Source organism: Strongylocentrotus purpuratus, unplaced genomic scaffold (genome assembly GCF_000002235.5).
Source record: "Strongylocentrotus purpuratus isolate Spur 01 unplaced genomic scaffold, Spur_5.0 spur5_scaffold_8, whole genome shotgun sequence".
Taxonomy (NCBI): Eukaryota; Metazoa; Echinodermata; class Echinoidea; order Camarodonta; family Strongylocentrotidae; genus Strongylocentrotus; species Strongylocentrotus purpuratus.
The window spans coordinates 13245036-13299351 of record NW_022145614.1 but is presented as its reverse complement, the minus strand read 5'-3'; the positions used below and the strand labels follow the sequence as shown (position 1 = coordinate 13299351).

At 39.1% G+C, this 54316-nt stretch overlaps 2 protein-coding genes across 3 annotated transcripts; one reads left to right on the top strand and one right to left on the bottom strand.

The window, feature by feature from the left end:
• Window positions 1–870: 870 nt before the first annotated feature.
• On the bottom strand, window positions 871–17786 carry LOC115918382 (phosphatidylinositol glycan anchor biosynthesis class U protein-like). Its single transcript, XM_030975910.1, has 11 exons — window positions 17627–17786; window positions 15764–15828; window positions 14919–15053; window positions 13112–13215; window positions 11719–11819; window positions 10320–10429; window positions 9172–9329; window positions 8425–8568; window positions 6348–6472; window positions 3374–3516; window positions 871–1903 (listed from the first exon to the last, which is right to left on the bottom strand). The coding sequence occupies exons 1-11, from the start codon at window positions 17775–17777 to the stop codon at window positions 1790–1792; spliced, it is 1350 nt and encodes a 449-aa protein (XP_030831770.1). The 5' UTR covers window positions 17778–17786; the 3' UTR covers window positions 871–1789.
• Window positions 17787–21931: 4145 nt separating this feature from the next.
• LOC581276 (pyruvate dehydrogenase phosphatase regulatory subunit, mitochondrial) lies at window positions 21932–46539 on the top strand. 2 transcript variants are annotated; one of them, XM_781287.5, is made up of 18 exons: window positions 21932–22032; window positions 25155–25201; window positions 25727–25968; window positions 26482–26615; window positions 30704–30785; window positions 31742–31905; window positions 32922–33043; window positions 34272–34389; window positions 35240–35392; window positions 38224–38348; window positions 39071–39263; window positions 40026–40187; window positions 41366–41502; window positions 42741–42889; window positions 43481–43688; window positions 44155–44244; window positions 44945–45127; window positions 45529–46539. In XM_781287.5, exons 3-18 carry the CDS (start codon window positions 25727–25729, stop codon window positions 45877–45879), a joined length of 2613 nt encoding a protein of 870 aa, XP_786380.2. In that variant the 5' UTR covers window positions 21932–22032; window positions 25155–25201; the 3' UTR covers window positions 45880–46539. The 2 variants fall into 2 exon arrangements, with proteins under 2 accessions (XP_786380.2, XP_030831374.1); XM_030975514.1 differs by having other exon boundaries at window positions 25641–25968.
• Window positions 46540–54316: the final 7777 nt, after the last annotated feature.

Here is a 54316-nt window from a genome sequence, read left to right as displayed (position 1 = left end):
GCCATTGTGGCGCTCTAGCATTTCAAAGAATTAATTCCTGCCAGGTACCCATTTACATCACCTGGGTTGAGTGTGGCAAATGTAGATCAATGCCTTGCCAAAATTCATTTCAACATGATGCATTACTAAACCGATATACTGATACAGGGACATGACAAAGTGATTGAACAGGAAAGTTTGTGCCATCCATCTAGTGAGTTTATGATTCTAAGGCAATAAAAAATCATGTGCACTGCACAACTTAAGTTTTATCTCAAACCTCACTTTACACAAACATTCATTGCAAAAAGGAACCCCAAGATAGTGATGGAAAAACAAATATACAAATACAGCACGTCAATGGCTATGGCACCTTATGCTTTAAAGAAAAGAGTGTTTGCTCCACTTGCTTTACTAGTAATAAATTCTCTGTACATGGTATGTTTATTCTATTAGTGTGTAGAAAGAAAAAGCTCTCAAAATCATCTTTGGCTCTGTACTCTTTCACACAACATCATAAATTAGGACAATAACAACACGAAAAGAAATTGTTTTGGGGTGAAATCTCTGTGGTACCATCAGCCATTTAAAGAAATTACAAGGTTGAACCAAAACACATATGATAAAAGAAAGGTTGACAAATATGCCTCTCAACTGAATGTGTTCTGATTGCAGTTAATAGTTTAAACACCTAATACACTGTATCAGTGGCGTACGCAGGATTTTTTCAAGGTGAGTGTTTGAAGATTTTGAAATCGCGCCGACCAATATTTCGCTCAGGGGGGGGGGGGGGGGGGGTCAGTGAGGAGTATTAATTTTTTTTCAAAAAAAAATTGAGGGAGGGGGACACACCCCCCCCCCCCCCCCCCCCCCCCCCCCCCCCCCCCCCCCCCCCGCGTACGCCTTCTGAAATTCCAAACCCTTTATGACCAAATACTTTCAAACCGAATCCTGATTACTCCGGCATTTCGTAGTCTAACATGGAATCCCAAGGCTTACAATATGCTGACAAGTCTGCAGTATTGACCTGAAATCGTCTTTAAAATTTAGACAGGCATAATTATGAGCCAAAAGGTAAGACGGGCACAAGATCAAAAGGACTTCTTTGTGAGTCTGGTCTATGAAGATTATCCTAATTTCACACTGGTTTAGACATGCATGATACCAGAAGAACTTCTATACCCGCGAAAGAATTATACAACAGCTCTTTTATTAAACACATCTGTCCAAGAGAGAATACCCCAATCCTCCTAAGGACTACACACATGGTGTACTTGTCTATAGTTGAAATAAAGTTGAGTTCTGGTCATGCGATTGCATTGTGAAAGAAAAGGTGAGAAATTGACTGGAAAAAGTTGATCATTTCGCATATAAGTATTGGTGTGTACTGCAAGGTTCTGGAATCTTGAGGTTCTTGAAATTTGGCCCAGTCTGGGTAAAATTAACAAGCACTGTACACAGAAAGATGTATATGGGACTATTCAAGCATGTGGCATAAGAATAAGGTCCTCATTTTTAAGCTGTTACATGTCATATTTAGAATATGGAGGCATTTGAAGAGCCATGCTTTTCAGGGAACATTTTTTCTCTGATATGCTTCCACACTTGCATAAAAAACAATGAAAACGCTCACAAATTATTTTTCACCTCTCCCCAGAACTCGACCTTCTCTTTCAGTTTTCCTGACTTAAAAGGACTTCTTTGTGAGTTTGGTCTATGAAGGACATCCTAGTTTCACACTGGTTTAAACTGGTTTAAACTGGTTTAGACTGGTTTAAACTGGTTTAGACTGGTTTAGTTGGTTGTGCTCTCATTGTAGTCTAATAGGTCGCTTGTTGCCGTCTTCGTCGAGCGGCTCCATCCCGTGTTTGAGAGCAAACTCTCGTCGCAGAAAACCAAAGACAAGATCTGTCACAAGGAAAATCTTTAAAAAAAGAAAGAAATAGAAATATACATATATATGAAAAATACATAAACAAAGAAATACATGAACAAGAATCAAGTTATAGTCAATTTTATTTGTCCTTAATACGACTTCAATTTGGCGATCATCAAGGAGTTAATCGCTTGGGGGAGTGTCTTACTTTAAAGACCCTGTCAGAAGTGGAAAATGAAAAAGATGAATGATCTATAAGCGAAAAGCTTATAAGCAATCGATTAAAATAATATTGATTATATGCTATTTTTGTGTCTGCCAGAGGAGTACCAGCTGTTGACCTAAAGACTAGCTATCAACTTGATGACATCATATTATGTAAAGTATGCATATTCACAATGACTTTGCATTCATCAAGCACGGCTCAGCTATATAGGTGCACTGATGGGGTCCACTTGTTATATCCTCACTGTAACTGCGGTGAATTTGACCTCTCTTGACCCGTAATATGGTGGGGTGCAGAAAAAGAGGTTTTAATTTGCTCTTGCGCAATGCTGAAAGGAACAATATTTGTTATCGCTTTATATTTGTATTCAAGGATCACTCAGCTTTCCATTGATATAAAGTTGTATTTTCATTGGATAGGGTTTTTAAAAAAAGTAGTTGTCTGGTGGTAGTCTGGGAGTACCGGTAGTTATTTTGATGCATACAAAAAGACTCTTAATATCTGAAGGAATGACCACAAAATGAACCAACAAAATGAAGAAGCAGAACAATAGGCAGGGGTTCGAAATTGCAGCCTGGCACCAACGTCTTTTGGCAAGATGTTGATCTACATTTGCCCCTGTCCACCAAGGTGTCACTTGGCAGCTTGGCTATAAGCAGGGTAATATTGTCTAAGTGCCATGAATCACGTATATGAGCAATATATAAGTAACAGTTAATATTTCATCAAAACCCCCAAAGCAGGAAGCACATTATCAGATTATCATTATCATTATTTATTCAAGTTTTATTTCAGTAGGGTAGTTCCATTCAAGCCAAAACAAAAATTTAATGGCCTGCTTTCCAAGGAAGCCCTACATTATACAGGTACATAAAATAACATCATATTTAATACAAAACACAATATCAGATCCTTAATAAAATGTTGACAAATGCAATGCAAGATTTTAATTCCCCCTCTGCCTCCTCTGCAGTTTTAAAAAATGAATTACCATACCCACTAACATTCTGCAGCAAGTATGAGGAATCTCTCAAAGCAAATTCATGAATACAGTGTATTTAGTTTGCTTGTACACATTATTTTTTAGAAGAAAAAAAAGAAGAAAGTAGGGTTCAAAACATTATTCCACATGCCTAAAGTTAGGAATGTTTTCTCTAAAATAGGAATGGTTGTAGATATGAAATTTCAGAACGCTTTCATGTAACAGTCCCCTCCATACACTCATTCCTCCAGTTGTAACCTCATCTCCCCCCCGCCCCATCCTCCCCCTTCCACACATAAACCTGCCTTACCTGTGCTGTATTGTAGATGAGTGTAAAGGCAAAGAAGAAGTTTGCATTGGCACTGCCAGCATAGATCCAGAGATGCCAGAGAACCGGGGCTAAGAGCGAAGCTAGCAGCATCATCACCCCAACCACCAGGCTGTTTCGGAAATCTGTTCAAGGGGATAACAGGGAGTTAGTGAGATGAGTGCTCTAGGTTCAAGATAATTATAATCTTTATACAGCATAACATATCAAAAAAAGTTTGTCCAAGTGGAACAAGAAGGTGATCTTCATAGCAGTGGTCTTCCTATAATAATAATAATAATATTCTGTTTTTTATAAAGCGCTCAATGTGTATTGCCTCATAATTTGGTGCACCAAAGTTGGTTGAGTTCTCGCCATCGCCAATACATCCAAAATTCCAGGATGTAGCCTCTTGGAAGTAATTTCGAGCTACTTCCGGGACTTACATGTTTCCAGTGAATGGCGGCGCATCCGTGGTTCACATATCATGCATGTGCAAAGTACGTGTGTACTAGTCAAAGCTATTTCTAGGTTCCTTAATTTTTGTGAAGGCAGCAAAAAGAAAAAAACTAGAGAAAGATACTCCAAATCATATCAACGTCTAGATTGAAACGATGAAAGGCCCTTCTTAAAACTTCAAGGAAATAATGGACTTAACTTTAGAATACCCCATCAAAATGTAGTATGTCTGTTGGTCGTCCAACCAGCCTCCAAACCCTTTGTTGTAGTCCCGTACGTTGGTATTTTAGATCAATTTTCCCACTTGATAACGGACACAACCAAAGAAAGTTGACGTTATTATTCCCATGCTTCTACTTGCCCATCACATATCCAAATATCTTATTTCTAGTATGTTTAACAATATTTTCATGATGCATTTTTTAAATGGCTTGAAAACCGTGATAAATCACTGTGTTACTGTCGGAAAATAAAGTACACACACACACACACACAATCAACACCGGTATGCATAGAGCAGGCAGCGTCTGCAGGTACAGTCAAACTTGCTTTAGTGACCACCTGTCTACAAAGACCACCTGTCTATAAAGACCACATTTTTTGTTTCCCTTGAAAATGGTTTCTAATTGAAACATGTTCTAAAGGAACCTGTCTACAAAGACTACTTTTTGTGTTTCCCTTGGGTGGTCGCTGTAGACAGGTTTGACTGTATCAAATTTAACACATGATTCCATGGGATGTAGGTGAACTTGTACTTGCGACAGTTTCATGAAACGCGGATGTCCATGTGTCTCTAAAGACCATTTCACGTTTTCCAACTGCAATCTCCAGATCTGACCATACAAAAATATGACAGGAAATCATGTGAGCCGGTGCTAGACAGGATGTCAGATGTCAAAATAATAGAATTCAAATCCAAATAGGAGTTTACATAAACAAAAATGTGAATTTCTGTATAGTATACCGAAGACCCATCGATGTGAAAGCTCTTTGATTTTTGTGATAAATAGAGAGACAATTTTGTCTACAGCTTCAAAAAGGCCTTTTAAAGCCTGTCTGCACTAGTTTGGCTCGGGGGGATTAGACCTCCCTGCAAGGTCACTGACAGGTGGTCATCTCATCAACTCAGCTCTCAATTAACATAAGAAAAAGGGGATCATGGGGGACCAACAGGCACCGATTAGGCATTGTTTGGTATATAGAGGGCGCAAGTAGCTATAAGTAGTGCAGTGGGGCTTTAATCTTTGATTACCAAGCCCTAGATTACTTGAGTGAGTGGATTCTACAGAAAATACCCATTATCCACCATCATGTTTCTCTGAATTTTTCTAAATAAATTTTAAGCAATCTTGATTCATCTCCCAACTCATTTTGTTGGCTGGATGCCAAACAAAATAACTTCTTTTTAAACCTATCATCGACCCATAGTTCCACTGTAAAATCCTAGCAGTAATGGATTCACAAGGCCTTACCGGTATATCAATAATTGTTTCCCTTACAACAAATATACACTGTTGTTCCTTTTTCCTGGCACTTGCTAATTTTACCCAAATTTTCCTGGAATTACAGGAAATCCTTGTCTGCCAGTCTGGAAAACGGAAACTCCTACTTCACTGGCTACACTGCTAGAAGGATATTTTATCAGTATATAAACTCTAAACTCAAGATTCAATTATTTCTTACTTCTATCTAATTAAAAAAAATATCATATTACAGCTGATATTTTTAAAAATGTGCAATTTTTATCACATGGAAACTCTTTTTAACCAAATTCAATTCATATCACTACACTTTATTTAAAAACATACTAGTTTATAGAGCTTTTTATTCCAATTTTGTTGGGTAACAAGAGTTATGGAGTTACGCAAATATTCAAATTGCCATGGAATCGCTTTCATAAGCCACATATTAATTTTAATTCATTACCTGAAACTAGCAATGATAGATTATTGCGTAAATGGGAATGTAGTGTACAACAAAATGGTAAAGTAAGGGATCCTTCGTTATCCTTACCATGGCCAAAAAGATATCAACTTTGCAACAAATTAACAAATCACAGATATTCCATTTTACCCAAAGATAACAGACATTCTCAGTAACCTAAATGACCCCATGACCTTTGACCTTTTGAAGAAGATATGATCAGTGCTTCCTTTTTAAGTCTTGGTTCGATTTCGTGGTTCCGAGGACATCCCGGGAACAAAGTGTCCAAAGCTAACAGATGAAAGGAAAGAATGCACAGAACTGCAACGACATGTCGTCGCCTGGCTGGCAGAAGGGCGTTAGCTCGAATTTCAGGTAAAAAATGAAGTGCTAAGCAGAAGGGCGATAGCACTAAATTGCCTCAAACTTTTATAAAAACTGACATAATACCCCCCCCCCCAAAAAAAAAAATAAAATTGTTGCTCTGTTCTGTTATAACATTTCTATTAGTCTTTTAAGTTTTAAAACCATTTTCGGGACGGAAATCAGTTTAGATAACGCCCTTCTGCCAGCCGGGCCACGATGTGCTACTTACAGTGGAATGTATGGGACCAGATGGGTAGGAGGGCTAGGTAGAGAGTGGTGTCCCCAACCGATGGATACGACTTGAAGATGGCGATCAGAATACACTGGACCAGCATTATGAACAAAGGGTGCTCTCTGAAGAGATGACAGAAGAATGGAGGAAATCAATGGTGAATAATGATAAGCTGGATTGATACGGCGCTTGATACAAAATACCGTCTCTAGGCACTCTTCTGATACTATTACCCAGGTCATCATTCACGCACAATGTGCACCATCTCCACTACCTGGGGTGTATTTCTACCATATGGTCGCTGTGACGGCATACGGCAATTACTAACACAAAGGCTTTCATCACCCTACCAGGTCCTTATTTCTCTCCTGGGTATAGAGTGGCAAATGTAAATTAATGCCTTTCAAAAAGGGATTAGTGTTGTGTTTCTTAAACCACTCTACTATGACACCTCCAAGACATATCATTATATACAGGGTACAACAATAAACAAGGCAACTTTAAGTAGCGCTCAATGTTTACTGGCGAATTTGCCGGGACTTGGAAGTCACAAGAATTCCCTGTCAAAACGGGCCACAAAGTATCGGACTTACTCTTCACTGTCAATAGGACTAAGAATATAAAAATGTATTTTGCCAAAATCACTAATGATGTAAATTAATTACAAATATAGAACTTCAATATCTTCAAATATGTGACCCTTGTGTATATTACAGAAAAATTCCTAAAAATTACTGACAATAGCGCACAATCATGGCTTGGGAAAAGAAGCCATTTGTGTTGCTGCTGCCAAGCTTTTTTCCGACAGTTTCTCCAAGCGCTGGCGTTTGCCAATGCTGGTATATTTCTTTTCAAAAGTAAATGTGGTTACTGTTTGTGTATTTTTCACAATTAGTTACTATCGAGCAAGATTAAGAATTGTAAATAATGATTATAAGCATATCGTAGTATGGCAAAGTATGTGTTTTAGAATCACCAGAAGTTAGTGTGTCTGCAATATCGCTGAGGAATCAGAGGCACAATGCATTATGGGAATGTATATTGCCACATGCCGTAGCGAGAATTGGTATCGTATATCATAAGGGGGTCACCTTAGTATTGAGCATAGACCAAACTTCCTATTACCTGTAAAACTTCGCAAAAGTTTCATGCCATGAAATAGTCGAACCATAGCTGACACAAAAATATATATTTTTTTCTTCAAATTTTGAAAGTTTATTGCCATGTAAATGGCTCTCTCCTGGCGTCATCAATGATTCGTGAACAAAATTTTATGTTGTACAAGTAGACTAGATGTACAGCCTCGAGCAAGATATGAAATTAGCAACAGAATAAATACTCAAAAACCAACCTATCAATAGCGTACACTACAGTGTGAGTCAAAAAAAAGTTTACATCTAGAAAATTGTTAATTATTTTAAAAATCATCTATGAACAGTAAATTATTATACATGATATTAAAGAGTGTTTTATCCCAAATCAATTGGTATCATGTGTGTGTGGTATGTGTTCACGCTTGGATGAACAGGAGACATTGTTTAAGAGAGTGCAAAAATCGACTTGCGCCAAAGTAATAAATGTGTTATTTGAATAAAACATTTGGGTTTTGGGTATTAATTGGGTCTTTGCAGATAAAAAAAACATCCCTAACAAAATTAAAATCATGCAACCCATATCAAATATCAACAATACATGTGTACGTGTGCGTGTGTATGTGTATGACTTTGCTTCTGCAAAAAGCATATGCAATTTGATACATTCAATTCATTCTCTCACTCCGCTAATCCCAACATAATACATACTGTAGGCATCACTTTGGCGCAAGTCAATTTTTGCACTCTCGCAAACAATGCCCCCTGTTCATCCAAGCGTGAACACATACATCGCGAAAATGTTACCAAATAATTTGGGATAAAACACTCTTTCATAACATGTATAATAATTTACTGTTCATAAATGGTTTTTAAAATAATTAGCAATGTTCTAGATGTAAACTTTTTTTTGACTCACACGGTATGGCTGAGAACAACAAAAAAGCAACACAGGCAAAAATAGAGACGGACAAGTGCTTTACCTCATTTTAATTGCCAAGGGAGCTATATAGATGAAGACATTAATTTGAAAAATCCAGAGGAAAAATGTCCTGAAGTGTTCAAACATCTCTGTGAAGAAGTACCAGAAAAGACCCATGTTGGGCTGTAGGTTGGGCACTGCTAATCTGAAAGAATGAGACACAAAATGTTGATAAATCATTTATTGAATAATGTTGCTGTCTTCAAAGCTAAGATGAGAGTGGGAAACACGCTAGGACCAAGTTGGTTAAAAAATTATTCCTGTCTCATTTTGAGCTTAATCAGTTAGCATACAAGTGGAGTCTCATTGGGAATTGAACATCGTTGGGGGTGTTTACCCAATAACAGGTGTTGTCAATCCCAGAGATAATCTTTAGTTTTATGACCAACAAGCTTTATGTAATGCTAGATGTCTCCCACCTCCCAGTCATCGGATTCAGGCTCACCCACAACACAATGTATGCACATTTTCCACTCCCTGGGGAGCATTCCAGCCAGTCGCCATTTTACATTCCTTGTGCATACATGCCAACATTTGAAAATCAGAAATCTGTACAAATTATGCTATTTTCAAAAAAAAGAGGAACAATCCTAACTCTCCTAATCAATACTACAGACAAATTTGTACAGGAAGAGGAACACCTGCATTAAAATGATAATTATCTTCTCCCAAAAAGAGGAATGTTCCTCTTTAATCTGAACAGTTGGCATGTATGCTTGTGGTACAAAAATATAGATTAAAAACTCACATGCATCCATAAGTAGACCTTAGGAACCCCCATGAGTCGAGCATGAGGAAGGAGAGACCCAGTAAACAGGCTAACCAGAAAAAGAAGATAGCTCCAGTTAGCATGATAGAACGTACCGCCTCTGGACTTTGGTAATTCACTGCTTTATCTTGAGATCCCTGCAGGACAAGAAGAAGGAATAAAATGGATGAGTAGACCAACGAAAGGGAGTGTAGCTTGGCAAATGCTGGTTAACGCCATCTATGTCTTCTTTTGGACAACTGCACATATATGAATGGACTTGATTAACGGTAGTCAGCGACTTAATCTCTACATGGTCAGCATTCGCGAAACAGACCGAAGTAAGGCAGTGACTTCAATGCTAGACGTTCAATTGAAGATAATCTGAAAGTTTGATTGAAAGCGAACCATCATTAATGATAATAATTGGAAAAAAACTGATCTGATTGATTTCCTAATTCTCCCAAATATATTATTACAATTTAAGTACGTTTTAGGTGAATGTAAATCATCACAAAGCAATAAATTGGCTCTTTATACCATTTCAGACATTTAAGGGTCGAAAGATTTTTTAAATACTGTCTTATTTCTTATTTTCAAGGAAAAACAGTTGGGAAATTCAAAAATAGTTTAGAGAATTTATTGTTAATTACTGTTAGAGGGTGTTGCACAGTGATGCCTTCAAAGAATACCACAAATATCTTTGTGGTTTGAGAATTTTCTCAGGATTTTTTGCCTGTTAGAGTCCCGCCACGGCACTAATGTCTTTTGGCAAGACATTGATCTACATTTGTCACTCTACACCCAGGTGTTAAATGGTTACCGGTAGGAAGGAATTCCTGAAAATGCTGTGAGCGTCGAAATCGGCAGCCTAGCATAGCTGGGTAATGTTGGAGCGCCTTGAGGACCTTTGCAAGGTTGATACGTGCACTATATGAGAATCCAATATTATTATTATTATTATTAGAAGGAATATACCGGTAATAAGTAACATTTCATACAAAATTTACACATTTTTTCATCAACCTTCAACAATGTTACCGAGTCATTTTAAGTCAACTCCTTTTCTCGTAAATCTGAATGAACTCTCTCAGTGGCATTTCTGTTGGGTAAAACTGAGAGAAGGAAGACTGGTAAACATATCTTACCTGCATTTTGATGATGGCTATGTGCATTGCGAGTGGAACAATTAACGTGACTGGGTACAGAGACTGGTATGAGGCAAGAGCAAGGCACAAAGTGGCTGCAACTGCATTTCCTGTAAATAAAAACAAAGGCAAGGAGAAAGGAATGAAACTTGACAAGTACATCAGTGAAAGAATGAGAGAGAGAGAGAGAGAGACACACACACACACACACACACACACACACACACAGAGACAGGGGACAGAGAGACAATGATTAAAGAAGAACGGGAGTGGCATATGTGTGAAGAGAAAAGAGAATGACGATGGGAATTGGAACAAAGGAAGTATAAATCAATGGAAAGTATCACACTGTGACATCAGACTATACTATCATCACTTAAAGGGACTATGTCCCATTTGCAGGCCAAAAAAATGAAAAAGTTAAATTCCAACTGCATTTGAAAGATAATACTAATTTAGAACTTCCCTAAAAAAGGTGGGGCTTGAAAATGTCTTCAAGTGGGAAAATAACGACTATTAGTTGTCAAATCGACTTTAGGGCTATAGAGCCCAAAAGTAATAGTCTTGATTTTCAGACAATTGTACTGAATGGTCATACGTTTTATGCTGTGCAAAGATTCAATCAGTTTAATCTTGGCCATCACAAGAAGTGGGTTATTGATGTAGACAAATACTCATGTACCCTTTACAACTCTTTTCATGTATGTTATTACCAAAGAAGAAAAAAAGCCTTTTAGTCACTCAATAGTGTCTAACAGTGAAGTCTAGCAAGTAAACGGTTTTCCTTGCATAATTTGAATATGAGGACACTGCTAACGTTTAAATTTCACAGATAGGACATACATGACATATTCATAATTCCTGCAAAGTTCTACAGCATTTGAGGTTGGCTGCAAAAGGGACATAGTACCTTTAAAATGGGATTCATCATATCAGCTGAACCGTACATTGTACAAAAAAAGAGGAAAAAAAAGAAGGTAGACCACTTCAATTCACAACAACTTTCAGTCCTTTAAAGGGATCGTTAAACAATGTTAAATCTGAGATACACGGTCCTACGTGTTATCAGTGTCTGTGATATGGTGTAATATTGAAGCCCTAAAAAAATTGCGCTCCAAAATGATCAAGAAGTGCCTGGAAAAAGTAAAAAATCTTTGAGTGACCGGTTTTACCATACTCGTTTTCCGCAATAGACTGTAGTGTCATGAAAAAAACGTTAGGCAAACGCAAAATTTAGTTTTGATATATAATCATAAATATCTTGATAATCAGACAGGCCATCGGCTTCTAAAAGTCATGGGGTTCCTGACTGACCTAAAGGTTTATAATTATCATTGCAGCATCTAGAATCTGAGACAAAGTTACCAGATCCCTTTAAAATTGGTTTAGAATGCCTTACCTTGTAACGTGAAGAGAAAAGTAGCCGCTAGGGTAAGATTGGTAAACACAACAGTGCACTGAGCAACACAGGTCACGATGCTATATGGACACAGCAAGTAACTGCAATCACACAAGATACAAAACTGGTTTAAAAAAAAGAAGAGGTACCACTCTAACTTGAAGAGACTGATGACAAGTTGACATAATACAATGATGCACAAATCTCCTCAGTAAACTAGTCGTTGAATTCAATCGATCAAAACTTCACAAAAGTGTCAGGATTAGGGGAAGTTGGAAGATGCATTCAAAGGTAGTGTATCCCTTTTGCAGCCACCATCAAATGCTGTAGAATTTTGCAGGATTTAAGTATGTCATGTATGTCCTATCTGTGAAATGTAAACGTTCGCAGTGTCCTAGTATTCAAATTATGCAAGGAAACCTGTTTACTTTCTAGACTTCACTTTCAGACGCTATTGAGCGACTAACTGACTTCTTTTTTTTTTCTTTGGTAATAACATACATAAAAGATAAAATGAACTGTAAAGGGTACGTGAGTATCTGTACACATCAATAACCCACTTCTTATAATGGTCAAAATTAAGCAGATTGAATCTTTGAGCAGCACAAAACGTACGACCATATGGTACAAGGGTCTGAAAATCAGACTACTTTCTATGCATAATTTTTGAAACGCGGTCGATATAATTCCACATAAAGGCAATTACCCGTTCTAATCTTTTTAGGGGAGTTTTTAGTTGGTATTATCTCTTGTTTACCATCGGATTCACACAAGTTTATATTTTCAGCCTGCAGAAGAGACGTACTACCTTTAAGGGGGAGGCTGGGTTAGATGGGATGACTGATCTTAGGCCTTAGGTCTTAGATTAGTGATGATGGTAAGCCCCTTCTAAAGAAAGACTTGGCTTAATCTACTCCTTTTTTATGATTAGCTTTGGCTGCTTTTAAGATTAACCTTTCTAATGCCTCAGTCACACCTTTGCGTATTTGGCTTGCGTATTGCTGCGTATTTATTTATTTATGGCAAGACGTTTTAAAGCCCCACTGTCCTACTTGTAGCTACTTGCTCCCTCTATATAGGAAACTTCCCCAATCGGTGCCTGTTGGTCCCCCATGATCCTCTTTTTCTTATGTTAGTTGAGAGCTGAGTTAATGAGAGAGCCACCTGTCAGTGACCTCGCTGTGTGGTCTAATCCCTTCTGGCCCAGTAGTATTGGTGGTCTTTAACATCTATTCCTATTTCTTGATATCAAGAATTACCATTGCTTTACAACAGAAAATTGTTTCTTGATATCAAGAAGTAGGAATAAATATTAGAATGGCTTGCCATAAATATGCAGCAATACGCAAGCCAAATACGCAAAGGTGTGACTGAGACATTAGGCGGAACTTACATTGCCATAGCCAAGTCAGGAATAGAAATGACATCCGATGAGAGGATGAGAAGAGGATCAACTCCTGAAGCATAACTCTTCTCCTCCCGTTTCTGCAGATTGTACTAATAATGAATACCACAAAGAAGAAGAGAAGAAAAAGTATGATTGAACAAGCCGACTCGGACATAATATTGCATTTATTTCCAAAAATCTTTTTTAATTAAAAAAAAAAAAAATCACTCATTTCATTAATTCATGAAAGATAGGTAGCAATTTATCCTAATCCCTGTGATTTACTGTCATTTCAACATCCAAACAAGGAATTCTCATTTTTGATCCCTTGTTGTTCAATACATATGCGTGATATATGAAATAAATGTTGTTTAAAGCGATGCTGAACTGATGAACTTTCTGCCCTAGCGTAATATTTATTGCACAGCGCCATCTCATGGTTAAATTGCCAACAGTACCTAATTTCTGCTTTGATGCAAGCACCAACAGCGCTGCAAGTTATGGAACAATATTACCACAGCTGACCTGAGATGGCTCTAGAGAGGATTGTGCAGTAGTGCTTCTAACCCCTCTCCCTTAAATTTGCTATTTCTCAAAAAATTCCCTACTAGAATGAAACAAGAAAACAAATTTACGAAGAATTTTGTCGCTTTAAAGCCCCAGTCCCGTATAAAGCCGGACCAGCACGGACGAGCACGGACCACTCCGGAACATCCCGGACCATGGTCTGGGGTGATCCGGGATGGTCCGGGATGTTTTGTTCAAAAAATCGCAACCGCCGACCGTCTGCCCGGACCCAACAAGGTACCACTACGGACCGCCCCGGACCGTCCGGGCATAGCCCCGGCAGCAGTACAGATCATTCCAGACCCAGCACGGAGCCGCCACGGACCGTCCCGGACCACCCCGGTGCCAACACGGATGACACCGGACCATCCCGGTGCCAACACGGATCATCCCGGAACGCCCCGGTGCCAACACGGATCGCCCCGGCAGAGCCCCGGATCATCCAGGGTGATCCGTGTCGCCACCGTGCTGGGTCCGGGATCATCCGTAGGGGCGCCGGGGTGATCCGGGGTCAATAACTCACTCCCGGACTGCCACGGATCAACACGGACCGCCCCGGCGCCACTACGGATGACCCCGTTCCCAGCACGGTGGCTACACGGATCACCCCGGATCAAACTATTGTCCCGGACCGTCCCGGACCACCCCGGCAGTTTTTGACCGTCAAAAACATCCGGGGTCGACTCCCGGACCGCCCAGGACCATCCAGGACCATCCAGGACCACCCCGGTGCCAACACGGTGTCAACACGGACCGAATCCCGGATCACCCCGGATGGGGTCCGGGATGGTCCGGGACGGTCCGGGACGTATATGGGACTGTAGCTTAAGGTAACTAAGTTCTCATAACACCAGAAAATAAGATCTCACAGAATCATACAAAATATCCACTAATAGTTAACAGATTAATATTGTCTGTGAAACAATTTTGGTAGAAATATCAAATTATGTAATAATAAGCATATAAGAAATTGAGCTCAGATGTTCCAACCAATAACATACAGTCATGGTGTGTGATGTGATTTCCAGGTAATGCCATTTCTGCACCGTTTTGGGGGCTTTGTGGTTGGGATTTTTAGAGTTTGCTTAATGCTTACATTTTACAGATCCAGACATTCCACCTACTGTAGGACAAATACTTCCAGATAACTTCAAGTCACTTTCTCTTCAAAAAGAATTCCTCAACAAAAGTATTTTCAAGTTAGTATTTACTACAAAAATAAAGAAATTACAAATAGAAGTTTTACCAAGTATTTCATTGTCCTGGTGGCCACCTTGTGCAGTATGAATGCCGTCATCAGATCCACCATGACAAACATTACCGGCACCAGGGTCGGAGAGAAGGAACGCACATAGTAGAAGATATATAGCAACAAAGGGGTCTGGAGAAACAAGAATAGTCATGAAGCACATTAGCACAATACATGTATTACAAACAAATCCAAATTTGTTAGAACTTTCTTCCTGTTGACCTTCATTGTAATCAAGATTATGTTCACCATGATATTTTGTATTTATTGTGTCCTTATTTCTTGTTTTTCAAGCATACAATTTGACTTTCCAAAACTAAAACAGAAATTTAACTATTTAATGTATCATTAGAGATAGTATCCAATTTTTTAAAGATAAAGATGAAGTGTTTGAATATTATATAAATCTATCTAAAAATGCTAGAGGAAACTCCAGTTTAAAAAAAAAAAAAATCCCCTTTCTTTTATAACGTCCCTATTTTCACGAAGTGACGGTAGTGAGGAAAATCGTCACGCAAAGTGAATGCAATTTTTTTTCACTACCGTCACTTCGTGAAAACAGCGACGATAAATGTGTTTCTCCTAAAATGCATCAAGACAGGAATGACTGTATCTATCTACCAACATTATTTTTGTAAAAACAATTCATTCCGTCTTTTTAGTGTAATTTCAAACCTACATGTAACATATAAGTTTGTTTCCACAACATAAAAACTGAAAGCTGGGGGGATTTGTATAAGTGAGAACTCTTATTTCATTTTCAGACTGAAATCAAAGCACAAATTATACACTTTTTTTTTATTAGATAAAGAGATAATTATAGTGAAAGCCATGGGACTCACTTCATGGAAAGTATCTCCAGCATACGGCGAAATCCCCCTCTCAAGCAAAGTCAAACCTTCGACCACTGTTCGTACCAAAGAAAAAGACATATAGCAGAAAGAGAGATTAATGAGATACAGAAATAAAGAGAGAGAGAGATAATCTATCAAACGAGGAAAGAGATACACAGAAACACAACGAGTCTGATTAGATGACTAATATGAACAAAGATATGTTTCATGTATGGGATCGCAGATCTATGGCATTGTATTTTGGCAGTTTAATTTCATGCACATCCCAAATTTAAGCTCCTATGAAAAAGAAATAGGTCTACAGAATTCCAAAAACAAATTGAGCCATTCTTTCTTTTCTCAAAATAGATCTAGAATACCCGAGTCAAAGTTCTACATATAATTACTAACAAAATTTGCATGAAACATGTACATTTTAAACATCACATTTGGTCTAAAACTCTAAATTCACGATTTGATTGAAAAACAAACAAACCTAGATAATATAACGTACATGTAGGTCTATAGAGTATCTTTAGAGTATCTAGTATCTTTCGATATGGTTCAAAATTTACGAATGTCTGACATCACTGATCTAGCGCTAGCGCTAGCCAACTGGTACTATGGTATCACTGAGAGAACAAATTAGAAATATAATCAATGCCCTGTTAGCATTAATTCATTTTTATTTTGTCTTCTTGGCAATGTATGACCACAGTACCCTTGCTTCCGACTTGTGCCAGGGTCATGGATCTATGGTATCAGATATTTGGAAATTTTAGATGATAGCGATTAGTGAAGAAGAGGTGTGCGCGCAGGGAGTTCGCATAATTCGGCAAACTATGTGCAAGGCCTTTGTATGCTATACTTATCGCTATAATCGTGAAGTCAGTATCAAATTGGCAACGCAAAAAAAACATTCATGTGTATAAATAATACTACATGTCTTGGCAATCCAGCCGGAACTAACATTGCGAACTCTATATAGAGAGCTGTTCGCTCGAAATAGCTGAATATGCACGACTAAAAGAACCAGAGAGTGGTGAATACTTGTGCAATTTCAGCAAATTTTGAGCGAATGGCGCTCTATATAATAACAAACTGCGTCCTCAAAAATAAGGATCGTCTGCATTTTCGCTGACTTTTTTTTTCATCGGCGCTCTGCGGGTTTCGGTTACAAACCTCCCGCTGGCGATGCGAAAAATGGATTCATCATAAGAAAATAACTAGGCCTGAGTCATCACGGGTTTTGCCGAACCCGGGTTTGACTTGAAAATTTCGGGCGTGGACCAGGTACCCGAAATTTTCACTACTGCTCTGACACTAAAAATCGTGTGCATGCAGCGGCTCGAAATCGCTGAATATGCACGAGGTTGAGAAGGGCTTTGTTTGTTCGAGTCGTGCATATTCAGCGATTTCGAGCAATGGGCGCTCGATAGCATGAATATTCATATTTTCTTCGCCACTGCCGCGCATGCGTACCTTCTCATCGCTATTTTTTAATCAACGCTGCCACATGGAAGAATCGTTGGTGTAGTACCCCGAATTAACCTTTTTTTTCCATCGAAGACTTCTTCAAATTATACATTCAAGTGATTGGAGTTGAGCCCTGAGGAGTCGTGCACCCTATGATGTAAAAATTGTAAGTACTCCCTTTGCAGATTTAACGATAATATCACCCAATCGGCTGTTTTACTAGCCCCCACGAGAAACCAACGAAACCACCCGAAGCTCCGACGCCTGCGGCGCCGGTGTTGGAGCTTCCCGGAGTTATACAGTCAGTAGCCAACAAACAGTGCAGTGCACAACTTTTTGTAGACTTTGATGTACGAAATATAGGGTCTAAATGGTTTTGTGAGATTTCTAACTTACTCGATTTCCATGATGTAAGAGGTGTAGAAATTTCAACTCGATCAGTCAGCCAGCTTGATACAAACGAGTTGAATAATACGGATCTCACTGTCACTCCGATCAGTGTAACAAATAACGTGGGGGCTGCCATTTTGTAAACTTGATTTATCATTACGTCGCCATCTACGATACAGTACGGTACATGTGTGTGTATTTTTTTACAGAGTGACGTGTATCAATCATAGAGATATATAACTACTAACATTAAGTATATATCTCTATGGTATCAATCAATCAGATATAATATATACGTCTGGCCGTCTGGGGACCGACTTTAAACGTCACCATCCGAAAGACGTGACTCACTTTTGAACCTGCGTCCTCAACTAAATCAGTTTGTAACTTCCATTATTAAGCTAAAATTAATGACATGGTAAATAAAAACTTGAAGGAGAAATTCAATTCAATTAAATTCAATTCAATTTATTTTGCCAAGCAATAAAAAAACATACAGGGTAAAACAAAAGCAGTTTACAAAGTTTCACACAATTACAATAATTGTAATTATTACTAACATAGATAAACACAGAAATACACAGAATCAATTTACAAACATGAATAATACAAAGGAAATTGCTAATGCTGGTAGCAGCCAGAAAGGAGGTGGTCCTTGTATGCGGCTGACCAATTAATCAAATATAAAAAGTTAAGCTGTAATAAAAAGTGAAACAACAACTACATGTAAAGTATAATGAATTTAACAACCGGTCGTGATGCCGAGGAGAGTACCAGAGAGCTAGAGAGAGAGAGAGAGAGAGAGAGAGAGAGAGACGGGATAAGAGAGAAAGAAAAAAAAAGGGGGGGGGGGGGGGTATGGAGGGCACTGAAACATAATTCATCCCATCTGCACCAATCCTACCCATTCGGCACTAAAGAAAATAACGTCCTATCTAAACGCCATCGAGTCAGAAAAGTAAGATATTCATTTTAAAATATTTACGTAGAAGTGGATTTATCTCGTATAACCTTCAGCGTCGGCATTGTAAAAATACAAACCGTTCTTTCTGACAGGCACATTTATTTGATGATCCTTTTCCTTTTGAAACTACGCTTGACCGTTAACTCGGATGGCGGCCATTTTTTATTTGGCCAATATGACCAGCATGACAGCCCCAAAGGAGACCTCAAATCGATACAAGCACATCATAATCAGATTCTCTGACCCCGAAAACCCCCTTGATATTTAAACTTTTATCATACTAGCGCATTTCCTTTCGAAACTACACATGACCTGTAACTATCAGCAGGCGCGGATCCAGGATTTCTTAGGGGGGGGGGGGGGCCCAAATTTGAAATTATGCGAGCCAAATATTGGTACGTAATGGTGACCAACAGTGACGTAATGCGGGGGGGGGGGGGGTAGGTGCAGGGAGGGGCGAGTTGTCCCCACCCTCCTCTACGAAACGCGGAAGCTTTGACGTTTCATTAAATTATTAGAGAAAGAAGACGATTCGTTGTACCGTTCTCGACTCAAAATCTTCGTCTGAATTTAGTTTTGCCCCTCCCGCGCGAAGCGCGAAAAATTTTACGATTTATTAAATTATTAGAAAAAGAAGACGATTCGTTGAAGAGTTCTCGACTCTTAATCTTTGTCTAAATTCAGTCCCCCCTCCCCCTCCTGCGCGAAGCGCGGAAGCTTTGACGTTTAATTAAACAATTAAAGAAAGAATACGATTCGTTGTAGAGTTCTCGACTCTTAATCCTCGTCTGAATTCAGGTTTCCCCCCCCCCCTCCCGCGCGAAGCGCGGAAGCTTTTAAGTTTCATAAGATTATGAGAGAAAGAAGACGATTCGTTGTAGAGTTCTCGACTCTTAATCCTTGTCTGAATTCAGGTTTCCCCCTCCCGCGCGAAGCGCGGAAGCTCTTACGTTTCATTAAATAATTAGAGAAAGAAGACGATTCGTTGTACCGTTCTCGACTCTTAATCCTCGTCTAAATTCAGTTCCCCCCCCCACCTCTTGCGCGAAGCTTTGACGTTTCATTAAATTGTTAGAGAAAGAAGACGATGCGTTGTACCGTTCTCTAAACTCTTAATCCTTGTCTGAATTTCAAAGATGTTCTTTGTCTGCTCCTTTTACTTCCTACGTCCTCTTCCGATTTGGGGGGACCGCCCCCCCCCCCCCCCTGGCTACGCGCCTGCGGTCAGATAAACACATTTTGATAACTTGTCCGGCCCCGGAAGCTCAGGGGTTTAGGCGTTTAATTAAGGTCAGATGATCATTTTTTTTTAATACCTATTATTTTCTGACACTGGCAGGTCACTATTGGGGGGCGGATCCCCCCCAAAGAGGGGTTTTAGGCATTAAATTACCGTCAGATGAGCATCTAAGGGCCCGCCGTAGCACCCTAAGTGGAATCCAGGGGGCAGAGCCCCCGGAAGCTTAGGGGTTTTAGGCATTTAATCACGGTCAGATGAGCATATTTTGATGCCTCATTTTTTAACACTGGCAGTTAACTATTCCTTCTTTCTTGCTCTCATTCTATTTTTTTTCTCTTTAATATACTTTTTCAAATAAAGGGGGGGGGGGGGGGGGAGGGAGCTCGAGGCTCCCGATCCCTGCCGTACCTCGGGCCCTGACATGTAGGAATCTCAAGAATCATATTTCGTGCCTGGCTGTAAATTTAGGAATTTGTCATTTTCCAACAAACACATATACAAACGTATAATTTACTAAAAAATGAGGACAAATCTGGGAAATTATGTCATTTCTGCATTATTTGTAATCCACCGTTGTGGAATTAGAAATAAACCACGTTTGAATTTGATTTCTCCAAAGCCCCCCCCCTATTTGTACGCCAGTATCTCCTCTTTTCCTTTATTCTTTCCCTTTCCTTCCTTCTCTCCTATTTTTTTAATTGGGGGGGGGGGGGGGGGGTCAACAGCCTGGGAGGCAAGGCCGTTTCGGTCCTCCCCGATTTCCTTCTTCCCCCTTTTCTTTTCTTCTTCTTCTTCTTCTTTCTTTCCCTTTCTCTCCTCTTTCCCTTTTCCTTCTTTTCCTTTCTTCTCTTTTTTTTTCTTTTTTTTTTTTTTTGCGGGGGGGGGGGGGGGCCAAGGCCCGCTCGCCCCCCCCCCTGGATCCGCGCCTGACTATCAGATGGTGGCTATTTTGGAATTGACCAATATGACCAGTATGGCAGCCCCATGGAGACCTCAAATCGATGAAAGAACATCATAATCAGATTCTAAATCGATGAAAGAACATCATAATCAGATTCTCTGACCCAGAAAACTCCAGAAATATATAAACTTTTATCATACTAGCCCATTTCCTGTCATAACTACACTTGACCTGTAACTCAGATGGCGGCCATTTGGATTTGACCATTATAGTAAGGCAGCCCCAAGGAGACCCCGAATCAATGAATGAACATCATAATCAGATTCTCTGACCCCCCAAAACCCTATAAAAATATAAACTATTATCATACAAGCGCTCCTTTTGGAACTACGCTTGACCTTTAACTCAGATGGCGGCCATTTTGGATTTGCCCAATATGGCAGTCCCAGAGAGCGCCCTTCTTGGCGTCCGGCAGAAATCGTAAAAGTATGGTATAATCTACCTCTGGGCCAAATTTGGTGCTTTTAGAAGAATCTGCACCAAAATATCCCCAACAGCCCACACTAAGAGGGATATATATGTATGAGAGTGAGAGAGGGGTGGATGAAAGAGAGAGGGATGAGAGAGGGATGGATGAGAGATTGAGATTTTTTTAGACGAGATGGAAAGCGAGAAATAGAGTTGTTCTTCTTGTACTTTTTTTTTTTTTGGGGGGGGGGGGGGAGCCGGGGGGTTACACGCCTGACAAGGAAGGACCCCATTATGCACACTGCAACATTGCGTGCCCCCGTCCCTTTCCCGGTAATAAAAACACCTTTTTATAATATCATCCTCCTTTCTTTCTTTTCCCCTTCTCTCTTCCCCTTTTGTTCCCTGCCGCCGTTTTTCCTTTCTCTCTCCTTTTTCTCCTCTCCCCTTTTCTCTCCTGCCTCTTTTCTTCTTCTTTCTCTCTTTCCTTTCTTTCTTTTCTCCCCCTTTTTCTCCTTTTATCCCTTTTTCTTTTCCCCCTTCCCCTTCTTTACCGGGGGAGGGAGGGGGGGGGGGGCGTGCCCCCGGTACCCCCCTGAATCCTCCACTGCTTGTACTTGTGACGGTTTCATGAAACGCTGTCCATCATCCCATGTACTCCTATACTATGCACTAGGTCAGCGCCAGGCTATATAGGCATCGTCAGCTTCAGCGAATCTCGAGCAGGGCATGCAGCGTTTGAAGTCTACGCAGCTACGAAGAGAGGAACGTTGAATTGTGATGAAAGGCTCACTGATACATGACAGTTTTTGCTAAAATCTTTACATTCTTGTATTATTGTAAGTATTACAATTTCATTTTGAACCATTACCGCGATTCTAGCGGTATACCGTCGATGTTTATTTAGATCTATGTATTCTATGATCATTTCTTCACAGACAGTTGCTACAATCATTATAGGTGTTTGGCGATGTACATGTATGATTAATAATAATGCGTGTTACGTAGACGTATTTGCGACCTCGTCGGTGTTCGGCAGTGGTTATTTGTTGTTACGTTCGGTTTGGCGTTCGTTCGGTCAAGTTTGACTATTTACAGCTATAGTTCTTCAGTTTAATCAGTTGAGGTAGTCGAGTCATAAAAGTTCCTAGCCTGGAAACTGCTTCGCTGCTCCACTGCTGGTGGCAGCACTTACCTGTACACTGGAAGAAAAAGAAGAACTGAAGAACTGTCTTCTAGCTTACATTTAACGCATGCACATAACGTTCATCTGATCTCGGCGAATTGCAGCCTCATTTTACTAAATTAGTGCCGACAATTACAAGAGCCCTTCTTATTAGCTATCACTGGCTTCCATTCACTCAATGTATTGGTGCGAGGAGAAAGCTTGACATGTCTAAATATCCTTGGTGTGACTTAATAATTACTTATTGACATTCACATTGCCATTGAACTTAAGTTTGGGTGTCTGAACAAATTTTCAATTTGGGATCGTTTTTCACCATTTTTGTTGGATATTTGAATAAAAAATGTAATCAGAATAATACTTTTTAAATTTCGAGACTCACCGATGTTTCTATTTAAAAGATACAGCCCCTCAAAAACTCGGCAATATTCATAGCATTTTGGTCAGAATCGAACAAAAAGACGTACACGCAGAGTTAAACAGCTCCATCGCGCAATATGCAAGCGTATGCATAGCTAGCGTACGCATGTAGCTTAGCTGAATGCGCAACTTGAGCATGTTGTCTACAACGTGCATCCACTTCCTGGTTTGAGCACGATCGGCAAGCTCTACCTCCAATGTCTATAACGTGCATTCACTTCCGGGTTTGTTCGCCTAATACACGTATGCGGTCCAAATATGAATGTGCATTTCTTACGCGTTGTCACCATGTTTTGGACTGAGCGGAGTGCACGTCTCCCTAATTAGCTGATCCGGAAAATAAGGGGGAGGGTATTTTCAAACTGTAATAACTTGTGATTCCTTAGAGCTAGCGAAAAAATATAATTCTTACAAATGGGACTACTTTTCGGTTCTTAAAAATAGCAAATATCAGAGCTACATTGTAGGATGCAAACAACATTTTAATCGCTGTTTGGACCAAGATATTTTTAGAAATCCAAAATGGCACCCCATTGGAAATATTAGATTATTCTGCTCTTTCATATGACACCATTTATTGAGTATCGCCTTCAGGATCACAAATTATAAAGGTTTGAATCTCAATTAAAAAAAAAAAAACGTTGACCAATTTTGCAATGCACGTAGACAACATAGGGATGCGTGCAATGTCTATGGGAAGGGTTTTGGCAGACAAAACGAGTGCGCGATCAGACACCCTACTTAAGTTGAGCTTAAGTTAAGTAGGCCCTCTCTCACGTCTCACTTAAATTTGAAGTCACTCAAGTGGATCAGCTAATGGGAGCGCGTAAACTCATGGTACAGCGCTCAATGCGCAAAGTTCTACGTGGGGGGGGGGGGGGGGCGGGGGTACGTGGTTATTTAATTCCATTCGGACTTGAATGAATGACTAAGTTGAATGGCTTATGTTATGACCATACTTTGTCTGTGTATGACTATGAGCCAGGCCAGGAATAGGTTGATCTCTCACACCAGACGGCTATGAAACTGTGAAGTAGGTTGACTTCCTACATGAATAGTGAATTACATATATTGAATATTCAATAATTGTATGAGCTGAGAGTTTAAAGTTTCAATTTAAATTTCAAGAATTGCTGGCTTAAAGGTAAAGACCAGTTATGGTCATGCCATTGCATTGTGAAAGAAACGTTGTGGAATCGATCAGAAAAGGTTGATCATCTAGCATCTAGCATCTGCAAGGTTCTGGAATCATCCAAATGATAAGAAATTTGGCCCATTCTTCATAAAGTTACAAGCACTATACACAGAAAGATGTATATGGGACTACCCTATATCTCTCACAGACCATGAGAGAAACAAATTTACCAAATATATGAATTAGTAGGCGGTTTCCCGGCAAATTTGTTATCATCATGTATTAGTCAAAACATATTCTTTCACATGATTGGTTATGAGAGCTTCCAATTAATTTTTTGAAATTGGGGCGTTTCCAATAATGGTCTTTACCTTTAAATAATAGTATTTATGATGTACAGATAGACAAAAGGTGTCCCCCTTAAGTTTGAAGAATTAGCTAGGGATTCATACAGATCTAGTAGAAGAAGAATGAAAGAAAAAAGGAAAATATTTGTAGACCTCCCCTTTGAAAAAATAAATGTATTTTGCACAAACCAAAATGGCAAGGTGGGCCATTATTTGAATTAAGAAATCAATTGGCTCTAGGACAATACCAAATGGCAGTACAATAATAGAAAAGGGAGTGAGGTGGGGGGGGGGGGGGATAAGATAAGATTTTGTGGCAGTTATATCTGGAACATTTCTTTTCTTTTCAAGGCCTTGATACATAATGGAGATGAACTTTGTACTGTAATACAATGTTAGCCTATATTTGTGCAGGGAGATAGGCTAGTGAGTTTAAACAAAAATCACAAAGGAAATAAGAAGAGCAATGAAGTTACTGCACTCACGACCTCGCGTGCCTGAAGGAAAATGCATTACTGTTATGTCATGAACAGGAAAATATGTGACTCGGCCCAGATACCTTATTTTTTGTGCCAGACCCTGGGGCAAACTTGTCTCGGATCACCAGTCGCTTTGTCAAAATGAATGTGTTGACTTTAGTACAATGATAAGTATCTCTACAGTAAATTCCATTGCAATTGATTCAATTGATGAAATATTATTATCATTTTTTTCTTTTTCATATCGTGGCCTTGACCTCATGACTGTAGATAAAAAAAGAAACATACATGTACATTCTTGCTTTTGTTCATCTATTTAATACAGAAAGCTTTTTTAATATCCGGTCCCTTCTACATACTGTACATGTACTAACTGGCTTACTTTCTATTACAGAATCAGATGTGAAAAACGTCGTGAGTCGGTGACTAGCTGCGATAAAGGTACTATTTTTTCTAATTTATTCTCCTGTAGTTGATAATAAATGAATTGTTAGGGAAAAAAATAATTAAAAAGTTTTCAAGGAAAATGAATTCAATATTATGTAGTGTCTTGAAAATGAGAATTCAGTTTGTGTATGTTTTGTTTAAATCACTCTTGAAAGAAAAGGGGGGGGGGGAGAATATCATGAAACTTCTTGTAGCTGTTTTATGTTTTTGTTGTGGTCATTGCTGTTTATTAGTTTTTCCTGCCTCTATTGACATACCGTTTGTACTTGCGTCATAGTCTACACAGGCACCACTTTATCGCTTGTACAGATCATGGCAGTATCTGGCTGGTCTTCTGTATCTAATAAATCTGTAGCATGTGATGTTGAACTTTAGACCCATATGTGTTTTGACTCATTAACCCCATGAGTACTGAATGTTTTCATTCCCATAGACTTAACACACGGACCACCCAGCTCCCGTAGACAATGGGTTAATGCTTGTTTGACTGACATTTAATCTCTTTGATTTTGTACAAAGATGCAAGTTCTCCTAAAGGGAGGGGCTACCTCCCTCCAGAGGCTAGTACCCATATGGAGTGTATCACATCGTCTCATCCACCCTTCTGTCACCCGTCTTGCCGGCGCCCGAGCTCCTACATCAGTGGACTTGCCGGATAGAGCCAAGGTAGTGATTTGTGGTGGGGGTATCGCTGGGACCTCCATTGCCTATCACCTTGCCAAACTTGGATGGAATGATGTCCTTCTTCTGGAGCAAGGAAAGTGAGAATTTTATTTATTTAATTTTTTTATTGCAAATGCAAATGAATACAAAAACTGTCTATACAATAAAGTGTGTTGTGTACATCTTAGATGTATTTTCCTTCATCCCCCTTCCTGATAACACTTTATTTTCAAGATTTTCTTGTTTTGGTGACCCTCTCTACGAGCCTCAGGATTTTTAGGAACCTTTCCACCTTCCTCTCTACCTAAATAGTGATGTGATATTCGTTTTGATAGGAATGAACTAAATATGTTTAAAATGTGAAAACCTGAATATTCTTAAATCCCCATGGCACCTCTTATACCTACTTACACCTTCTATATAGCAAGCAGTGCCTAATCAGTGACATTGGTCCCCCATGATCCTCTTTTCTTGTGTTAATTGAGAGCTTATTTGATAAGATAACCCCCTGTCAGTGATTATGCAAGGAGGTCTTATCCCTCCTGGCCAAACTAGTGCGATAGAGCTTTAACATTGCTTCCCCCCTTTTTTTTGGTGTGGGTTTTCTCTAGTTTGACATGCGGTACAACATGGCATTCTGTGGGGCTAGTGGGTTTGTTGAAGGGCCAGTCAGTGCTGGGCCAGGTGTCCAGATGGAGCGCTGAACTCTATGAAAGTCTCAAGGAAGAAACAGATATTGATACAGGTATGCTATCCACACCAGTTTCACAAAGCCTTTTTTCAATGACAAATGACAAAAATCAGTGACAAATTTGCTGATAACCAATCAAAAGCAAGGATTTCAGTAGCTTATATAACATTTGTCACTGATGACAAGTTTTGAGAAACACCCCCCAGTACAAATATTGCAAGATGAGGTGCCTGAAAAGCTGAAATTTTTTCTTTACTAAAGTAGTTAATTAAAATGAAATGGGACAAAAACGCTATGCATCCGTTGTGTACTCATTGCATACATGTTTCATATGCTCTATCCATCAAGCATCCGTCCACTGTGATTTCATCCGCGCAAAAAGTTTTGAGCTGCACAAAACTTTTAGGACGGATGAACTTTCTGCCGTGTACGATGTAAGTCCGCGACAAATATGAGCACCAAACGTTCTATGTCCGTTATCATCCGTTAAACGTCCGCTGTTTCCTCTCTGCATCCTCTGGGCATCCTCGCAACTCACATCCGCTGCAGCTGAAAACGGAAAGAGGGAGGAAAGATAAGGTACATGGAACGTCTATACATCGTTAGTAGCACGGAAATAGAAAGGATGTAAGCGTATGCATCTCGTATATAAAGTATTCAAAACGGACAAAGCGTTTGTATCTGGGATGTATCTCATATTTTTAGGATGTCTGGAGTATGTCTAGAGTATGTAGAAGGACACCTAGCGGACAACCGATATTTTGTATGAAAAAGGGGAGAAAATCATCTGGATCTCAGTATGAGTCGAGCAGCCATGGTGTACAGACCTCATCACCCTTGGTCTTGGTCTTCAACATCATCAATTGTTCTCCACCATGGATGATCAAAGAGTCCATATGATAGCTGCACTCATTCAACAGCAGAACCACAACCTGTTCAGACTGTATCAAGTTTTAGACGGAAGAAGGAGACGTCCAAGAGCTGTGTCGGTCTGAGGATGGATCGTGAGAAGAATGGAGTTTGGACTGTGTGACCAGTTGATGGTGGAGCTGAGGAATGAAGACCCTCGTGCATTCCATCACTTCACGAGGATGCCACCATGTTTGAAAGTTTTTACCAACTCTTTATTAAGTAAACAAAACAAAATGCAAAGTTTTAACCATTTTTTCAAAGTTTTTACCAACACTTTATTAAATAACAAAACAATTTTATAAGTAAACAATGCTGCTCACAAGTGTTCACAACAAGTGTTTCAAAGTTTTTACCTACACTTTATTAAGTAAACAAAACTTTTTTATAAGTAAACAATGCTGCTCACAAGTGTTCACAACAAGTATTTCAAAGTTTTTACCAACACTTTATTAAGTAAACAAAACTTTTTTATAAGTAAACAATGCTGCTCACAAGTGTTCACAACAAGTATTTCAAAGTTTTTATCAACACTTTATTAAGTAAACAAAAAAAATGCAAAGTTTTAACCTATATTCAAAGTTTTTACCAACACTTTATTAAGTAAACAAAACATTTTTAGAAGTAAACAATGATGCTCACAATAATAATAATAATAAATTTATATAGCGCAGCTTTTATACAAAATATATTCAGCTGCGCTGGTTAAGAGCTCCTTTTGACTAAATTCTACAAAATAAGATCACTCAGTTGAACAAATAAGTTTTTAAATTGGATTTAAAAACATTGAGAGATGGAGTGCTTCGTATTTCTATTGGCAAGCTATTCCATAGTTTGGGGGCAGCAATAGCAAAAGCACGGTCCCCAAGAGTTACTTTAGTTTTGCCATGGGGAATCTGAAACAATAATTTATCTGTGGAACTGCGCAGGCTACGACTGTGTGATTGGACTTTGAGTTGAAGTAATTCTTTGATGTAATTAGGGGCTTGACCACTCAATGATTTATAGACAATTAACAATATTTTGAATGAGATTCTTTGACGGACTGGCAACCAGTGGAGTTCTCTCAGAAGAGTTGCGGTTGAAGTGAATTTCGACCGACGATAGACAAGTCTTGCACATGCATTTTGGACTCTTTGTAACTTAGCTATCAGAGAATCAGGCATTCCAAACAGCAACCCGTTACAATAATCAAGCTTACTTGTGATAAGAGCATGTACAACCAATTTTAAGACTAGACTAGTTCACAACAAGTGTTCACAACTCAGTCTCTCAAACTATTCTGAGTCACTCTGAGTCATGTCCATGGTCTCAGCTGTGAGGTGTAAGGCAGTGACTGTGGCTGTGGCTTGAGTGCTTTTCTGACACGGCATTTGGGTGCTTGGCCTCGAGGGTACAGCAGGTGGTAGTGTGGTCAGGACGCCAAGGTTGCCGTGGAAGGGCTGTGACGTCGCCTGGAGTGGAGGAGCAGACCTGGACTGGGTAGGATGAGCTTCAGCTGGGCCTTGAGGGTTGTGGAAAAGTGATGTGAGCTTCTGCTTCATCACCTGGTACTCTGCCTCGGGCAGGTCCCTCAGGGTCTGGTTCACGTAGGTGATGAAGGGCTTCCGGGCCGAGGATGCTCTGTCCAAGTCGACCAGCTGAGAGAGAAGTTCTGTGCTGGTCTTCATTGTGTCCCTGATCTCCAACAGCACACTATCGTCCTGGCACTCCAATCTGCCTCTCTGCCTGCGTCCTCTGGATCTGGTGGTTGAGGTGGGGGTGGGTTGGCTTCTGGTGGCTGCCGCTTGTTTCTCCATTTGTGACAGCAGGGCGTCATCCTCCACAGGATCCTCCGAGTTCGGCACCATGGGGAGTGCAGCTGTCGAGGGCTCCTGGCTTGAAGATGCCTGGTTGTCTGTGGGCTGGCTGAGGGAGAGGGGTCTCAGAGGGGCTGTTCCTTGGTGGCGGATCTCACCCTCCAGGAAACTGCACTTGGCCATGACGTACTTCTCCCGGTCAGTGAGCTTGACGGCGGCCTGCCCGGATTTCTTGAGGTGTAGCTTCCCATACCAGGAGTGCATGTGCTTCCACCATCCAAGGAGTACTTCTGCAGTGTACCCCAGGCTCTCTGCCTTGTATCTCCAAGCTGCCTACTTCTTCTTGGTGTCCCGATACAGTCTGGCCCTTTCTCCAGAGGTACTCGTTCTCCCTCAGCCATTCCAGCACATCGTCCCCATGCTTTTCGGAAACAATGTACTGTTTCCTCTCTCCCTTCTTCTTCCCTTGCCTCTTCCTCCCTCTGGCTTGAACATCATGGCCTTCAGGGGCTTCATCAGGGGCTTCATCAGGGCCTTCAGCAGCAGGGCTTTGAGGGGCTTGAGGGCCTTGGGGCTGGTCCATGACAGCAGCAGCAGCTTCACTATCAGAGTCAGTGTCAGGGGGTGGGGTGCTGGTTCTGGCCTTCTTCACCTTGCCAGGGCTTGAACGAGTAGGCACGGACTTCCTTTTCTTGCCTGACTGATGCACCATGGTGTTGATAAAAGAGGTAGTAGAGATGTATTGATGTAGCCGCCAGCACGTCTTTCCGCTTTATGCTGACTGCGTGCGTGCTGCATCCCTTTATATCCATGGAGTGGACGCAATTCATACCCCCCGCATGCGCAGTGAACGGTTTGCATCCGATATACATCCGCTCGGCATCCCCTTTGTTTCCGTTAGGCGTACGTGATGCAACCGCTTCATCCGCTCTTTTCGCTGTGCGTCCGTTTCGCAATTATCCCTGCTACATACTACCCACGTCCGTTCTTTTCCGTTCTGTTTTCGCAAATTTTCGCAAATCTTGTCCATTTCTAGAGCGGATGAAAATGGATGGAGCCACCCCCGAATTTTTGCTCGTCCGCAGTGTCCTTTATGCATACGTTTTGTGTCCATCGGCCAGTGGGACCGGGCCTTTTACCAAAAGTGTGTCCAACAAGTGCATACAGAAATAAACAATTCAAATGTAAGATTTAAAAGTATAGCAGGGGAAGGCCTTCAATAAACAATAAATGGTATTATAATCTAAAGTGGGATCTCAAAGCTGCATCATGTTTCAGATATCAAGAGGTTATCAGTGCTCCCTGTAAATACAAACACAAATGCATGCTTGTACCTTTTTTTAAAAACATAAATGCATATGTAATTCTGCATCATACAACACCATACCAACATTTTCTCGGCATGATGACAATTTTTCTTTCTTCTGTTAACAGGCTTTCGAGTAACAGGCTCAGTTTCGGTTGCCCAGACCCAGGATCGCCTGACCTCCTTTAAGAGGTTGCAGGCAAGGGAAAGGTAAGTTGTTGCCTGATTAGTCTTAAAAAGGCTGGGCGCGATGGATGTAAACAACAAATCTTTTGGCCATCGGCCATGTCAAAGGAGATATGGGGGGGGGGGGGGGGGTGTTTCACCAAGACTAAGATCGACTTTAAGTTGGACTCAAATATGACAGGCCATTTATGCAACTGGTTGCTCTCACTATTGGTCTTTCAATTATGATCTTTAGATAATATTTATCCTTTAATAATAAACTATCAAAGAAGCTCAATTCTGTAGAGGTGTGACCATGATTTATACCTCCCTTGAGAGACCATTGCCAGTAAATGGTGAGAGCAAACAGTGGCATGAATGGCCTGCCATAGTTAAGTCCAACTTAAAGTCCATCTTAGTCTTTGTGAAACACCACCATGGTCCTTGTATCCATGTTTGACTTACTTCACTTTTAATGGATATCAATCAATCAACAAGCAGCAGTCATGTCATCCTTCAAATCATATTTTTAATTTTTTTCCTATAACAGTATGGCCTTCTATGCATTGGAGAGGCATAAATCTGCATTTGCCACCCTCCATCCTGGTGATGTAAATGGGTGCCTGGTAGGAAGATATCCCTTGAATGCCAGAGCGCGATATCAGGGTAGCTCGGCTAATGCCGGGGTAATAATACTACAGCACTTAGAAACATTAGTACTAAGTGCTATATAAATGTTACTAAATTATTAATATCATTATTATACTCCAGTCTGATGTAGGTTCACTTTGAATCTGAATGAAAATTAAGAATGCATATATTTTTGTAAAATTATCTTGAAATAAGAAGATGTGGATTTTACACAAATAAACCTTATTCTGCATGTACTCCTTTGATTATCGTGCTTTTTCTCCCTTCTGTTTCTCTTTCTTTTTCTGTGTCTCTGGCCCTACTAACTTTCTCAACATAATACATTCCTCCTTCCTTTTGTTTGTACTCAGAGAGATTGGAACCGAATGCGAAATAGTGACGCCTTCAGAGATTGAGAAGTTGGTTCCGTATCTTAGAACTACCGACCTTGTAGGTGGCATTTATTCACCTAAGGATGGCAGAACAGATGCTTCTAACACAGTCATGGCTTTGGCTAAAGCCTCAAGGTCAAATGGTAAGGAACTACTTGTTCTTGCATTTAGAGAAAGAAAAAAAAAATCTGATTTTTTTTTTTGGTCAGTGAACAGTATTGTCTACTTGTTAGAGGACTTGATGACTACTTGAAAGTACAATTGCTTCTGTGCTAGAAAATACCTGCTGTGTAATATGTTGGCTTGATAATATCATGTTCATAACTTGACCATAGATTGGGTCAGATCAAATAACAAGGATTAGGATACTTTTCAGTGTCTGTATATTCATAATGTCATTGATATTTGGTAATGTACAGGAAACAAAATTTCCAAAAAGCTGGAACTTGCACACATATATCAGTAATACTACAGTAGTAAAATTACAATGAAACAGAGACTGGTTGAGTTTTTGGACCGTTTTGCAAAGCCTTTTTTCAATGACTAATCACAAAAATCTGTGACAAATCCGCTGATAACCAATCAGAAGCAAGGATTTTCCTAGCTTGTAACAGAAATTGTCATTTGTCACTGATGACAAGTTTTGTGAAAATGGGGCCCTGGTGTTGTCAAAATGAGCACAAGAAAACTTAAAATTAGCTCGCAGGATAAAACCAACCTGAGGTAACATTCCTTTTGTCTGATAGGAAATCAAAATAGGCTCCTGTGAACAAAAGATTTATCATACCCTCTCCATCAACTCAACATTGCATTTTACGTGTTGCAATATGAACTCTGAGGCCCTGTTTAAAGAGAAGGTTGAGTTCTGGGAGGAGGTGAAAAATAATTTGTGAGCGTTATCATTGTAATATGCAAGTAAGGAAGAACATCAGATAAAAAATGTTCCCTGAAAAGCATGGCTCTTCAAATGCCTTAATATTCTAAATATGGCATGTAACATCATAAAAATCAGGACAGATTTTTATGCCACATGTTTGTGTAGTCCCATATACATCTTTCTGTGTACAGTGCTTGTTACTTTACAAAGACTGGGCCAATTTCTTATCATTTTGATGATTCCAGAACCTTGCAGAACACACCAATATTTTTATTCTTTCAGGTGTCAACATCGTTGAGGGTGTACAAGTTAACAAGATCAGGAGTGAGAATGGTCGAGTGTCGGCTGTCGAGACGTCACATGGTACCGTCAAGTGTGAATACTTTGTCAACTGTGGAGGGCAGGTATTGTAAAGAACATTTTATTATTTGCCACATTTTCCAGTAATTGTTGCTAGACCAGACATAGCTCTGACAATGAAAATTTGACAATACTCCTGTTAATTGTGGAGAATGAAGGATGAAGAACATCCTTTCATTTTCACATTTTCACTAGTTGTTGCACGGTCAGACAAAGCTCTAACAATCGTTTAGTAATGTAACAATACCTTGTCAGAAGGCAGGTAAAAAAAATCTTTCATTTATTTAAATAAACATTTTACATGTTGTTAGGTCAGACAAAGCTATGACGCTGCCCACAAGTTGCCACAGGCTTGTATTGAGGGTTCCAAAATGGGTGCTGTTTGCTATAGGAGGCTTCAATGCTCTCCCCTTTACAGTCCAATGCCATTATGATTGCAATAAAAATGGTGATTCTTCTTTGAAGGTAATGGATCAAGGAGGAGGCATAATGGAAAGATATTGTTTCCCATTCAAGATAACCAAATTGAAAGTTACAGGGCTTTTGGAGTTCGTCACAATTTAGCATTTGATTATTTGCTATTACAGTCAAACCTGTCTATAGCGACTGCCCAAGAGAAACACAAAACGTGGTCTTTGTAGACAGGTGGTCACTAAAGCAGGTTTCACTGTATTATTTGCATTTTATTCTCTATTTAAAGGTACTATGTCCCATTTGCAGGCCCACAAAATGAAAAAGTTAAATTCCAACTGCATTTAAAAGATAATACTAATTTAGAACTTCCCTAAAAAAGGTGGGGCTTGAAAATGTCTTCAAGTGGGAAAATAACGACTATTAGTTGTCAAATCGACTTTAGGGCTGTAGAGCCCAAAAGTAATAGTCTTGATTTTCAGACAATTGTACCGAATGGTCATAAGTTTTATGCTTCGCAAAGATTCAATCAGTTTAATCTTGGCAACCACAAGAAGTGGGATATTGATGTAGACAAATGCTCATGTACCCTTTACAACTCTTTTCATGTATGTTATTACCAAAGAAGAAAAAAAGCCAGTCAGTCACTCAATAGTGTCTGACAGTGAAGTCTAGCAAGTAAACGGGTTTCCTTGCATAATTTGAATATGAGAACACTGCTAACGTTTAAATTTCACAGATAGGACATACATGACATATTCATAATTCCTGCAAAGTTCTACAGCATTTGAGGTTGGCTGCAAAAGGGACATAGTACCTTTAACAAGCTGAATTTAAATCTTCTTTGTATTTCATCACCAGTGGGCAAGAGATATAGGTTTGAAGAGTGATCCCATTGTAAGGGTTCCACTGCACAGTGTAGAGCATCAGTACATGATCACCAAACCAATTCCTGGTGTGGAGCCGCAGAAATACCCATGTGAGTACCAACTTCCAGTTATAATTCTTTCTTTGTAGAGGTGTTGTGGTCTAGTGGATAAGTCACCCGACTGCATATCTCAAGGTACGGGGTTCAAGTCCCGCCGCGGCACTTATGTCCTTTGTCAAGATGTTAATCTCTCCACCCAGGTGTAAATGGGTACCTAATATGCTTGAACGCTACTTACTTTGGCAGCTCGGCTATAAACACGGTAATATGTGTAAAGCGCCATGAGCGTCAGAGCCTGTTGGATATCGGCGCTATTTAAATATCCATATTATAATTATTGTTATTTCCATGAAATGAAATGGCTCTATGGGGTGCATATTTTTTAAAACATTTTTACTGGGGTCTTCAATTTGTCTGAGCATATCTAATTCGCATTTGATGAGTATTTTCTAAAGATATTTGTTGTAGGGAGAAGTTTTTGAGGTGTAGATGTCATGGAGAATTACCATGATTATGGATCAATCACTAATAGATTACGTCAAACAACAAAAGTGTGGAAATCTTATTTTAATTTGTTTGTTTATAATTTTGTTTCACCCGACTGCTAAGAAAGCATTTGTATGCTTGTAAGTAAGCAGCCAGGCGACCAGCAGCTTTAAGTCTTGTCCGAGGGAGTTGGTAATGGGGATTGATGCCTTACCAAAGGGCACTAGCTCTTCAAATAGTTTCTAACCTTGGACCACCCGCTTACGAGACCACTGTCTTCCACTGATCCATCGTACCTCCTCTTTGATAAAAAAATTGTTTGTAAAGGTGCATTGACAGTTATTTAAAAAAAAGGTTATTACTTGTTTCTCGTCTTGAAATGTCATCCTCCCATTACTTTGTTTCTTTGTTGTAGATGTAAGAGATACCGATGTTGGAAACTACTTGATAGACTGGGGTGGAGGCTTCCTGGCTGGGATGTTCGCCAAGAAAGGCAAGCCTCTCTTCTTTGACGGCATTCCAGAGAAGTCAGAATTCTTATCCATGCCAGAGGATTGGGATCATTTTGGTGAGTTTTGATGATTGAATACTTTATCATCGGTTGCCCGCAAAGAGCCTGTTACTGCCATTAAAGGCATCGTTTAACAATGTTAAATCTGAGATGCACGGCCCTACGTGTTATCAGTATCTGTGATATTGTGTAATATTGAAGCCCTAAAAAAATTGTGCTTCAAAATGATCAAAAAGTGCCTCAAAAATGTAAAAATCTTTGGGTGCCCGGCTTTATCATACTCGTTTACCCAATAGACTGTAATGTTATGAAAACCGTTTCAGAAAACGCAAAAATAATCAGACAGATGGCTTGTAAAAGTCATGGGATTCCTGACTGACCTAAAGGTTTATAATTGTCATTGCAGCATGAGCTAAATCCAGGATTTTGTTTCAGAATCTGAGTCAATTTAACAATTAATAGCTCTTACGACCTTCTTTTGGAAAATAAATTCTTGTTTATGCCAAGAAAGGCAAGCCCATATTTTTGTTAAGCATGCTTGAGAAGTCGTAATTCTTGTCCATGCCTGAGGACTAAGATCCTTTTGGTGAGTTGTATGCTGAATGCACCATCAGTTGGAATGCAAACTACTACTTATATATCCTCTGTTTAATGAAAATACACCTGTTTAGATTATGGCAGAAAAATACTCTTGTCATATTTACATTATGTAATAACTTAATATTGATTAAAAGATGCAATAGTTGAAGCAAATGAAAGGTAGCCACTATAAAAAGGTGGCCTTTCTAGAAAGATTCTACTGTATAGATTACCTCCTAGGTAGGCTATTATAAGTGACCACTACAGATAGATGGCCTTTATAAAGAGGTGCCTACAATAACAAGTTTCACTGTCTCCAGCTTTTGAAAATGTGGATGAATTGAAGCTGCTTACATTATACTTAATATATGCCCTAGGCTTGAGTCGGTACGGTCGATCACACCGGGACCCGACCGTTGCCGTCGGGTCCCGGTTTCGTTTTTTGAGAACCGGCGCTCCGAAAAAAATAATGAAATATGTAAGAAATTGCAGTTTTGCACACCACTAATATCAATCCACCCTAAAACTTAAGTATATAATTGTTACCAATCGTATTCTAGCTCATCCAGAATCAATCCGAACTGCTGATATAAATATGGGTTGCAAAGCAGTTCGCCCCATGGGGTTGTTGTTGCCAGCTGCTAGCTAGCTACTGTACTGGCCGGGTCTCTCGGCAGAATTAATAAATCAGGTTGAAAGAAACATTAATGTTTGAATAATAAAACGACTTTCTAAAAAGTACTTCTTTACAACATACCGATCGAATAATTTTTAAAAGAAAAGATATATATTTTTTCTTTGATTTTGAACACCGCATGCTTCTTTTAAAAGCTGAAAATGACTTGGTAATCACAAGAAGTTTCGATACGGATAGCTGTTGCAATGCAAGTTCAGACTAGTCTCGGAAAAATGCGCAGTGCTTCTTGTTAGCTATAATGCGTGCCAGAACGAACCCAAACAAAGACGTGATCGTAACGAGAAAAAAATCATTAAAAACTACGAGAGCACAATTGGAAAGACAACTACTCAAAATTATCGTAAGCAGATACATAACTTGGAGGAAGAATACAATAGTTGTCCAAGAAAAGCCACATAAATAGTGATATTTAATGAGTTACTATAGGTACAATCATTATCGGAAGGGCCTGCTGCAATATATCTAAACGTGTTTAAATTGAACACGAGGCAAATACCGCCCTCTACGGTAAAAAGCAGTATAACAAAGGATTCGAGTATTTGCAGCAGGCCCCTTGCGATAAAAATGTACCCAGTTACTCCTCGATTATCACAATTTCTGTGGCATTTCTTGGGCGATTATTGAATTCTTTGTCCAAGTTATGTATCTGATTATGGTAATTTTGAGCAGTATATCTTTCCAATTGTGCTCTGGTAGTTTTTAATGATTTTTTTTCTCGTTACGATTACGTCTTTGTTTGGGTTCGTTCTGGCACGCATTACAGATAACGAGGAGCACTGCGCATTTTTCCGAGACTAGTCTGAACTTGCCTTGCAACAGCTATTCGTATCGAAACTTCTTGTGATTACCAAGTAATTTTCAGCTTTTAAAAAAAGCATGCGATGTTTAAAATAAGAGATAAATATTTATTTTTGTCTTTAAAATATTATATGATCGGTATATTGTACAGAAGAATTTTTTAGAAAGCCGTTTTATTATTCTAACATTCATATTTTTTTGACCAGATTTATTCAACCTGCATAAATCAAAATGGCGGCTCGATTGTAGTCTTTATATTTTTGCTCGAGTTTTTTTACTTTTAGAGGCACGATAATGGCACTAAACATCGCCAATCATGGATAAATATAATGTCAAATGGAAGAATATACCAATCTGTGCCGAGGTATGCATGTGTTGATTTATTTGACTGATGAAAATGTCACTTTTAAGGGACATACTGATGATATGCGCTTTTTATAGAGGCAACTGACAAATCCTTCGAGCTGATTTCGGGACACCGGGTCCCGACCGGTGCAACGCCGTCGGGGCCCGGTTTATGAAAATCCCGACATGACTCAGGCCTAATATGCCTATTGTAGCTTCTGTTTCTGGTGTACCATTACTCCATATGAAAGTTATACAGTCAAACCTGTTTTAGTGACCACCTGTCTACAAAGACCACCTGTCTACAACAAGCACATTTTTTTTTCACTTGAAAATGGTTTCTCATTGTAACAGGTACTAAAGGAACCTGTCTACAAAGATCACTTTTTGTGTTTCCCTTGGGTGGTTGCTGTAGACAGGTTTGATTGTATATTTGTTTGAATTTCATTTCATTTTTCACTATAACCAGCTCCACATCTGCAAGGCTTTCTGAAACGAGTGGAGGGAGCTGAGAAGGCTGAAGTACAGCAGCTCTTCAATGGACCCGAAAGCTTCACACCCGATGGGCTTCCCCTCTTTGGACCTGCACCTGAGGTAAATCAGGGTTCATCAAGAACTGTTAAACTAAATCATGTTTATACAGTAGGTTTGCGGTTGCGCCATGTGCGAGAGAGAGGGGGAGGATTGGGGAGTCCTGGAAAGGACTGTTGGAAATCTTTCTTTCTTTCTTGAGTGTGTGTGTAGTCCTCACCTGGCGCAACCGTAAGCCTACTGTATATCTACATTACCATGCAAGCCGATACTTCTAAGCAGCATCTATATCATGTTTGTTTGTTTGTTTGTTTGCTTGTTTTAATTTATTATAGGGCAAGTCCAAGATATCCTATCCTGTATATTACTGACTGCACCAAAGATATTAGTACTAATAATAATACTATCTTGACTTGTCCTGGCTTTAGCTGTCAGGTGTAATCAACACACGGTGCATTTAAAGATATGAATCTTACCGGGTACCCATTAACCCCTGGAATGAGAGTGGCAAATGTGGATTAATGTCTTGCCTAAAGATGGGAGTGCCTGGCCGGGATCAAACCCTCAACCCTCAGTACCAGATAAAGATCTAGGACAACAATATGAATACTACAATTTGAAATAATACATACGTTAGAATGATTATACAAAGTTGACATTAACAAACCATTTAAAATAATTATAAAAAAGTTTACGTGAACACATCATTTACCATAATCTTATGATGTTTCATTCACCAACTTAAAATTACTCTGTATCATTCTTTAATGTATTGCTCCTCATAGATCGACAACTACTTTGTGATGGCTGGTATGAGTTCACAGGGCATCGTCTACAGCGGAGGTCTGGGAAGGGTCATGGCAGAATGGATCGTCAAAGGCCACGCCTCCCTCAACACGTGGTGTATGGATGTGCGGCGCTTCACAGAGTACCACAATAACAAGGCCTTCCTGAGGGATAGAGTCACAGAAACAGAGGGTACGTCTGAACCCAATTATTTTTAAGTAGCTCAGTGAGACATACTGGTGCGTAAAAACGCATCCATAACTCAATATGCATTGTTTGTTGTTGATGATCGTGACTTATTACAAAGATATGGAACTGTATTATTAGGATATGGAGTTGTTAGATACTTCTGTTACCTTTACTAAACTCGATAGTACTGAAACTATCACCCAGATATGTCAAATTACACTTTTAATTTAATGATATCACCAACAATTATTGATTTGCATTCTTGATGTTTCTCTGTATGACACAGCATTTAGCTACCAGTAATCTACCTTACACAATTTTAAATGCATAACAAAACACCTTCTTCATCACCTCGCATTCCAAAGGTCCATGGAAAGATCATACTTCCAAATCTGGGGATGCTAACTTTAAAATTGACGACATTTCTTTGAAACATAAAACAATTTCCACTTATTTTCAAGATTCAAGATAATTTGTCATGTAAAACATTCATAAAATTTGACTTCGGACATTTACAGGTGATATACATGTACATAAATACAGACAAAATAATTGCAACATAACATTTAAAATCATCACAATTTTAAGAAGGTTGCATTAAAAGAATAAGATAATACTGAGGAAAAGGCTGTGCAGTTCATTTCAATTCCAGGAAATAGACATCATAATTATGGGATATCACTGAAATACTCATTGTGAATTGAACCATAAGTATTCAGAAACATACTTACAAAACATTACACCACTGTTTCTGTTCAATTGCAGGAAATGCCTACCACAATCCCTACCCCGGGGATGTTAACTTTGAGACGGGGCGCATGCTACGTTGCTCCCCGCTCTTTGGGGCGCAGAGGCAGGCCGGAGCAGTGTTTGCTGAGAAGGGTGGAGTGGAGAGACCTGTCTACTTCATGAACCCAGCTAATCAAGGTCAGCAATTTGGAAGAAGGAGGAATGTAGATATTTAAATGGGTCTCCTTTTTTATGTTATGATTAGTTATTAATGAAGTTATTTTACGTTAATGTTGTCATGAATGGTGGCAAGAAGTCATTGACATAAGATTATACAGCCAAACCTGCTTTAGTGACCACCTGTCTACAAAGACCACCTGTCTACAAAGACCACATTATTTTTTCCCTTGAAAATAGTTTCTCATTGAAACATGTACTTAAGGTAACAAAGACCACTTTTTGTGTTTCCCTTGGGCAGTGGCTATAGACAGGTTTGACTGTATTTGAATAAAGCTTATTGAAAATACACTTTCAGTCTGTATTTCAATTTACTTTCACCACCCAGACGTTCATGACAATCACAAGATTTCAATCATATCCTGATATATGATATATCAGGCATTAAATAGATTATCATAATTGATATTGCCTATTTTGCTAAAAACAATCTCCTGCAGAAATATCAAAACCTGCCAATGAAGATGAAAGTTCTTATTATTACATCATCATTAACTCCAGCAATTTTTAAAGAATAGTAGGTCAAAATAAGTTCACAGGTTCTTTGTATCTTTCATTTGCATGTTGTACATTACACAGGAAATACTTTCAGGTAATTTACTCTAGCAAGTGTGTAACATACAAACGGAGAATCTGTAAATTGCAGGATAGAAGAAATCTACAAGAAATCAACAAGGAAGATATTTCTTGGTCAGAAATTTGTAAACAAGGAGGAATGTGAAATATACAATGATTTGCAGTTCAAGTAAAGTTTAAATTAAAAACTGAAAAGGTGAATCCAAGTCAAGTCTTCATTAAATTTCAAATCGATAAGAAAAACGGTACAGCTACTGAATTTGGAATCGAAGGTCTTCTTTTGTCAATTTTGTCAATAAGTTTTCATGTTTCATTTTATTTTACACATGTAAAAATAATGGAATCGAAGTTGAAATATCTGTGGCATAATTGGACTGAAAAACATTATTTATATTCCTCCATTGTACCCCAGTGCAGATACACCACAAGACCGACATTTGACTCAAAACAAACAAAAAATTCATTATTAATAGTCAAGATTTAGTCATTTATTGATCAGTTTATGGTCTGTTTTGTGATGGGACTGATGCATTGTTAGTATGACTGTTTTTAATTTTTTGCAGAGGCTTTGTATGATGATCTTCAGAAAGGTAGCTTTGGAAAGCCTGCTTGGTTTGACTACGTGAGCGAGGAGTACTGGGCGTGTCGGGAGAGTGTCTGCCTTATGGACATGTCATCATTCAGCAAGTTTGAGCTAGAGGTAATCACAAAGTGTTTGAGATACTCCTGTCTATTTATTTATTTCATTATAATAGGCATGTTAGAGAGGGATTTGTCCTCATTTCGACAGATGAAGCTGAGTATTAGACGTAGTAATTACTTGATTGTTTAACATGGTTTTTAAAATTGAATGATTATATATATATTGGTAATCACATTTTTATGCCTTCGTTACGAAGTAGCCGGGAGGCATTATGTTTTCAGGTTGTCCGTCCGTACGTCCCGTTCTCGTGATCGCGTTATCTCAAGAACCGATTGACGGATTCCGGCCAAACTTGAGTCATGTATGTATCTTGCAGAGCCAATGAGCTGATTTAGATTTTGGGGTCATGAGATCCAAGGTCAAAGGTCACATGGCTCATTATGTATGCAAAAATAGCTCGCTTCTGTTTTGGTTTGTAAAATTGCTCCATGGTGGAGGCATCATATTCAACTGCGCGCGATCAAAGTTTCATCTAGTTATACTAGTTATAGTCCCAATGAGATGGATATGCGTATAGCATCAGAAGCACATGCAGCCACACTCTATGATTATGATGCTTTATACCAAGAAAAAATGCCTCTCTGTAGATGACTCTCTCTGTTGTTGATTCTTTGATACATTCTAATTTATTCACCATACTTAAGAATGATGTCTCACAGGTTTTTGTTGATGATTCCTTGCAGTCCGATGGTCCTGAGGCATGTACTCTACTTCAGAAGCTGTGTCCCAATGAGATGGACATCCGAAGTGTCGTAGTTGAGTAGTTTAAGCACTTGACTTGAATTTCAAAGGTCATGGTTCGATCCCTGACATGGCACTAATGTCCTTTGGCAAGGCATTAATCTACATTTGCCACTCAATACCCAAGAGTGAAATGGGGACCCGGTAGGATGACAAAAGCCATTGTGTTAGTAATTGCCTATGCCCTTACGCTGACCATATGGTAGGAATGCTCCCCAGGAAGTGGAGATGGTGCACATTGTGCGTGAAAGAGTCTGATGTCCGGGGTATTAGTAATAATATCTGTAAAGCTCTTAGAGACGTTATTCCGTATTAAGCGCTGTATAAATCCAGATTATCATTATTATGGGATCCACAACACACGATTGCAGTTCTTGAGTCTGGTCATACATGCTTCATACTAGTACACGATATATCTCTGTTCACAATTCCATACTTTTTTAATGAAGAATGATATCGTAATTTGTAAATATTTTGTTGATGATTCCTTACAGTCTGATGGTCCTGAGGCATGTGCCCTACTACAGAAGCTATGCCCCAATGAGATGGACATGGCCATAGGATCAGTAGCACACACACCTATGCTCAATGAGAGGGGAGGATACGAGAATGATTGCAGTGTCGCCAGAGTATCAGAAAACAAGTAAAAAGCACTTCTTATTCATTATATATTCCCATTAATTGTTTGTTTAATAGTTAGAGTAATGTCATACGGTAGCTCATTTTGGTTGTAATTGAAGTGCTAAGTGCTAAGATACTCAAATCACTGTTGTGAGCTAAGGTTCTTCCATTATTTTGTTTTCATTTGTTGAAATTAAGTGAATATTTCCTTCTGTAAAAATAAGATAACAAAAATCATACTGTACATTAAAATATCCCATGTAAACACAAGTTAGACCTCTTATTTACGTCTAAAGTTATGCTTCAATGTGTAATTTACCACTGTACTTACATTGGTGGTAAATAAATGTAATAGCTGAATGGTAAATACATACATAGACATACTGCAAAACATTATGTGGACTATTGGTATCAAAGTGGAAATCTTTGCTCAGTCATTTCAATTACAAAGGGCTGACTTGGGGTTGATTTGGGGTTTCTATGCAATTATTCCTTTTATACTGTGAATACAGTGGCATGAAGAGGTCTCTTTACTATATTTTGAATTGTTGTCACATCCTTTGTTGTTTTCTGTATTTGAATAATGTTTTCCTTTTATTTCCTATCTCTCAAGGTACTTTATCATCTCCCCCACCCAGCAGCTGAGACGAGGATTCAAATGGATCTCCAAGCACTTACCATCGGACGGTTCCGTACAACTCAGGGATGTAACGAGCCACTACACAGGAATCAATGTACTGGGACCAAGGGCAAGAAGTGTGTTACAAAGGCTCACCACGACATCCGTTGCTCTTGTAGATATGAAGCCGTTTACTGTCCGGGTAAATGATCAGTTTGTTTCTTTAAGCTGAATTTAGTTGATCTAGTGAATTGCATTCTTAGTCCTACAGAGGTCCATTGAGTTCTGCATGTAAACCTGGTGGTGTCAGCCAACCACTGTACTTGGTGAAAGTTATGTCAGACTAGTTACGGAAGTCTTTTTTAATTTAAGTTGAATCTAATAAATTCACACAACTTAGCCAAATGATTTCTAGTCAAGTCAATTCAGATTACAACCATATACAGTCGAGTCATGAATACATTTGTATCAAGCAGTTTCGGTCATGTCATGGTTCATGTATGATTTTACAAAAACGAAAGTATGCTTTCCAGATAAACAATATTATTTAAAACTACATGTTCAAAACTCAAATATCTGCAAGTCAAAATGATAAAGAGTAACAAATATCAACTGTATTTTGAGGTTATGATGATTATTATGTTTAATTTTTATCTATAATCCTACAGGACATAAGTATAGGATATGCCAACGCTGTGAGGGCCATATCGGTCACACATGCAGGAGAAGACGGCTGTGTACTCTACATTCCTAATGAGGTATGTTATCTACATAGGGAATCTTAAATATCTTTACATGAGGAGTTGGTCAAGTCTAGACTGATTCCACATTTGAAGTGGGGCCTAGGCTAGGTTTTGGTGTGAAATGTATTGGCATGCTGTTCAAATGTGCTATTTCGTTTGATATTAGTTGTATGTTAACAAGAAAATATAGGGGGACACAAAAGATTGGTATGTGTGGGGAAACTATATTGTTATTGAGTTCGGTAGATGATTTTGGTACACACAACATATGCTATTCTCTGTCCTGACTGATTCTTTGTAAACCATTAACCATGAAAGAGGTTGGGACATCGTAGTTGTTCTATGGCCCAAAAGGTGGGCTGACGGTCCTTAAGACCAACAGAAACCTGCAGAAAATTCGCCAGATTGCCTGCAAGACCGACTTGTCAGTCTTGTGAGGTGTTGATCTAGCGGACCTTAAAGCCCCACTGTATTACTTGTAGCTACTTGCTCCCTCGATATAAAAAACAATGCCTAAGCCGAGCTGATGAGAAAGGCATCTGCTAGTGACCACGCTGGGTGGTCTAATCCCTCCTGGCAAAACTAGTACAGACGGGCTTTAAGACAACTTTTTAGATGGTTCATAAGAATGAGACTGGTTGATCTTATAAACCTTTCTTCAACTGGGCTGTCGCTGCAAGCGGTAAATAATGACTATAACCTTGTTTCTATACAGATGGCAATCAATGTGTACAATTCGCTGATGAGTGCCGGGAAGTCGTACGGAATACGCAACGTAGGCTACTACGCCCTCAGGTGGTTGAGGATAGAGAAGCTCTTTGCTTACTGGGCGGATGATTTCAACGACACGCACACCCCGTACGAGATTGGAAGGGAGCACAGAGTGAAGTTTGACAAGGTTTGTGAATTTTGAAGTACATTATTTTCTAAAGAAACAAATTTGTAGATGTATGTATACGACAGTGCTTGCTTTAAAATGTATGCCTCTGTTTATTGAATTTTGTATGTAAGGGGAAAGCGCTATTGTACTATTCTGAAATAACAAATATCTTATAAATGGAAGGAGATAATTCATCTCATCTCATCTCAAAATTTCTTACAGGATTACGAGTATTTACCCATATCTAAGCGTCAGCCTTTGTGCCTTTTTTGCTTTTTGACAACGATAATGATAATGCCTTCTCAAAATTCATCAAGCTCTTGCAATATGTTATACAGATATCAGTTATTAAACCAAACATGCATGATTCTCCTTCTCTTTAATTTATTTGATGCTTTATTGCTCTCACCACAACTCAGGACATTGACTTTATTGGCAAGTCTGCTCTCCTGGCTCACAAGAAGGCAGGGATCCGATTTCGCCTCACTCAATTCACGTTGGAAGACCACGACACCGACTACCACCACTGGCCTGCCGGCGGCGAGCCAATCTATCGCAACGGTCAGTACACCGGTCTCGTCACGTCGAGCGGCTATGGCCCCAGCCTTGGCAAGATTGTCTGTCTGGGCTGGGTCACAAACTCTGACCCCATGACACATGAATACATCACAAAAGCCAGCTACGAGGTGGACGTAGCGGGTCAGCGGTATAAGGCGAAAGCAACGTTGTACCCTCACAAACAGGCTACAAGACATGCCCTTATAGGCTGAGAATAGGAATAACAATCATTGCCTCAATTAAATGCTACATGAAGTAGGAAGGTTAACATTTATTCAAGCTATTATTCAACAATCAGTATTAACATTACAGGATGTTAAGGAATATGTGTGAAAATGGGGCAAAGTAATGCTTTCATATATAATGTCAATCCTAACATAGTCATTAACCAGAAAGAACAATGGCAATACTTTGTTTCAAATAACAAATAAAAATGTTCTCTCTAAAAAAATGATTTCTGACTTAACATGATTTTTGCCCATATAGTATCTACTTTCTAAGAATGTACAATAAACACCAACAGAGCTGCCACTTTTGATGCAGCTACGCAGTTTCTCAAAACAGAATTATGATGTGGACATTTTGTGGGGATTGAATTGAACATTATGAAGTTTTGAGATATTTTAAAGCCTGTTTTTATCTGCAATCCTCTGTTAATGTGATATTCGCTTCCTACTCCAAGTCCAGCAAACAGAAGATGATTCTTCACTCAGGATAATCAGTTACTCTACGAAGAATCCAAATTCGTTTTAGACTTTTGCTGATGACGGTTTAGACTTTCCTAAATGTGGCAGAGATTCTTTTTTATGCCTCTGTTACGAAGTAGCCAGAGGCATTATGTTTTCTGGTTGTCCGTCCGTACGTCCGTCCGTACGTCCAGTTCTCGTGATCGCGTTATCTGAAGAACCGATTGATGGATTCCTGCCAAACTATGGTCATGTATGTATCTTGCAGAGCCGATGAACTGATTAGATTTTGGGGTCATGAGGTCAAAGGTCAAAGGTCACAGGGCTCATTATGTATGCAAAAACAGCTCGTGATCGCGTTATCCAAAGAACCGATCGATGGATTCCTGCCAAACTTTGGTCATGTATGTATCTTGCAGAGCCGATGAAGTGATTGGATTTTGGGGTCACGAGGTCAAAGGTCAAAGGTCACAGGGCTCATTATGTATGCAAAAACAGCTCGTGATCGCGTTATCCAAAGAACCGATTGATGGATTCCTGCCAAACTTTGGTCATGTATGTATCTTGCAGAGCCCATGAACTGAATAGATTTTGGGGTCACAAGGTCTAAGGTCAAAGGTCATGTGGCTCATTATGTATGCAAAAATAGCTTGTGATCGCATTATCATTAGAACAGATTGATGGATTCCTGCCAAACTTAGATCATGTATGCATCTTGCAGAGCCAATGAACTGAGTAGATTCTTTGGTCATGAGGTCAAAGGTCAAAGGTCATGGGCTCATTATGTATGCAAAAATAGCTTGTGAACACATTCTCATTAGAACTGACAGATGGATTACTATTTAACTCGGAACATCTTGCAGAGCCAATGAACTGAGTAGATGTTAGGGTCATGAGGTCAAAGATCAAAGGGTCATGTATGTATATGAGAAATTGCTTGTAATCACAATATTTTGAGAACCTGTTAATGGATTATAATTGAACTTGAATTTGAAAAATTTCTTCTGTTTTGGTTTGTAAATTGCTCTATGACGGAGGCATCATTTCGACTGCGTGCAGTCGAAGTTCCATCTAGTTTATTCGTGAAATAATCTAGTGCAACAGTTATACAGTATTGGTACTTAATTTGTTTTATATTGTCAGATACTGATGGATTTAATGATATGATTTGTGTGGATGATACAAACTCTCCCTGAATGAAACAAAATTATTGTTTGGCTAAGGTCAAGGATTTGGTTCAAAAATTGGATTTCTCATGCTTCCAGAATATCAAATTTGAAATGAAGACCACGGTCATCCAGAAGCCTTGACATTTTTAAGGACTCTAAACTAAAAAAAATTATGTAAAGTTCATAATTTGAATGTCAGGCTGGAAAAAAATCATGTTCCTTTAAGGCTATCCCAAATGTTTTATGTCAAAGATGTATGTTTTTGTTCTTAGATTTACCATTTTTAAATGAACCTTACGTACATGTATGAAATTGATATAGCGTACTGACCATTTTTATCTTTGAGAGTGAATCAGCTGTAATAAAATAAATGTCACTATGCAATATAAATACAGCACAAACCACGCAAGTTCGCAAACTACATGTTTTGTGTAGTGCACTGTTTTGTGTGTACACCTTAGTTTTAGGAGAAAAATAACTTAGTTTCAGGCTTTTTTATCGCTCTGACTTTTAATCGCACTTTGCATCACCTTAAATGCATGATAGATACCCTGTATGTGAAGTATTTTCATGTTGAATCCATTTGGTACGTTACACTGTTACCTCTTGTTATAATATTTGATTGTGAGAATGATTGTTTTATATGCAATGCTGAATTCAAGATTAAACACCCATACTATTCTGCCATTCTGCATCCCCAGATAATTATAATTGATAAGGAACTACATGTATTTTTAATGTTCCATGTATAATAGTTTTTTAGAAGGTTGCCATAAATGCTACTTTATATACCTTATATATCTCTTTAATAATTCTAAAAGTTCGACCTGGAGTTGATGATCTCCAATTTTGTTTTGATTGCAATATGATGATTGATATGTCATTAATGTACAATAAAATTTTATCATTAAGAATTGTAATTTCAGTGTCTGTTTACCTTTCTGTAATTCTAAATGTATTGTATATTGATTATAAACATGTACTAGACTATGTAGATAAGTTTTAGGTATATCTTTTCTGCTTTAAACATGAAGCAACTCCATTAAGATATTTTTTCCCTTTAACATAAATCATCGTTAGTTTTATTCATGTCCTTTCCAAGCTTCTCACAATTCAATACTCACTTTCTGTCCTTTTCTAACTATTTATTAATCATCAATAAAAATGTATTCACAACCTTCAGACTCATCTCAAAACACATATGTTATCAACAATGATGAATACAAAAATAAATGCTTGTAGAAATAGAAACATTTTGGTTTTTGAAGCAATCCGCTGCTTTTAAACTGCTCTAGGATTTAATTTTTTGTTTATCATCGGTGGGAAAGAATATTTTTAGATAGGATAGACTCAGCCTTGATGATTTCTTGCAAAACGTATATAGGTCTCATTTTACTGGAGTTGCCCCTCACAAATATAAATGAATAATGACTTTAATCCCCCCCCCCAAAAAAAAGGGGGGGCACCTATTCAAGATCAACCATTGTCTTTTCAATCCCAACACTAAACTGTATAAAAATAGAGGGGGAACACATTTAGTATGCTTTATTTTACTTTATTTCGAAGTACACACATATACTGTTTCCATGGCAAGTTGATATTGCTTAATTTGTACATTTTAATTTCTGCCAGATGGATCATGTTGAAGTTGCATTTTGGGTCTTTTGTCTTCAAGACAGTTGATATTTCATTGTAAAGCGGATAAGTGTTCTTATTAATCATGATTCCTGATGCCTTGCATCTTGCTCAAGTTTGACAGGAAGTACAGAATTTTTTTGGAGGAGGCACTTAGCACAGGAGATTGAGATGGTGAAGAGCCTCATTGTTTTGAATCATTCTCAATAAATCACATGCTCTCGGAGGGCTGTCCATGTGTTCCTCCATGTAGTCCTGTGTTCTTTGAGAATGGTTCCTTCTCTGGACTTGGTCCTGTGCAAGTTGGTCATGGTTTCCTTCTTCACTTTTTGACCAGATGTTCAACCCTTTAGTTCTAATTGGCAGTCTGTCCTGCTTCCTGCTCATACTCATCATCCACTTCCTAGATGTTTCCTAGACTTATATGCACCTTATGAGGAGTTCAACCTATGGGTTCTGAATGGAAGTCCTGCATAACTTGTCCTTCATTGGAACATTGTTTGTTATGTCCTTACTCTCCATCCTCTTCATAGATGGTTTCCTGGATGCTTGCCTTCAGCTTCCTGGTGATTACCAAAGGATAATCTCTGCTCCAGAGCTTGCCCATCTTCCTCATGATGGCAGCATGACCCATGCGCCAGTCGCGACACGGTCCTCTCTTCACCAGGATGGAGGAGACAAAGCTGTCCTGCTGGGCGCTGACTTTGTCCATCTGCTCTTGGACTCTGTAGAAGGTCAAGAAATTCTTGTTCATTTCTCCAAGAAAGTCCTCTGAATCACCCACAAGCTTCGTGCACTTTAAGTCGATGATCTCAGTTTTGGTAAGACCAGAGCCGGGAAGTCGAGGGAAGGGACCACAAGTGATACGAGCTGCTCGTCGAAGAGCCTTCTCAAGCTGGCTGGTGGTGTTCTTTGAGAGCTGGACCATATCTCTCAGATTCCGGAGGACCTCTGTCGGTGCGCACTTCCTCAAGACCTTGTCCATGTCGAGGTAGTCATCGCCCTGTCCATCATTAGCCTCGTAATATTCAATCTCCTCATCTAGTTCAGAATAATCCTCCATGGTTGTTTCCCCCCTCTTGACCCATGGGACTTTTGTGTCGGTATCATCAGGCTTGCTAAAGTCCACTGATGATCCGATACTCGTACCTTCCTCTTCTGCAAGATCTCCTTCAACTAGAGATCGTGTCTTAGGCTCTTCCTCTTTCCAGCATTCCCTCCCCCTTCTCGAGAAGGGCCTTGGTTGCCATACCTCATCCACATTCAAGTCCTTGTCTTGAAAGTTGATATCAACCTCACTGTCGGTTCCACTACTTGGTGACGATGAGGGTGAGTGAGTAATGACGGGTATATCGACTGGGTGATGAACTTCGTCTTTTGACGGCGTGTCCTCACTTTCACCTTGGATAATGTCTCTATCATTATCTGAGTTCCTTGTCGATTTCTTGTCAACCTCGGAATCGTTGAGGTTGGCTTCAGATACAGCATCAAGAGCGGCTTCGTCGTTATCTCGACTCTTTCCTACGTGCTGGTAGATCAAGTGGTCGCTGTTTGATTGACTGTTATCAGTTCTATCAGTGGCGAAGACTTCACTTTCACCCACCGCACCAGGAAGGGAGAATCGACTGGGAGTGCTGACATCACGAATTCCTCTCAGAGAGGAGCTTGATGTTACCGGTAAGTTCTTTTTGCTGATGGATGGCTGCGGGCAGTTATGACTGCTTGTTGAGAAAGCAGCCGGTGTCAGAGGCTCAACCTTGTTTCTCCTGCGAGTTGATGACCTCTGTTCGGTACTGACGTCATTGACATTGTCACTGGGTTTGAGCATTGTCACGGGTGTGCGTCCTCGAAGTCTGAAGTATAGAGAGCGGACAGCAGAAACGATGTGGAGATTGGGGATCCTCCAGCGCCAAGAACCACACATAGGAGTCTGCTCCTCAGTGCTGTCGATGATGGCAGGACTGGTGGTCGTCAGGCCTTTCTGGGGTCCGGGGTGTGATTGATGAACAAGCTAGGTGTACGGAAAAGATGTCAAAGTTCAATTCTTGTTTGTTTGTTCTTGCTATGTTTAAAAAAAAAAAATTAATATGGCTAAATGTACAAACAAGACATTTCAATTTACACCTGATGTACAGAAATTTATCATAATTCTCAGTTGTATGATTAACACATTGACAATGCGTACAACAAATTTTCCATATCCATCTTGTATCTTAAACAAAACATATTTTTTATCTTCATATTCATAATGGCATTATTTTCTTCACCTCCCTTAATTATATTCTATATCAGTATACGAAAGGTTTCTTTAAACTTGAACAAATCATACTCAGTAGACTCTACTGAGTAGAGGTTCTAACAGGGGCTTATGCTTCAGCCTCCGTTAAAAAGAATCTTATTTATAAATGATTTTAAACAAGGCACATGTAGAATATGAATGCAAGAACACCAAAGCTCCCAAGCCCCCTAAAGAAATCTGAGACCTCCCCATATTATAATGTCACCTTCTCTCTACCTTTATTCAATCGACCTACTCTTTCTTATGAACATTATTTTTCCGTAGTAAATGATTATAACTTATTAGTAATATATACAATTTATCAAAAATGAAATCATTTCTTTTTATATTTATACAGTACAGTGTATATGGCGACTTTGTGATAGTTGTAAATAATTATTAAATTGTTTTTTTTTCTAATGACTCACCAAGTTATTCATTTTGTTTAACGTTGTATAGGTCTATTTCTTCCTTTGCTAAGCAAAAATATCTCGAAATTCACGAATTGATGCCGGTAAGAAAAAATTCGTAAATGAGATTTGAAGATCAAAATCAGCATACGTCTCAAGTGAACTTGAAATGCGTCAGAAATGATACTGATGCTGTGTTTGCGTTGCTATTTAACCTGTTGCGCGTTACACTGATATCGATGACGTAACAATGTCTTGCGCGTCAGATGACGTAACAATTATATACGCAGGATGCACAGCAAACCGAGGAAAACATAGTGGCATGTTTTTGTGTGGTCGGGGGCCGGTGTTGGAGCACATCCCTTTTCTCATTTTATTTTTTGTAAAGATTGTCACTTCTTTCTTTTAAATTTGTATATCAGTAAAAATATTTTTCTTCTTCTCACTTGTAAAATAAAATGTAAAAATTGCAAAATATGCCTACTTGGGCGGACATATTTCTATTGAGATAAAATAATGTTTAAAAAATGAAACATTAAAAGAGCCCCCTCCCTCCCCCCCCCCCCAAAAAAAAGAACATCATTAATAATTGTTTTGTCAGAAATAAATGTACACAAATTCTAGAATCTAGACAGTACAATACACAAATAAAAATACTCGAAACCAATATGCACTTGCAATCATGAATATTCGTTTATGAGGTTGCGATATTCTCTATTAGGAGAGAATATCAAGGGCAGCATATTTTGTTCTTCTTTTCTCATTCCCTTATATCTTTTTCATGATTTATATTTTAACTTGAGATCTACTTTCCTTCTTTCCCCCTTTCACTCTCTGATATATATTATCCCATCTCTTATTTTCAGTCTCATTCGCATCGCTTCTCTTTTTCGCCTTCTTGCACATCCTGACATCCCCCCTCTCTCTCTCTATCTCACCCACTTCTATGTACTGTAATTTGTATGTCGCCCCCTCTCTCTTCGCCTCTTGCTCCTATATCATTTTATATTATGTATCGTGAAGTCGAATCTCTCTATTCCCCTTCTATGTATTAAATTATGTCAATTCTTCCACCCTCTCTCCCCCCCCCTCTCTCTCTCTCTCTCTCTCCCCCTCTCTCTTTCTCATCCACTTTTATGTACTGTAATTTGTATGTCGTCCCCTCTCTCTTCGCCTCTTGCTCCTATCATTCTATATTATGTATCGTAAAGTCGAATCTCTCTATATTAAATTATGTCAATTCTCCCGCATCTCTCCCCCATCTCTCTCTCTTTCTCTCTCTCTCTCTCTCTCTCTCTCTCTCTCTCCCTCTTTTCGTACCCTATTGTGCATCATACTAATATTCGTTTATAAGGTTGCAATATTCTCTAATAGGAGAAAACATAGAGGACAGCATAGAGATCTTTTTCTTCTTTCCTCATTCCCTATATCTTTTTCATAATTTATATTTTCACTTGATATCTCATTTCCTTCTTTGCCTCTCTTTCACTCCCTATCCCTTATCTTATTTTCAGTCTCATTTGCATCGCTTTTCTTTTCCCCTTCTTGCGCATCCTCACATTTCTCCCCCCCCCCTCTCTCTCCCTCTCTCTCTCTCTCTCTATCTCATCCATTTCTATGTATTGTAAGGTGCATGTCGTCCCCTCTCTATTCTCTTCTTGCTTTCCCATTCTATATTATGTATCGTAAAGTCGAGTCTCTTTTTTATGTATTAAATGATGGCACTTCTCCCTCTCTCGTTTTTTCCCTCTTCTCTTCCCCTGTTGTGCATAATATTACTGTTCTCTCTCTCTCTCTCTCCATCTGTTTCCGTTATATGTATCATGCCATCTCTCTGTCTCTGTATCTCTTTCCCTTCCATTCACGTCTCTCCTCCCTCTCACTCCCTGTTTCTCCCCTAATAGATAATAATATAAATAGATTTCTACACCCTCTCCCAATCTCCATCACCATGCATTATCATGATCTCGTATGTTAATTCCTTTCTAATATTCTTGAATCTTTTCCGAGACAAACCAACACAACCTTTACAAATGATAGACTGAAGTATACTTTTATCAGAAAAAATTAGTTTATTTCAAAAATCTATCATTAGTATAAAATTAAAATACACAATACTTTGAACATGCAAATTTGTAATAAAACTTCTTTTCTATCGTACATAAAATAATTTTACTTGCTCTGAAACTATACAATACTATCTATTAGCAATAGATCGACAACCTTGCTACATTCCCCAAAATAAAACAAATCAATATATATGCTGTTCAACTGAATTTTAAAAATAATTTTGCTGTTGTTTACATTTCTCCGTAACCATAAATTGATAACGGGTTAACTACAATCTTTTGGGGAGTAAATTTTGTCAAGCTTTTACAAGATACGAGACAATTCCCCTTTGTTCCAATTCATAAAGAAAACGACACTTTTACAAGATACATTATGGTGTTAAGTGTACTTGTCTGGGCTTT

Excerpts from the sequence above, each read along its gene's own strand:
- LOC115918382 (XM_030975910.1), bottom strand. The coding sequence starts at position 17,777 with ATGATAAATCAAGTTTACAAAATGGCAGCCCCCACGTTATTTGTTACA. Across the intron at positions 15,829-17,626 it reads TCTTACATCATGGAAATCGA|TGGTCGAAGGTTTGACTTTG; the intron begins GTAAGTTAGAAA and ends TGGTACGAACAG. Across the intron at positions 6,473-8,424 it reads CCCTTGGCAATTAAAATGAG|AGAGCACCCTTTGTTCATAA; the intron begins GTAAAGCACTTG and ends TCATCTCTTCAG.
- LOC581276 (XM_781287.5), top strand. The coding sequence starts at position 25,727 with ATGCAAGTTCTCCTAAAGGGAGGGGCTACCTCCCTCCAGAGGCTAGTA. Across the intron at positions 38,349-39,070 it reads TCTTTGGACCTGCACCTGAG|ATCGACAACTACTTTGTGAT; the intron begins GTAAATCAGGGT and ends TGCTCCTCATAG. Across the intron at positions 41,503-42,740 it reads TCAGCAAGTTTGAGCTAGAG|TCTGATGGTCCTGAGGCATG; the intron begins GTAATCACAAAG and ends GATTCCTTACAG.